The sequence below is a fragment of the Tripterygium wilfordii genome, chromosome 20 (assembly GCF_013401445.1).
Source record: "Tripterygium wilfordii isolate XIE 37 chromosome 20, ASM1340144v1, whole genome shotgun sequence".
NCBI lineage: Eukaryota > Viridiplantae > Streptophyta > Magnoliopsida > Celastrales > Celastraceae > Tripterygium > Tripterygium wilfordii.
The window spans coordinates 6,351,351-6,423,439 of record NC_052251.1 but is presented as its reverse complement, the minus strand read 5'-3'; positions in this window follow the sequence as shown (position 1 = coordinate 6,423,439).

The following is a 72,089-nucleotide window of genomic DNA, read 5'->3' as shown; positions in this document are numbered from 1 at the left end:
AGCCTTCGTGCAACGTATCGTAAGTTAAAGATGCGAATAAACCAAGTTATGTTTGAAATTGCTCAAAAACGTGAAAAGCTCCTCTATGGAGAGAGTTGAGCAATTCCAAAGCATCAATGTGGACCGTTGTACTCTATTTAGTGCTCTTACAAGTCTAACTTGCTAGTTGAGCCTTCGTGCCACGTTTCGTAAGGTGAAGATGCGAATAGACCAAGTTATGTTTGAAATTGTTCAAAAATGTGAATAGCTCCACTATGGAGAGAGTTGAGCAATTCCAAAGCATCAATGTGGACCGTTGTACTCTATTTACTGTTCTTAGAAGTCTAACTTGCTAGTTTAGCCTTCGTGCAACGTTTCGTAAGTTAAAGATGGGAATAGACCAAGTTATGTTTGAAATTGCACAAAAACGTGAATAGCTCCACTATGGAGAGAGTTGAGCAATTCCAAAGCCTCAACGTGGACCATTGTACTCTATTTAGTGTTCTTAGATGTCCAACTTCCTAATTTAGCCTTCGTGCAACGTTTCGTAAGTTAAAGATGCGAATACACCAAGTTATGTTTGAAATTGCTCGAAAATGTGAAAAGCTCCTCTATGGAGAGAGTTAAGCAATTCCAAAGCATCAACGTGGACTGTTGTACTCTATTTAGTGTTCTTTGAAGTCTAACTTGCTAGTTGAGCCTTCGTGCCACGTTTCGTAAGGTAAAAACGAGAATAGAGCAAGTTATGTTTGAAATTGCACAAAAACGTGAAAAGCTCCTCTAAGGAGAGAGTTGAGCAATTCCAAAGCATCAACGCGGACCATTGTATTCTATTTAGTGTTCTTAGAAGTCCAACTTGCTAATTTAGCCTTCGTGAAACGGTTCGTAAGTTAAAGATGCGAATAGACCACGTTATGTTTGAAATTTCACAAAAATGTAAAAAACACCTTTATGGGAAGAGTTGAGCAATTCCAAAGCATCAATGTGGACCGTTGTACTCTATTTAGCGTTCTTAGAAGTCTAACTTGCTACTTTAGCCTTCGTGCGACGTTTCGTAAGTAAAAGATGCGAATAGACCAAGTTATGTTTGAAATTGCACAAGAACGCGAAAAGCTCCTCTATGGAGAGAGTTAAGCAATTCCAAAGCATCAACGTGGACCGTTGTACTATATTTAGTGTTATTAGATGTCCAACTTGCTAATTTAGCCTTCGTGCAACGTATCGTAAGTTAAAGATGCGAATAAACCAAGTTATGTTTGAAATTGCTCAAAAACGTGAAAAGCTCCTCTATGGAGAGAGTTGAGCAATTCCAAAGCATCAATGTGGACCGTTGTACTCTATTTAGTGCTCTTACAAGTCTAACTTGCTAGTTGAGCCTTCGTGCCACGTTTCGTAAGGTGAAGATGCGAATAGACCAAGTTATGTTTGAAATTGTTCAAAAACGTGAAAAGCTCCTCTATGGAGAGAGTTGAGCAATTCCAAACCATCAATGTGGATCGTTGTACTCTATTTAGTGCTCTTACAAGTCTAACATGCTAGTTGAGCCTTCGTGCCATGTTTCGTAAGGTAAATATGCGAATAGACCAAGTTATGTTTGAAATTGCTCAAAAACGTGAAAAGCTCCTCTATGGAGAGAGTTGAGCAATTCCAAAGCATCAATATGGACCGTTGTACTCTATTTACTGTTCTTAGAAGTCTATCTTGCTAGTTTAGCCTTCGTGCAACGTTTCGTAAGTTAAAGATGGGAATAGACCAAGTTATGTTTGAAATTACACAAACACGTGAAAAGCTCCACTATGGAGAGAGTTGAGCAATTCCAAAGCCTCAACATGGACCATTGTACTCTATTTAGTGTTCTTAGAAATCCAACTTGCTAGTTTAGCCTTCCCGCAACGTTTCTTAAGTTAAAGATGCGAATAGACCAAGTTACATTTGAAATTGCACAAAAACTTGAAAAGCTTCTCTATGGAGAGAGTTGAGCAATTCCAAAGCATCAATGTGGACCGTTGTACACTATTTAGTGTTCTTAGAAGTCTAACCTGCTAGTTTAGCCTTCGTGCAATGTTTCGTTAACAAAAGATGCGAATAGACCAAGTTTTGTTTGAAATTGCACAAAAACGTGAAAAGCTCCTCTAAGGGGAGAGTTGAGCAATTCCAAAGCATCAACGTGGACCGTTGTACTATATTTAATGTTCTTAGATATCCAACATTCTAATTTAGCCTTCGTGCAACGTATCGTAAGTTAAAGATGCGAATACACCAAGTTATGTTTGAAATTGCTCAAAAACGTGAAAAACTCCACTATGGAGAGAGTTGAGCAATTCCAAAGCATCAATGTGGACCGTTGTACTCTATTTAGTGCTCTTACAAGTCCAACTTACTAGTTGAGCCTTCGTGCCACGTTTCGTAAGGTGAAGATGCGAATAGACCAAGTTATGTTTGAAATTGTTCAAAAACGTGAAAAGCTCCTCTATGGAGAGAGTTGAGCAATTCCAAAGCATCAATGTGGACCGTTGTACTCTATTTACTGTTCTTAGAAGTCTAACTTGCTAGTTTAGCCTTCGTGCAACGTTTCATAAGTTAAAGATGGGAATAGACCAAGTTATGTTTGAAATTGCACAAAAACGTGAAAAGCTCCACTATGGAGAGAGTTGAGCAATTCCAAAGGCTCAACGTGGACCATTGTACTCTATTTAGTGTTCTTAGAAATCCAACTTACTAGTTTAGCCTTCGCGCAACGTTTCGTAAGTTAAAGATGGGAATAGACCAAGTTACATTTGAAATTGCACAAAAACGTGAAAAGCTCCTCTATGGAGAGAGTTGAGCAATTCCAAAGCATCAATGTGGACCGTTGTACTCTATTTAGTGTTCTTAGAAGTCTAACCTGTTAGTTTAGCCTTCGTGCGACGTTTCGTTAACAAAAGATGCGAATAGACCAAGTTATGTTTGAAATTGCACAAAAACGTGAAAAGCTCCTCTATGGGGAGAGTTCAGCAATTCCAAAGCATCAATGTGGACCGTTGTACTCTATTTAGTGCTCTTAAAAGTCTAACTTGCTACTTGAGCCTTCGTTCCACGTTTCGTAAGGTAAAGATGCGAATAGACCAAGTTATGTTTGAAATTGCTCAAAAACGTGAAAAGCTCCTCTATGGAGAGAGTTGAGCAATACCAAAGCGTCAAAGTGGACCGTTGTACTTTATTTAGTGTTCTTAGATGTCCAACTTGCTAATTTAGCCTTCGTGCGATGTTTCGTATGTTAAAGATAGGAATAGACCAAGTTATGTTTGAAATTGCACTAAAACGTGAAAAGCTCCTCTTTGGAGAGAGTTGAGCAATTCCAAAGCATCAACGTGGACCGTTGTACTCTATTTAATGTTCTTACATGTCCAACTTGCTAATTTAGCCTTCGTGCAACGTATCGTAAGTTAAAGATGCGAATACACCAAGTTATGTTTGAAATTGCTCAAAAACGTGAAAAACTCCACTATGGAGAGAGTTGAGCAATTCCAAAGCATCAATGTGGACCGTTGTACTCTATTTAGTGCTCTTACAAGTCCAACTTACTAGTTGAGCCTTCGTGCCACGTTTCGTAAGGTGAAGATGCGAATAGACCAAGTTATGTTTGAAATTGTTCAAAAACGTGAAAAGCTCCTCTATGGAGAGAGTTGAGCAATTCCAAAGCATCAATGTGGACCGTTGTACTCTATTTACTGTTCTTAGAAGTCTAACTTGCTAGTTTAGCCTTCGTGCAACGTTTCATAAGTTAAAGATGGGAATAGACCAAGTTATGTTTGAAATTGCACAAAAACGTGAAAAGCTCCACTATGGAGAGAGTTGAGCAATTCCAAAGGCTCAACGTGGACCATTGTACTCTATTTAGTGTTCTTAGAAATCCAACTTACTAGTTTAGCCTTCGCGCAACGTTTCGTAAGTTAAAGATGGGAATAGACCAAGTTACATTTGAAATTGCACAAAAACGTGAAAAGCTCCTCTATGGAGAGAGTTGAGCAATTCCAAAGCATCAATGTGGACCGTTGTACTCTATTTAGTGTTCTTAGAAGTCTAACCTGTTAGTTTAGCCTTCGTGCGACGTTTCGTTAACAAAAGATGCGAATAGACCAAGTTATGTTTGAAATTGCACAAAAACGTGAAAAGCTCCTCTATGGGGAGAGTTCAGCAATTCCAAAGCATCAATGTGGACCGTTGTACTCTATTTAGTGCTCTTAAAAGTCTAACTTGCTACTTGAGCCTTCGTTCCACGTTTCGTAAGGTAAAGATGCGAATAGACCAAGTTATGTTTGAAATTGCTCAAAAACGTGAAAAGCTCCTCTATGGAGAGAGTTGAGCAATACCAAAGCGTCAAAGTGGACCGTTGTACTTTATTTAGTGTTCTTAGATGTCCAACTTGCTAATTTAGCCTTCGTGCGATGTTTCGTATGTTAAAGATAGGAATAGACCAAGTTATGTTTGAAATTGCACTAAAACGTGAAAAGCTCCTCTTTGGAGAGAGTTGAGCAATTCCAAAGCATCAACGTGGACCGTTGTACTCTATTTAATGTTCTTACATGTCCAACTTGCTAATTTAGCCTTCGTGCAACGTTTCGTAAGTTAAAGATGCGAATAGACCAAGCTATGTTTGAAACTGCATAAGAACGTGAAAAGCTCCTCTATGGAGAGAGTTAAGCAATTCCAAAGCATCAACGTGGACCGTTGTACTCTATTTAGTGTTCTTAGATGTCCAACTTGCTAATTTAGCCTTCGTGCAACGTTTCGTAAGTTAAAGATGCGAATCGACCAAGTTATGTTTGAAATTGCATAAGAACGTGAAAAGCTCCTCTATGGAGAGAGTTAAGCAATTCCAAATCATCAACGTGGACCGTTGTACTCTATTTAGTGTTCTTAGATGTCCAACTTCCTAATTTAGCCTTCGTGCAACGTTTCGTAAGTTAAAGATGCGAATACACCAAGTTATGTTTGAAATTCCTCAAAAACGTGAAAAGCTCCTCTATGGAGAGAGTTAAGCAATTCCAAAGCATCAACGTGGACTGTTGTACTCTATTTAGTGTTCTTAGATGTCTAACTTGCTAGTTGAGCCTTCGTGCCACGTTTCGTAAGGTAAAGATGCGAATTGACCAAGTTATGTTTGAAATTGCTCAAAAACATGAAAAGCTCCTCTATGGAGAGAGTTGAGCAATTCCAAAGCATGAATGTAGACCGTTGTACTCTATTTAGTGCTCTTACAAGTCTAACTTGCTAGTTGAGCCTTCGTGCCACGTTTCGTAAGGTAAAAACGCGAATAGACCAAGTTATGTTTGAAATTGCACAAAAACGTGAAAAGCTCCTCTATGGAGAGAGTTGAGCAATTCCAAAGCATCAACGCGGACCGTTGTATTCTATTTAGTGTTCTTAGAAGTCCAACTTGCTAATTTAGCCTTCGTGAAACGTTTCGTAAGTTAAAGATGCGAATAGACGACGTTATGTTTGAAATTGTACAAAAACATAAAAAACTCCTCTATGGGAAGAGTTGAGCAATTCCAAAGCATCAATGTGGACCGTTGTACTCTATTTAGTGTTCTTAGAAGGCTAGCTTGCTACTTTAGCCTTCGTGCGACGTTTCGTAAGTAAAAGATGTGAATAGACCAAGTTATGTTTGAAATTGAAAAAGAACGCGAAAAGCTCCTCTATGGAGAGAGTTAAGCAATTCCAAAGCATCAACGTGGACCGTTGTACTATATTTAGTGTTCTTAGATGTCCAACATGTTAATTTAGCCTTCGTGCAACGTATCGTAAGTTAAAGATGCGAATACACCAAGTTATGTTTGAAATTGCTCAAAAACGTGAAAAGCTCCTCTATGGAGAGAGTTGAGCAATTCCAAAGCATCAATGTGGACCGTTGTACTCTATTTAGTGCTCTTACAAGTCTAACTTGCTAGTTGAGCCTTCGTGCCACGTTTCGTAAGGTGAAGATGCGAATAGACCAAGTTATGTTTGAAATTGTTCAAAAACGTGAAAAGCTCCTCTATGGAGAGAGTTGAGCAATTCCAAAGCATCAATGTGGATCGTTGTACTCTATTTAGTGCTCTTACGAGTCTAACTTGCTAGTTGAGCCTTCGTGCCACGTTTCGTAAGGTAAAGATGCGAATAGACCAAGTTATCTTTGAAATTGCTCAAAAACGTGAAAAGCTCCTATATGGAGAGAGTTGAGCAATTCCAAAGCATCAATGTGGACCGTTGTACTCTATTTACTGTTCTTAGAAGTCTAACTTGCTAGTTTAGCCTTCGTGCAACGTTTCGTAAGTTAAGGATGGGAATAGACCAAGTTATGTTTGAAATTGCACAAAAACGTGAAAAGCTCCACTATGGAGAGAGTTGAGAAATTCCAAAGCCTCAACGTGGACCATTGTACTCTATTTAGTGTTCTTAGAAATCCAACTTGCTAGTTTAGCCTTCGCGCAACGTTTCGTAAGCTAAAGATGGGAATAGACCAAGTTACATTTGAAATTGCACAAAAACGTGAAAAGCTCCTCTATGGAGAGAGTTGAGCAATTCCATAGCATCCATGTGGACCGTTGTACTCTATTTAGTGTTCTTAGAAGTCTAACCTGTTAGTTTAGCCTTCGTGCGACGTTTCGTTAACAAAAGATGCGAATAGACCAAGTTATGTTTGAAATTGCACAAAAACGTGAAAAGCTCCTCTATGGGGATAGTTGAGCAATTCCAAAGCATCAATATGGACCGTTGTACTCTATTTAGTGCTCTTACAAGTCTAACTTGCTAGTTGAGCCTTCGTGCCACGTTTCGTAAGGTGAAGATGCGAATAGACCAAGTTATGTTTGAAATTGTTCAAAAACGTGAAAAGCTCCTCTATGGAGAGAGTTGAGCAATTCCAAACCATCAATGTGGATCGTTGTACTCTATTTAGTGCTCTTACAAGTCTAACATGCTAGTTGAGCCTTCGTGCCATGTTTCGTAAGGTAAATATGCGAATAGACCAAGTTATGTTTGAAATTGCTCAAAAACGTGAAAAGCTCCTCTATGGAGAGAGTTGAGCAATTCCAAAGCATCAATATGGACCGTTGTACTCTATTTACTGTTCTTAGAAGTCTATCTTGCTAGTTTAGCCTTCGTGCAACGTTTCGTAAGTTAAAGATGGGAATAGACCAAGTTATGTTTGAAATTACATAAACACGTGAAAAGCTCCACTATGGAGAGAGTTGAGCAATTCCAAAGCCTCAACATGGACCATTGTACTCTATTTAGTGTTCTTAGAAATCCAACTTGCTAGTTTAGCCTTCCCGCAACGTTTCTTAAGTTAAAGATGCGAATAGACCAAGTTACATTTGAAATTGCACAAAAACTTGAAAAGCTTCTCTATGGAGAGAGTTGAGCAATTCCAAAGCATCAATGTGGACCGTTGTACACTATTTAGTGTTCTTAGAAGTCTAACCTGCTAGTTTAGCCTTCGTGCAATGTTTCGTTAACAAAAGATGCGAATAGACCAAGTTTTGTTTGAAATTGCACAAAAACGTGAAAAGCTCCTCTAAGGGGAGAGTTGAGCAATTCCAAAGCATCAACGTGGACCGTTGTACTATATTTAATGTTCTTAGATATCCAACATTCTAATTTAGCCTTCGTGCAACGTATCGTAAGTTAAAGATGCGAATACACCAAGTTATGTTTGAAATTGCTCAAAAACGTGAAAAACTCCACTATGGAGAGAGTTGAGCAATTCCAAAGCATCAATGTGGACCGTTGTACTCTATTTAGTGCTCTTACAAGTCCAACTTACTAGTTGAGCCTTCGTGCCACGTTTCGTAAGGTGAAGATGCGAATAGACCAAGTTATGTTTGAAATTGTTCAAAAACGTGAAAAGCTCCTCTATGGAGAGAGTTGAGCAATTCCAAAGCATCAATGTGGACCGTTGTACTCTATTTACTGTTCTTAGAAGTCTAACTTGCTAGTTTAGCCTTCGTGCAACGTTTCATAAGTTAAAGATGGGAATAGACCGTGTTATGTTTGAAATTGCACAAAAACGTGAAAAGCTCCACTATGGAGAGAGTTGAGCAATTCCAAAGGCTCAACGTGGACCATTGTACTCTATTTAGTGTTCTTAGAAATCCAACTTACTAGTTTAGCCTTCGCGCAACGTTTCGTAAGTTAAAGATGGGAATAGACCAAGTTACATTTGAAATTGCACAAAAACGTGAAAAGCTCCTCTATGGAGAGAGTTGAGCAATTCCAAAGCATCAATGTGGACCGTTGTACTCTATTTAGTGTTCTTAGAAGTCTAACCTGTTAGTTTAGCCTTCGTGCGACGTTTCGTTAACAAAAGATGCGAATAGACCAAGTTATGTTTGAAATTGCACAAAAACGTGAAAAGCTCCTCTATGGGGAGAGTTCAGCAATTCCAAAGCATCAATGTGGACCGTTGTACTCTATTTAGTGCTCTTAAAAGTCTAACTTGCTACTTGAGCCTTCGTTCCACGTTTCGTAAGGTAAAGATGCGAATAGACCAAGTTATGTTTGAAATTGCTCAAAAACGTGAAAAGCTCCTCTATGGAGAGAGTTGAGCAATACCAAAGCGTCAAAGTGGACCGTTGTACTTTATTTAGTGTTCTTAGATGTCCAACTTGCTAATTTAGCCTTCGTGCGATGTTTCGTATGTTAAAGATAGGAATAGACCAAGTTATGTTTGAAATTGCACTAAAACGTGAAAAGCTCCTCTTTGGAGAGAGTTGAGCAATTCCAAAGCATCAACGTGGACCGTTGTACTCTATTTAATGTTCTTACATGTCCAACTTGCTAATTTAGCCTTCGTGCAACGTTTCGTAAGTTAAAGATGCGAATAGACCAAGCTATGTTTGAAACTGCATAAGAACGTGAAAAGCTCCTCTATGGAGAGAGTTAAGCAATTCCAAAGCATCAACGTGGACCGTTGTACTCTATTTAGTGTTCTTAGATGTCCAACTTGCTAATTTAGCCTTCGTGCAACGTTTCGTAAGTTAAAGATGCGAATCGACCAAGTTATGTTTGAAATTGCATAAGAACGTGAAAAGCTCCTCTATGGAGAGAGTTAAGCAATTCCAAATCATCAACGTGGACCGTTGTACTCTATTTAGTGTTCTTAGATGTCCAACTTCCTAATTTAGCCTTCGTGCAACGTTTCGTAAGTTAAAGATGCGAATACACCAAGTTATGTTTGAAATTCCTCAAAAACGTGAAAAGCTCCTCTATGGAGAGAGTTAAGCAATTCCAAAGCATCAACGTGGACTGTTGTACTCTATTTAGTGTTCTTAGATGTCTAACTTGCTAGTTGAGCCTTCGTGCCACGTTTCGTAAGGTAAAGATGCGAATTGACCAAGTTATGTTTGAAATTGCTCAAAAACATGAAAAGCTCCTCTATGGAGAGAGTTGAGCAATTCCAAAGCATGAATGTAGACCGTTGTACTCTATTTAGTGCTCTTACAAGTCTAACTTGCTAGTTGAGCCTTCGTGCCACGTTTCGTAAGGTAAAAACGCGAATAGACCAAGTTATGTTTGAAATTGCACAAAAACGTGAAAAGCTCCTCTATGGAGAGAGTTGAGCAATTCCAAAGCATCAACGCGGACCGTTGTATTCTATTTAGTGTTCTTAGAAGTCCAACTTGCTAATTTAGCCTTCGTGAAACGTTTCGTAAGTTAAAGATGCGAATAGACGACGTTATGTTTGAAATTGTACAAAAACATAAAAAACTCCTCTATGGGAAGAGTTGAGCAATTCCAAAGCATCAATGTGGACCGTTGTACTCTATTTAGTGTTCTTAGAAGGCTAGCTTGCTACTTTAGCCTTCGTGCGACGTTTCGTAAGTAAAAGATGTGAATAGACCAAGTTATGTTTGAAATTGAAAAAGAACGCGAAAAGCTCCTCTATGGAGAGAGTTAAGCAATTCCAAAGCATCAACGTGGACCGTTGTACTATATTTAGTGTTCTTAGATGTCCAACATGTTAATTTAGCCTTCGTGCAACGTATCGTAAGTTAAAGATGCGAATACACCAAGTTATGTTTGAAATTGCTCAAAAACGTGAAAAGCTCCTCTATGGAGAGAGTTGAGCAATTCCAAAGCATCAATGTGGACCGTTGTACTCTATTTAGTGCTCTTACAAGTCTAACTTGCTAGTTGAGCCTTCGTGCCACGTTTCGTAAGGTGAAGATGCGAATAGACCAAGTTATGTTTGAAATTGTTCAAAAACGTGAAAAGCTCCTCTATGGAGAGAGTTGAGCAATTCCAAAGCATCAATGTGGATCGTTGTACTCTATTTAGTGCTCTTACGAGTCTAACTTGCTAGTTGAGCCTTCGTGCCACGTTTCGTAAGGTAAAGATGCGAATAGACCAAGTTATCTTTGAAATTGCTCAAAAACGTGAAAAGCTCCTATATGGAGAGAGTTGAGCAATTCCAAAGCATCAATGTGGACCGTTGTACTCTATTTACTGTTCTTAGAAGTCTAACTTGCTAGTTTAGCCTTCGTGCAACGTTTCGTAAGTTAAGGATGGGAATAGACCAAGTTATGTTTGAAATTGCACAAAAACGTGAAAAGCTCCACTATGGAGAGAGTTGAGAAATTCCAAAGCCTTAACGTGGACCATTGTACTCTATTTAGTGTTCTTAGAAATCCAACTTGCTAGTTTAGCCTTCGCGCAACGTTTCGTAAGTTAAAGATGGGAATAGACCAAGTTACATTTGAAATTGCACAAAAACGTGAAAAGCTCCTCTATGGAGAGAGTTGAGCAATTCCATAGCATCCATGTGGACCGTTGTACTCTATTTAGTGTTCTTAGAAGTCTAACCTGTTAGTTTAGCCTTCGTGCGACGTTTCGTTAACAAAAGATGCGAATAGACCAAGTTATGTTTGAAATTGCACAAAAACGTGAAAAGCTCCTCTATGGGGATAGTTGAGCAATTCCAAAGCATCAATATGGACCGTTGTACTCTATTTAGTGCTCTTAAAAGTCTAACTTGCTAGTTGAGCCTTCGTTCCACGTTTCGTAAGGTAAAGAGGCGAATAGACCAAGTTATTTTTGAAATTGCTCAAAAACGTGAAAAGCTCCTCTATGGAGAGAGTTGAGCAATTCCAAAGTATCAACGCGGACCATTGTATTATATTTAGTGTTCTTAGAAGTCCAACTTGCTAATTTAGCCTTCGTGAAACGTTTCGTAAGTTAAAGATGCGAATAGACCACGTTATGTTTGAAATTGTACAAAAACATAAAAAACTCCTCTAAGGGAAGAGTTGAGCAATTCCAAAGCATCAATGTGGACCGTTGTACTCTATTTAGTGTTCTTAGAAGGCTAACTTGCTACTTTAGCCTTCGTGCGACGTTTCGTAAGTAAAAGATGTGAATAGACCAAGTTATGTTTGAAATTGAAAAAGAACGCGAAAAGATCCTCTCTGGAGAGAGTTAAGCAATTCCAAAGCATCAACGTGGACCGTTGTACTATATTTAGTGTTCTTAGATGTCCAACATGCTAATTTAACCTTCGTGCAATGCATCGTAAGTTAAAGATGCGAATACACCAAGTTATGTTTGAAATTGCTCAAAAACGTGAAAAGCTCCTCTATGGAGAGAGTTGAGCAATTCCAAAGCATCAATGTGGACCGTTGTACTCTATTTAGTGCTCTTACAAGTCTAACTTGCTAGTTGAGCCTTCGTGCCACGTTTCGTAAGGTGAAGATGCGAATAGACCAAGTTATGTTTGAAATTGTTCAAAAACGTGAAAAGCTCCTCTATGGAGAGAATTGAGCAATTCCAAAGCATCAATGTAGATCGTTGTACTCTATTTATTGCTCTTAAGAGTCTAACTTGCTAGTTGAGCCTTCGTGCCATGTTTCGTAAGGTAAAGATGCGAATAGACCAAGTTATGTTTGAAATTGCTCAAAAACATGAAAAGCTCCTCTATGGAGAGAGTTGAGCAATTCCAAAGCATCAATGTGGACCGTTGTACTCTATTTACTGTTCTTAGAAGCCTAACTTGCTAGTTTAGCCTTCGGGCAACGTTTCGTAAGTGAAAGATGGGAATAGACCAAGTTATGTTTGAAATTGCACAAAAACGTGAAAAGCTCCACTATGGAGAGAGTTGAGCAATTCCAAAGCCTCAACGTGGACCATTGTACTCCATTTAGTGTTCTTAGAAATCCAACTTGCTAGTTTAGCCTTCGCGCAACGTTTCTTAAGTTAAAGATGCGAATAGACCAAGTTACATTTGAAATTGCACAAAAACGTGAAAAGCTCCTCTATGGAGAGAGTTGAGCAATTCCAAAGCATCAATGTGGACCGTTGTACACTATTTAGTGTTCTTAGAAGTCTAACCTGCTAGTTTATCCTTCGTGCAATGTTTCGTTCACAAAAGATGCGAATAGACCAAGTTCTGTTTGAAATTGCACAAAAACGTGAAAAGCTCCTCTATGGGGAGAGTTGAGCAATTCCAAAGCATCAATGTGGACCGTTGTACGCTATTTAGTGCTCTTACAAGTCTAACTTGCTAGTTGAGCCTTCGTGCCACGTTTCGTAAGGTGAAGATGCGAATAGACCAAGTTATGTTTGAAATTATTCAAAAACGTGAAAAGTTCCTCTATGGAGAGAGTTGAGCAATTCCAAAGCATCAATGTGGCTCGTTGTACTCTATTTAGTGCTCTTACAAGTCTAACTTGCTAGTTGAGCCTTCATGCCACGTTTCGTAAGGTAAAGATGCGAATAGACCAAGTTATGTTTGAAATTGCTCAAAAACGTGAAAAGCTCCTCTATGGAGAGAGTTGAGCAATTCCAAAGCATCAATGTGGACCGTTGTACTCTATTTACTGTTCTTAGAAGTCTAACTTGCTAGTTTAGCCTTCGTGCAACGTTTCGTAAGTTAAAGATGGGAATAGACCAAGTTATGTTTGAAATTGCACAAAAACGTGAAAATCTCCACTATGGAGAGAGTTGAGCAATTCCAAAGCCTCAACGTGGACCATTGTACTCTATTTAGTGTTCTTAGAAATCCAACTTGCTAGTTTAGCCTTCGTGCAACGTTTCGTAAGTGAAAGATGGGAATAGACCAAGTTATGTTTGAAATTGCACAAAAACGTGAAAAGCTCCACTATGGAGAGAGTTGAGCAATTCCAAAGCCTCAACGTGGACCATTGTACTCCATTTAGTGTTCTTAGAAATCCAACTTGCTAGTTTAGCCTTCGCGCAACGTTTCTTAAGTTAAAGATGCGAATAGACCAAGTTACATTTGAAATTGCACAAAAACGTGAAAAGCTCCTCTATGGAGAGAGTTGAGCAATTCCAAAGCATCAATGTGGACCGTTGTACACTATTTAGTGTTCTTAGAAGTCTAACCTGCTAGTTTATCCTTCGTGCAATGTTTCGTTAACAAAAGATGCGAATAGACCAAGTTCTGTTTGAAATTGCACAAAAACGTGAAAAGCTCCTCTATGGGGAGAGTTGAGCAATTCCAAAGCATCAATGTGGACCGTTGTACTCTATTTAGTGCTCTTACAAGTCTAACTTGCTAGTTGAGCCTTTGTGCCACGTTTCGTAAGGTGAAGATGCGAATAGACCAAGTTATGTTTGAAATTATTCAAAAACGTGAAAAGTTCCTCTATGGAGAGAGTTGAGCAATTCCAAAGCATCAATGTGGATCGTTGTACTCTATTTAGTGCTCTTACAAGTCTAACTTGCTAGTTGAGCCTTCATGCCATGTTTCGTAAGGTAAAGATGCGAATAGACCAAGTTATGTTTGAAATTGCTCAAAAACGTGAAAAGCTCCTCTATGGAGAGAGTTGAGCAATTCCAAAGCATCAATGTGGACCGTTGTACTCTATTTACTGTTCTTAGAAGTCTAACTTGCTAGTTTAGCCTTCGTGCAACGTTTCGTAAGTTAAAGATGGGAATAGACCAAGTTATGTTTGAAATTGCACAAAAACGTGAAAATCTCCACTATGGAGAGAGTTGCGCAATTCCAAAGCCTCAACGTGGACCATTGTACTCTATTTAGTGTTCTTAGAAATCCAACTTGCTAGTTTAGCCTTCGTGCAACGTTTCGTAAGTTAAAGATGGGAATAGACCAAGTTATGTTTGAAATTGCACAAAAACGTGAAAATCTCCACTATGGAGAGAGTTGAGCAATTCCAAAGCGTCAACGTGGACCAGTGTACTCTATTTAGTGCTCTTACAAGTCTAACTTGTCGTTGAGCCTTCGTGCCACGTTTCGTAAGGTGAAGATGCGAATAGACCAAGTGATGTTTGAAATTGCTCAAAAACGTGAAAAGCTCCTCTATGGAGAGAGTTGAGCAATTCCAAAGCATCAATGTGGACCGTTGTACTCTATTTACTGTTCTTAGAAGTCTAACTTGCTAGTTTAGCCTTCGTGCAACGTTTCGTAAGTTAAAGATGGGAATAGACCAAGTTATGTTTGAAATTGCACAAAAACGTGAAAATCTCCACTATGGAGAGAGTTGAGCAATTCCAAAGCCTCAACGTGGACCATTGTACTCCATTTAGTGTTCATAGAAATCCAACTTGCTAGTTTAGCCTTCGCGCAACGTTTCTTAAGTTAAAGATGCGAATAGACCAAGTTACATTTGAAATTGCACAAAAACGTGAAAAGCTCCTCTATGGAGAGAGTTGAGCAATACCAAAGCATCAAAGTGCACCGTTGTACTTTATTTAGTGTTCGTAGAAGTCCAACTTGCTACTTTAGCCTTTGTGCGACGTTTCGTAAGTAAAAGATGCGAATAGACCAAGTTATGTTTGAAATTGCACAAGAACGCGAAAAGCTCCTCTATGGAGAGAGTTAAGCAATTCCAAAGCATCAACGTGGACCGTTGTACTATATTTAGTGTTCTTAGATGTCCAACTTGCTAATTTAGCCTTCGTGCAACGTATCGTAAGTTAAAGATGCGAATACACCAAGTTATGTTTGAAATTGCTCAAAAACGTAAAAAGCTCCTCTATGGAGAGAGTTGAGCAATTCCAAAGCATCAATGTGGACCGTTGTACTCTATTTAGTGCTCCTACAAGTCTAACTTGCTAGTTGAGCCTTCGTTCCACGTTTCGTAAGGTGAAGATGCGAATAGACCAAGTTATGTTTGAAATTGTTCAAAAACGTGAAAAGCTCCTCTATGGAGAGAGTTGAGCAATTCCAAAGCATCAATGTGGATCGTTGTACTCTATTTAGTGCTCTTACAAGTCTAACTTGCTAGTTGAGCCTTCGTGCCACGTTTCGTAAGTTAAAGATGCGAATAGACCAAGTTGTGTTTGAAATTGCTCAAAAACGTGAAAAGCTCCTCTATGGAGAGAGTTGAGCAATTCCAAAGCATCAATGTGGACCGTTTTACTCTATTTACTGTTCTTAGAAGTCTAACTTGCTAGTTTAGCCTTCGTGCAACGTTTCGTAAGTTAAAGATGGGAATAGACCAAGTTATGTTTGAAATTGCACAAAAACGTGAAAAGCTCCACTATAGAGAGAGTTGAGCAATTCCAAAGCCTCAACATGGACCATTGTACTCTATTTAGTATTCTTAGAAATCCAACTTGCTAGTTTAGCCTTCGCGCAACGTATCTTAAGTTAAAGATGCGAATAGACCAAGTTCTGTTTGAAATTGCACAAAAACGTGAAAAGCTACTCTATGGGGAGAGTTGAGCAATTCTAACGCATCAATGTGGACCGTTGTACTCTATTTAGTGCTCTTACAAGTCTAACTTGCTAGTTGAGGCTTCGTGCCACGTTTCGTAAGGTAAAGATGCGAATAGACCAAGTTATGTTTGAAATTGCTCAAAAACGTGAAAAGCTTCTCTATGGAGAGAGTTGAGCAATTCCAAAGCATCAATGTGGACCGTTGTACTCTATTTAGTGTTCTTAGAAGTCTAACCTGCTAGTTTAGCCTTCGTGCAACGTTTCGTTAACAAAAGATGCGAATAGACCAAGTTATGTTTGAAATTGCACAAAAACGTGAAAAGCTCCTCTATGGGGAGAGTTGAGCAATTCCAAAGCTTCAATGTGGACGTTGTACTCTATTTAGTGCTCTTACAAGTCTAACTTGCTATTTGAGCCTTCGTTCCACGTTTCGTAAGGTAAAGATGCGAATACACCAAGTTATGTTTGAAATTGCTCAAAAACGTGAAAACCTCCTCTATGGAGAGAGTTGAGCAATACCAAAGCATCAAAGTGGACCGTTGTACTTTATTTAGTGTTCTTAGATGTCCAACTTGCTAATTTAGCCTTCGTGCGATGTTTCGTATGTTAAAGATGGGAATAGACCAAGTTATGTTTGAAATTGCACAAAAACGTGAAAAGCTCCTCTACGTAGAGAGTTGAGCAATTCCAAAGCATCAACGTGGACCGTTGTACTCTATTTAGCGTTCTTAGATGTCCAACTTGCTAATTTAGCCTTCGTGCAATGTTTCGTAAGTTAAAGATGCGAATAGACCAAGTTATGTTTAAAATTGCTAAAAAACGTGAAAAGCTCCTCTATGGAGAGAGTTGAGCAATTCCAAAGCATGAATGTGGACCGTTGTACTCTATTTAGTGCTCTTACAAGTCTAACTTGCTAGTTGAGCCTTCGTGCCACGTTTCGTAAGGTAAAAACGCGAATAGACCAAGTTATGTTTGAAATTGCACAAAAACGTGAAAAGCTCCTCTATGGAGAGAGTTGAGCAATTCCAGAGCATCAATGTGGACCGTTGTACTCTATTTAGTGTTCTTAGAAGTCTAACCTGCTAGTTTAGCCTTCGTGCAACATTTCGTTAACAAAAGATGCGAATAGACCAAGTTATGTTTGAAATTGCACAAAAACGTGAAAGCTCCTCTATGGGGAGAGTTGAGCAATTCCAAAGCATCAATGTGGACCGTTGTACTCTATTTAGTGCTCTTACAAGTCTAACTTGCTAGTTGAGCCTTCGTTCGACGTTTCGTAAGGTAAAGATGCGAATAGACCAAGTTATGTTTGAAATTGCTCAAAAACGTGAAAAGCTCCTCTATGGAGAGAGTTGAGCAATACCAAAGCATCAAAGTGGACCGTTGTACTTTATTTAGTGTTCTTAGATGTCCAACTTGCTAATTTAGCCTTCGTGCGACGTTTCGTGTGTTAAAGATGGGAATAGACCAAGTTATGTTTGAAATTGCACTAAAACGTGAAAAGCTCCTCTATGGAGAGAGTTGAGCAATTCCAAAGCATCAATGTTGTCCGTTGTACTCTATTTACTGTTCTTAGAAGTCTAAGTTGCTAGTTTAGCCTTCGTGCAACGTTTCGTAAGTTAAAGATGGGAATAGACCAAGTTATGTTTGAAATTGCTCAAAAACGTGAAAAGCTCCTCAATGGAGAGAGTTGAGCAATTCCAAAGCATCAATGTGGACCGTTGTACTCTATTTACTGTTCTTAGAAGTCTAACTTGCTAGTTTAGCCTTCGTGCAACGTTTCGTAAGTTAAAGATGGGAATAGACCAAGTTATGTTTGAAATTGCACAAAAACGTGAAAAGCTCCACTATGGAGAGAGTTGAGCAATTCCAAAGCCTCAACGTGGACCATTGTACTCTATTTAGTGTTCTTAGAAATCCAACTTGCTAGTTTAGCCTTCGCGCAACGTTTCTTAAGTTAAAGATGCGAATAGACCAAGTTACATTTGAAATTGCACAAAAACGTGAAAAGCTCCTCTATGGAGAGAGTTGAGCAATTCCAAAGCATCAATGTGGACCGTTGTACACTAGTTAGTGTTCTTAGAAGTCTAACCTGCTAGTTTAGCCTTCGTGCAATGTTTCGCTAACAAAAGATGCGAATAGACCAAGTTCTGTTTGAAATTGCACAAAAACGTGAAAAGCTCCTCTAAGGGGAGAGTTGAGCAATTCCAAAGCATCAGTGTGGACCGTTGTACTCTGTTTAGTGCTCGTACAAGTCTAACTTGCTAGTTGAGCCTTCGTGCCACGTTTCGTAAGGTAAAGATGCGAATAGACCAAGTTATGTTTGAAACTGCTCAAAAACGTGAAAAGCTCCTCTATGGAGAGAGTTGAGCAATACCAAAGCATCAAAGTGGACCGTTGTACTTTATTTAGTGTTCTTAGATGTCCAACTTGCTAATTTAGCCTTCGTGCGATGTTTCGTATGTTAAAGATGGGAATAGACCAAGTTATGTTTGAAATTGCACAAAAACGTGAAAACCTCCTCTATGGAGAGAGTTGAGCAATTCCAAAGCATCAATGTGGATCGTTGTACTCTATTTAGTGCTCTTACAAGTCTAACTTGCTAGTTGAGCCTTCATGCCACGTTTCGTAAGATAAAGATGCGAATAGACCAAGTTATGTTTGAAATTGCTCAAAAACGTGAAAAGCTCCTCTATGGAGAGAGTTGAGCAATTCCAAAGCATCAATGTGGACCGTTGTACTCTATTTACTGTTCTTAGAAGTCTAACTTGCTAGTTTAGCCTTCGTGCAACGTTTCGTAAGTTAAAGATGGGAATAGACCAAGTTATGTTTGAAATTGCACAAAAACGTGAAAACCTCCTCTATGGAGAGAGTTGAGCAATTCCAAAGCCTCAACGTGGACCATTGTACTCTATTTAGTGTTCTTAGAAATCCAACTTGCTAGTTTAGCCTTCGTGCAACGTTTCGTAAGTTAAAGATGGGAATAGACCAAGTTATGTTTGAAATTGCACAAAAACGTGAAAATCTCCACTATGGAGAGAGTTGAGCAATTCCAAAGCCTCAACATGGACTAGTGTACTCTATTTAGTGCTCTTACAAGTCTAACTTGTTGTTGAGCCTTCGTGCCACGTTTCGTAAGGTGAAGATGCGAATAGACCAAGTGATGTTTGAAATTGCTCAAAAACGTGAAAAGCTCCTCTATGGAGAGAGTTGAGCAATTCCAAAGCATCAATGTGGACCGTTGTACTCTATTTACTGTTCTTAGAAGTCTAACTTGCTAGTTTAGCCTTCGTGCAACGTTTCGTAAGTTAAAGATGGGAATAGACCAAGTTATGTTTGAAATTGCACAAAAACGTGAAAATCTCCACTATGGAGAGAGTTGAGCAATTCCAAAGCCTCAACGTGGACCATTGTACTCCATTTAGTGTTCATAGAAATCCAACTTGCTAGTTTAGCCTTCGCGCAACGTTTCTTAAGTTAAAGATGCGAATAGACCAAGTTACATTTGAAATTGCACAAAAACGTGAAAAGCTCCTCTATGGAGAGAGTTGAGCAATACCAAAGCATCAAAGTGGACCGTTGTACTTTATTTAGTGTTCTTAGATGTCCAACTTGCTAATTTAGCCTTCGTGCGACGTTTCGTATGTTAAAGATGGGAATAGACCAAGTTATTTTTGAAATTGCACAAAAACGTGAAAAGCTCCTCTATGGAGAGAGTTGAGCAATTCCAAAGCATCAACATGGACCGTTGTACTCTATTTAGTGTTCTTAGATGTCCAACTTGCTAATTTAGCCTTCGTGCAATGTTTCGTATGTTAAAGATGCGAATAAACCAAGTTATGTTTGAAATTGCTCAAAAACGTGAACAGCTCCTCTATGGAGAGAGTTGAGCAATTCCAAAGCATCAATGTGGACCTTTCTACTCTATTTAGTGTTCTTTGAAGTCTAACTTGCTAGTTGAGCCTTCGTGCCACGTTTCGTAAGGTAAAAACGAGAATAGAGCAAGTTATGTTTGAAATTGCACAAAAACGTGAAAAGCTCCTCTATGGAGAGAGTTGAGAAACTCCAAAGCATCAACGCGGACCGTTGTATTCTATTTAGTGTTCGTAGAAGTCCAACTTGCTACTTTAGCCTTCGTGCGACGTTTCGTAAGTAAAAGATGCGAATAGACCAAGTTATGTTTGAAATTGCACAAGAACGCGAAAAGCTCCTCTATGGAGAGAGTTCAGCAATTCCAAAGCATTAACGTGGACCGTTGTACTATATTTAGTGTTCTTAGATGTCCAACTTGCTAATTTAGCCTTCGTGCAACGTATCGTAAGTTAAAGATGCGAATACACCAAGTTATGTTTGAAATTGCTCAAAAACGTAAAAAGCTCCTCTATGGAGAGAGTTGAGCAATTCCAAAGCATCAATGTGGACCGTTGTACTCTATTTAGTGCTCTTACAAGTCTAACTTGCTAGTTGAGCCTTCGTTCCACGTTTCGTAAGGTGAAGATGCGAATAGACCAAGTTATGTTTGAAATTGTTAAAAAACGTGAAAAGCTCCTCTATGGAGAGAGTTGAGCAATTCCAAAGCATCAATGTCGATCGTTGTACTCTATTTAGTGCTCTTACAAGTCTAACTTGCTAGTTGAGCCTTCGTGCCACGTTTGTAAGTTAAAGATGCGAATAGACCAAGTAATGTTTGAAATTGCTCAAAAAGTGAAAAGCTCCTCTATGGAGAGAGTTGAGCAATTCCAAAGCATCAATGTGGACCGTTTTACTCTATTTACTGTTCTTAGAAGTCTAACTTGCTAGTTTAGCCTTCGTGCAACGTTTCGTAAGTTAAAGATGGGAATAGACCAAGTTATGTTTGAAATTGCACAAAAACGTGAAAAGCTCCTCTATGGGGAGAGTTGAGCAATTCTAACGCATCAATGTGGACCGTTGTACTCTATTTAGTGCTCTTACAAGTCTAACTTGCTAGTTGAGGCTTCGTGCCACGTTTCGTAAGGTAAAGATGCGAATAGACCAAGTTATGTTTGAAATTGCTCAAAAACGTGAAAAGCTCCTCTATGGAGAGAGTTGAGCAATTCCAAAGCATCAATGTGGACCGTTGTACTCTATTTAGTGTTCTTAGAAGTCTAACCTGCTAGTTTAGCCTTCGTGCAACGTTTCGTTAACAAAAGATGCGAATAGACCAAGTTATGTTTGAAATTGCACAAAAACGTGAAAAGCTCCTCTATGGGGAGAGTTGAGCAATTCCAAAGCTTCAATGTGGACCGTTGTACTCTATTTAGTGCTCTTACAAGTCTAACTTGCTAGTTGAGCCTTCGTTCCACGTTTCATAAGGTAAAGATGCGAATACACCAAGTTATGTTTGAAATTGCTCAAAAACATGAAAACCTCCTCTATGGAGAGAGTTGAGCAATACCAAAGCATCAAAGTGGACCGTTGTACTTTATTTAGTGTTCTTAGATGTCCAACTTGCTAATTTAGCCTTCGTACGATGTTTCGTATGTTAAAGATGGGAATAGACCAAGTTATGTTTGAAATTGCACAAAAACGTGAAAAGCTCCTCTATGGAGAGAGTTGAGCAATTCCAAAGTATCGACGTGGACCGTTGTACTCTATTTAGCGTTCTTAGATGTCCAACTTGCTAATTTAGCCTTCGTGCAACGTTTCGTAAGTTAAAGATGCGAATAGACCAAGTTATGTTTGAAATTGCTAAAAAACGTGAAAAGCTCCTCTATGGAGAGAGTTGAGCAATTCCAAAGCATGAATGTGGACCGTTGTACTCTATTTAGTGCTCTTACAAGTCTAACTTGCTAGTTGAGCCTTCGTGCCACGTTTCGTAAGGTAAAAACGCGAATAGACCAAGTTATGTTTGAAATTGCACAAAAACGTGAAAAGCTCCTCTATGGAGAGAATTGAGCAATTCCAAAGCATCAATGTGGACCGTTGTACTCTATTTAGTGTTCTTAGAAATCCAACTTGCTAGTTTTGCCTTCGCGCAACGTTTCGTAAGTTAAAGATGCGAATAGACCAAGTTACATTTGAAATTGCACAAAAATGTGAAAAGCTCCTCTATGGAGAGAGTTGAGCAATTCCAAAGCATCAATGTGGACCGTTGTACTCTATTTAGTGTTCTTAGAAGTCTAACCTGCTAGTTTAGCCTTCGTGCAACATTTCGTTAACAAAAGATGCGAATAGACCAAGTTATGTTTGAAATTGCACAAAAACGTGAAAGCTCCTCTATGGCGAGAGTTGAGCAATTCCAAAGCATCAATGTGGACCGTTGTACTCTATTTAGTGCTCTTACAAGTCTAACTTGCTAGTTGAGCCTTCGTTCGACGTTTCGTAAGGTAAAGATGCGAATAGACCAAGTTATGTTTGAAATTGCTCAAAAACGTGAAAAGCTCCTCTATGGAGAGAGTTGAGCAATACCAAAGCATCAAAGTGGACCGTTGTACTTTATTTAGTGTTCTTAGATGTCCAACTTGCTAATTTAGCCTTCGTGCGACGTTTCGTGTGTTAAAGATGGGAATAGACCAAGTTATGTTTGAAATTGCACTAAAACGTGAAAAGCTCCTCTATGGAGAGAGTTGAGCAATTCCAAAGCATCAATGTGGTCCGTTGTACTCTATTTACTGTTCTTAGAAGTCTAACTTGCTAGTTTAGCCTTCGTGCAACGTTTCGTAAGTTAAAGATGGGAATAGACCAAGTTACGTTTGAAATTGCTCAAAAACGTGAAAAGCTCCTCAATGGAGAGAGTTGAGCAATTCCAAAGCATCAATGTGGACCGTTGTACTCTATTTAGCGTTCTTAGATGTCCAACTTGCTAATTTAGCCTTCGTGCAACGTTTCGTAAGTTAAAGATGCGAATAGACCAAGTTATGTTTGAAATTGCTAAAAAACGTGAAAAGCTCCTCTATGGAGAGAGTTGAGCAATTCCAAAGCATGAATGTGGACCGTTGTACTCTATTTAGTGCTCTTACAAGTCTAACTTGCTAGTTGAGCCTTCGTGCCACGTTTCGTAAGGTAAAAACGCGAATAGACCAAGTTATGTTTGAAATTGCACAAAAACGTGAAAAGCTCCTCTATGGCGAGAGTTGAGCAATTCCAGAGCATCAATGTGGACCGTTGTACTCTATTTAGTGTTCTTTGAAGTCTAACCTGCTAGTTTAGCCTTCGTGCAACATTTCGTTAACGAAAGATGCGAATAGACCAAGTTCTGTTTGAAATTGCACAAAAACGTGAAAGCTCCTCTAAGGGGAGAGTTGAGCAATTCCAAAGCATCAGTGTGGACCGTTGTACTCTGTTTAGTGCTCGTACAAGTCTAACTTGCTAGTTGAGCCTTCGTGCCACGTTTCGTAAGGTAAAGATGCGAATAGACCAAGTCATGTTTGAAACTGCTCAAAAACGTGAAAAGCTCCTCTATGGAGAGAGTTGAGCAATACCAAAGCATCAAAGTGGACCGTTGTACTTTATTTAGTGTTCTTAGATGTCCAACTTGCTAATTTAGCCTTCGTGCGATGTTTCGTATGTTAAAGATGGGAATAGACCAAGTTATGTTTGAAATTGCACAAAAACGTGAAAACCTCCTCTATGGAGAGAGTTGAGCAATTCCAAAGCATCAATGTGGATCGTTGTACTCTATTTAGTGCTCTTACAAGTCTAACTTGCTAGTTGAGCCTTCATGCCACGTTTCGTAAGGTAAAGATGCGAATAGACCAAGTTATGTTTGAAATTGCTCAAAAACGTGAAAAGCTCCTCAATGGAGAGAGTTGAGCAATTCCAAAGCATCAATGTGGACCGTTGTACTCTATTTACTGTTCTTAGAAGTCTAACTTGCTAGTTTAGCCTTCGTGCAACGTTTCGTAAGTTAAAGATGGGAATAGACCAAGTTATGTTTGAAATTGCACAAAAACGTGAAAACCTCCTCTATGGAGAGAGTTGAGCAATTCCAAAGCCTCAACGTGGACCATTGTACTCTATTTAGTGTTCTTAGAAATCCAACTTGCTAGTTTAGCCTTCGTGCAACGTTTCGTAAGTTAAAGATGGGAATAGACCAAGTTATGTTTAAAATTGCACAAAAACGTGAAAATCTCCACTATGGAGAGAGTTGAGCAATTCCAAAGCCTCAACGTGGACCAGTGTACTCTATTTAGTGCTCTTACAAGTCTAACTTGTTGTTGAGCCTTCGTGCCACGTTTCGTAAGGTGAAGATGCGAATAGACCAAGTGATGTTTGAAATTGCTCAAAAACGTGAAAAGCTCCTCTATGGAGAGAGTTGAGCAATTCCAAAGCATCAATGTGGACCGTTGTACTCTATTTACTGTTCTTAGAAGTCTAACTTGCTAGTTTAGCCTTCGTGCAACGTTTCGTAAGTTAAAGATGGGAATAGACCAAGTTATGTTTGAAATTGCACAAAAACGTGAAAATCTCCACTATGGAGAGAGTTGAGCAATTCCAAAGCCTCAACGTGGACCATTGTACTCCATTTAGTGTTCATAGAAATCTAACTTGCTAGTTTAGCCTTCGCGCAACGTTTCTTAAGTTAAAGATGCGAATAGACCAAGTTACATTTGAAATTGCACAAAAACGTGAAAAGCTCCTCTATGGAGAGAGTTGAGCAATACCAAAGCATCAAATTGGACCGTTGTACTTTATTTAGTGTTCTTCGATGTCCAACTTGCTAATTTAGCCTTCGTGCGACGTTTCGTATGTTAAAGATGGGAATAGACCAAGTTATTTTTGAAATTGCACAAAAACGTGAAAAGCTCCTCTATGGAGAGAGTTGAGCAATTCCAAAGCATCAACGTGGACCGTTGTACTCTATTTAGTGTTCTTAGATGTCCAACTTGCTAATTTAGCCTTCGTGCAATGTTTCGTATGTTAAAGATGCGAATAAACCAAGTTATGTTTGAAATTGCTCAAAAACGTGAACAGCTCCTCTATGGAGAGAGTTGAGCAATTCCAAAGCATCAATGTGGACCTTTCTACTCTATTTAGTGTTCTTTGAAGTCTAACTTGCTAGTTGAGCCTTCGTGCCACGTTTCGTAAGGTAAAAACGAGAATAGAGCAAGTTATGTTTGAAATTGCACAAAAACGTGAAAAGCTCCTCTATGGAGAGAGTTGAGAAACTCCAAAGCATCAACGCGGACCGTTGTATTCTATTTAGTGTTCGTAGAAGTCCAACTTGCTACTTTAGCCTTCGTGCGACGGTTCGTAAGTAAAAGATGCGAATAGACCAAGTTATGTTTGAAATTGCACAAGAACGCGAAAAGCTCCTCTATGGAGAGAGTTAAGCAATTCCAAAGCATCAACGTGGACCGTTGTACTATATTTAGTGTTCTTAGATGTCCAACTTGCTAATTTAGGCTTCGTGCAACGTATCGTAAGTTAAAGATGCGAATACACCAAGTTATGTTTGAAATTGCTCAAAAACGTAAAAAGCTCCTCTATGGAGAGAGTTGAGCAATTCCAAAGCATCAATGTGGACCGTTGTACTCTATTTAGTGCTCTTACAAGTCTAACTTGCTAGTTGAGCCTTCGTTCCACGTTTCGTAAGGTGAAGATGCGAATAGACCAAGTTATGTTTGAAATTGTTAAAAAACGTGAAAAGCTCCTCTATGGAGAGAGTTGAGCAATTCCAAAGCATCAATTTGGATCGTTGTACTCTATTTAGTGCTCTTACAAGTCTAACTTGCTAGTTGAGCCTTCGTGCCACGTTTCGTAAGTTAAAGATGCGAATAGACCAAGTTATGTTTGAAATTGCTCAAAAACGTGAAAAGCTCCTCTATGGAGAGAGTTGAGCAATTCCAAAGCATCAATGTGGACCGTTTTACTCTATTTACTGTTCTTAGAAGTCTAACTTGCTAGTTTAGCCTTCGTGCAACGTTTCGTAAGTTAAAGATGGGAATAGACCAAGTTATGTTTGAAATTGCACAAAAACGTGAAAAGCTCCTCTATGGGGAGAGTTGAGCAATTCTAACGCATCAATGTGGACCGTTGTACTCTATTTAGTGCTCTTACAAGTCTAACTTGCTAGTTGAGGCTTCGTGCCACGTTTCGTAAGGTAAAGATGCGAATAGACCAAGTTATGTTTGAAATTGCTCAAAAACGTGAAAAGCTCCTCTATGGAGAGAGTTGAGCAATTCCAAAGCATCAATGTGGACCGTTGTACTCTATTTAGTGTTCTTAGAAGTCTAACCTGCTAGTTTAGCCTTCGTGCAACGTTTCGTAAGTTAAAGATGGGAATAGACCAAGTTATGTTTGAAATTGCTCAAAAACGTGAAAAGCTCCTCAATGGAGAGAGTTGAGCAATTCCAAAGCATCAATGTGGACCGTTGTACTCTATTTACTGTTCTTAGAAGTCTAACTTGCTAGTTTAGCCTTCGTGCAACGTTTCGTAAGTTAAAGATGGGAATAGACCAAGTTATGTTTGAAATTGCACAAAAACGTGAAAATCTCCACTATGGAGAGAGTTGAGCAATTCCAAAGCCTCAACGTGGACCATTGTACTCCATTTAGTGTTCATAGAAATCCAACTTGCTAGTTTAGCCTTCGCGCAACGTTTCTTAAGTTAAAGATGCGAATAGACCAAGTTACATTTGAAATTGCACAAAAACGTGAAAAGCTCCTCTATGGAGAGAGTTGAGCAATACCAAAGCATCAAAGTGGACCGTTGTACTTTATTTAGTGTTCTTCGATGTCCAACTTGCTAATTTAGCCTTCGTGCGACGTTTCGTATGTTAAAGATGGGAATAGACCAAGTTATTTTTGAAATTGCACAAAAACGTGAAAAGCTCCTCTATGGAGAGAGTTGAGCAATTCCAAAGCATCAACGTGGACCGTTGTACTCTATTTAGTGTTCTTAGATGTCCAACTTGCTAATTTAGCCTTCGTGCAATGTTTCGTATGTTAAAGATGCGAATAAACCAAGTTATGTTTGAAATTGCCCAAAAACGTGAACAGCTCCTCTATGGAGAGAGTTGAGCAATTCCAAAGCATCAATGTGGACCTTTCTACTCTATTTAGTGTTCTTTGAAGTCTAACTTGCTAGTTGAGCCTTCGTGCCACGTTTCGTAAGGTAAAAACGAGAATAGAGCAAGTTATGTTTGAAATTGCACAAAAACGTGAAAAGCTCCTCTATGGAGAGAGTTGAGAAACTCCAAAGCATCAACGCGGACCGTTGTATTCTATTTAGTGTTCGTAGAAGTCCAACTTGCTACTTTAGCCTTCGTGCGACGGTTCGTAAGTAAAAGATGCGAATAGACCAAGTTATGTTTGAAATTGCACAAGAACGCAAAAAGCTCCTCTATGGAGAGAGTTAAGCAATTCCAAAGCATCAACGTGGACCGTTGTACTATATTTAGTGTTCTTAGATGTCCAACTTGCTAATTTAGGCTTCGTGCAACGTATCGTAAGTTAAAGATGCGAATACACCAAGTTATGTTTGGAATTGCTCAAAAACGTAAAAAGCTCCTCTATGGAGAGAGTTGAGCAATTCCAAAGCATCAATGTGGACCGTTGTACTGTATTTAGTGCTCTTACAAGTCTAACTTGCTAGTTGAGCCTTCGTTCCACGTTTCGTAAGGTGAAGATGCGAATAGACCAAGTTATGTTTGAAATTGTTAAAAAACGTGAAAAGCTCCTCTATGGAGAGAGTTGAGCAATTCCAAAGCATCAATTTGGATCGTTGTACTCTATTTAGTGCTCTTACAAGTCTAACTTGCTAGTTGAGCCTTCGTGCCACGTTTCGTAAGTTAAAGATGCGAATAGACCAAGTTATGTTTGAAATTGCTCAAAAAGTGAAAAGCTCCTCTATGGAGAGAGTTGAGCAATTCCAAAGCATCAATGTGGACCGTTTTACTCTATTTACTGTTCTTAGAAGTCTAACTTGCTAGTTTAGCCTTCGTGCAACGTTTCGTAAGTTAAAGATGGGAATAGACCAAGTTATGTTTGAAATTGCACAAAAACGTGAAAAGCTCCTCTATGGGGAGAGTTGAGCAATTCTAACGCATCAATGTGGACCGTTGTACTCTATTTAGTGCTCTTACAAGTCTAACTTGCTAGTTGAGGCTTCGTGCCACGTTTCGTAAGGTAAAGATGCGAATAGACCAAGTTATGTTTGAAATTGCTCAAAAACGTGAAAAGCTCCTCTATGGAGAGAGTTGAGCAATTCCAAAGCATCAATGTGGACCGTTGTACTCTATTTAGTGTTCTTAGAAGTCTAACCTGCTAGTTTAGCCTTCGTGCAACGTTTCGTAAGTTAAAGATGGGAATAGACCAAGTTATGTTTGAAATTGCTCAAAAACGTGAAAAGCTCCTCAATGGAGAGAGTTGAGCAATTCCAAAGCATCAATGTGGACCGTTGTACTCTATTTACTGTTCTTAGAAGTCTAACTTGCTAGTTTAGCCTTCGTGCAACGTTTCGTAAGTTAAAGATGGGAATAGACCAAGTTATGTTTGAAATTGCACAAAAACATGAAAAGCTCCACTATGGAGAGAGTTGAGCAATTCCAAAGCCTCAACGTGGACCATTGTACTCTATTTAGTGTTCTTAGAAATCCAACTTGCTAGTTTAGCCTTCGCGCAACGTTTCTTAAGTTAAAGATGCGAATAGACCAAGTTACATTTGAAATTGCACAAAAACGTGAAAAGCTCCTCTATGGAGAGAGTTGAGCAATTCCAAAGCATCAATGTGGACCGTTGTACACTAGTTAGTGTTCTTAGAAGTCTAACCTGCTAGTTTAGCCTTCGTGCAATGTTTCGCTAACAAAAGATGCGAATAGACCAAGTTCTGTTTGAAATTGCACAAAAACGTGAAAAGCTCCTCTAAGGGGAGAGTTGAGCAATTCCAAAGCATCAGTGTGGACCGTTGTACTCTGTTTAGTGCTCGTACAAGTCTAACTTTCTAGTTGAGCCTTCGTGCCACGTTTCGTAAGGTAAAGATGCGAATAGACCAAGTTATGTTTGAAACTGCTCAAAAACGTGAAAAGCTCCTCTATGGAGAGAGTTGAGCAATACCAAAGCATCAAAGTGGACCGTTGTACTTTATTTAGTGTTCTTAGATGTCCAACTTGCTAATTTAGCCTTCGTGCGATGTTTCGTATGTTAAAGATGGGAATAGACCAAGTTATGTTTGAAATTGCACAAAAACGTGAAAACCTCCTCTATGGAGAGAGTTGAGCAATTCCAAAGCATCAATGTGGATCGTTGTACTCTATTTAGTGCTCTTACAAGTCTAACTTGCTAGTTGAGCCTTCATGCCACGTTTCGTAAGGTAAAGATACGAATAGACCAAGTTATGTTTGAAATTGCTCAAAAACGTGAAAAGCTCCTCTATGGAGAGAGTTGAGCAATTCCAAAGCATCAATGTGGACCGTTGTACTCTATTTACTGTTCTTAGAAGTCTAACTTGCTAGTTTAGCCTTCGTGCAACGTTTCGTAAGTTAAAGATGGGAATAGACCAAGTTATGTTTGAAATTGCACAAAAACGTGACAACCTCCTCTATGGAGAGAGTTGAGCAATTCCAAAGCCTCAACGTGGACCATTGTACTCTATTTAGTGTTCTTAGAAATCCAACTTGCTAGTTTAGCCTTCGTGCAACGTTTCGTAAGTTAAAATGGGAATAGACCAAGTTATGTTTGAAATTGCACAAAAACGTGAAAATCTCCACTATGGAGAGAGTTGAGCAATTCCAAAGCCTCAACGTGGACCAGTGTACTCTATTTAGTGCTCTTACAAGTCTAACTTGTTGTTGAGCCTTCGTGCCACGTTTCGTAAGGTGAAGATGCGAATAGACCAAGTGATGTTTGAAATTGCTCAAAAACGTGAAAAGCTCCTCTATGGAGAGAGTTGAACAATTCCAAAGCATCAATGTGGACCGTTGTACTCTATTTACTGTTCTTAGAAGTCTAACTTGCTAGTTTAGCCTTCGTGCAACGTTTCGTAAGTTAAAGATGGGAATAGACCAAGTTATGTTTGAAATTGCACAAAAACGTGAAAATCTCCACTATGGAGAGTGTTGAGCAATTCCAAAGCCTCAACGTGGACCATTGTACTCCATTTAGTGTTCATAGAAATCCAACTTGCTAGTTTAGCCTTCGCGCAACGTTTCTTAAGTTAAAGATGCGAATAGACCAAGTTACATTTGAAATTGCACAAAAACGTGAAAAGCTCCTCTATGGAGAGAGTTGAGCAATTACCAAAGCATCAAAGTGGACCGTTGTACTTTATTTAGTGTTCTTAGATGTCCAACTTGCTAATTTAGCCTTCGTGCGACGTTTCGTATGTTAAAGATGGGAATAGACCAAGTTATTTTTGAAATTGCACAAAAACGTGAAAAGCTCCTCTATGGAGAGAGTTGAGCAATTCCAAAGCATCAACGTGGACCGTTGTACTCTATTTAGTGTTCTTAGATGTCCAACTTGCTAATTTAGCCTTCGTGCAATGTTTCGTATGTTAAAGATGCGAATAAACCAAGTTATGTTTGAAATTGCTCAAAAACGTGAACAGCTCCTCTTTGGAGAGAGTTGAGCAATTCCAAAGCATCAATGTGGACCTTTCTACTCTATTTAGTGTTCTTTGAAGTCTAACTTGCTAGTTGAGCCTTCGTGCCACGTTTCGTAAGGTAAAAACGAGAATAGAGCAAGTTATGTTTGAAATTGCACAAAAACGTGAAAAGCTCCTCTATGGAGAGAGTTGAGAAACTCCAAAGCATCAACGCGGACCGTTGTATTCTATTTAGTGTTCGTAGAAGTCCAACTTGCTACTTTAGCCTTCGTGCGACGTTTCGTAAGTAAAAGATGCGAATAGACCAAGTTATGTTTGAAATTGCACAAGAACGCGAAAAGCTCCTCTATGGAGAGAGTTAAGCAATTCCAAAGCATCAACGTGGACCGTTGTACTATATTTAGTGTTCTTAGATGTCCAACTTGCTAATTTAGCCTTCGTGCAACGTATCGTAAGTTAAAGATGCGAATACACCAAGTTATGTTTGAAATTGCTCAAAAACGTAAAAAGCTCCTCTATGGAGAGAGTTGAGCAATTCCAAAGCATCAATGTGGACCGTTGTACTCTATTTAGTGCTCTTACAAGTCTAACTTGCTAGTTGAGCCTTCGTTCCACGTTTCGTAAGGCGAAGATGCGAATAGACCAAGTTATGTTTGAAATTGTTAAAAAACGTGAAAAGCTCCTCTATGGAGAGAGTTGAGCAATTCCAAAGCATCAATGTGGATCGTTGTACTCTATTTAGTGCTCTTACAAGTCTAACTTGCTAGTTGAGCCTTCGTGCCACGTTTCGTAAGTTAAAGATGCGAATAGACCAAGTTATGTTTGAAATTGCTCAAAAAGTGAAAAGCTCCTCTATGGAGAGAGTTGAGCAATTCCAAAGCATCAATGTGGACCGTTTTACACTATTTACTGTTCTTAGAAGTCTAACTTGCTAGTTTAGCCTTCGTGCAACGTTTCGTAAGTTAAAGATGGGAATAGACCAAGTTATGTTTGAAATTGCACAAAAACGTGAAAAGCTCCTCTATGGGGAGAGTTGAGCAATTCTAACGCATCAATGTCGACCGTTGTACTCTATTTAGTGCTCTTACAAGTCTAACTTGCTAGTTGAGGCTTCGTGCCACGTTTCGTAAGGTAAAGATGCGAATAGACCAAGTTATGTTTGAAATTGCTCAAAAACGTGAAAAGCTCCTCTATGGAGAGAGTTGAGCAATTCCAAAGCATCAATGTGGACCGTTGTACTCTATTTAGTGTTCTTAGAAGTCTAACCTGCTAGTTTAGCCTTCGTGCAACGTTTCGTTAACAAAAGATGCGAATAGACCAAGTTATGTTTGAAATTGCACAAAAACGTGAAAAGCTCCTCTATGGGGAGAGTTGAGCAATTCCAAAGCTTCAATGTGGACCGTTGTACTCTATTTAGTGCTCTTACAAGTCTAACTTGCTAGTTGAGCCTTCGTTCCACGTTTCGTAAGGTAAAGATGCGAATACACCAAGTTATGTTTGAAATTGCTCAAAAACGTGAAAAGCTCCTCTATGGAGAGAGTTGAGCAATACCAAAGCATCAAAGTGGACCGTTGTACTTTATTTAGTGTTCTTAGATGTCCAACTTGCTAATTTAGCCTTCGTGCGATGTTTCGTATGTTAAAGATGGGAATAGACCAAGTTATGTTTGAAATTGCACAAAAACGTGAAAAGCTCCTCTATGGAGAGAGTTGAGCAATTCCAAAGCATCAACGTGGACCGTTGTACTCTATTTAGCGTTCTTAGATGTCCAACTTGCTAATTTAGCCTTCGTGCAACGTTTCGTAAGTTAAAGATGCGAATAGACCAAGTTATGTTTGAAATTGCTAAAAAACGTGAAAAGCTCCTCTATGGAGAGAGTTGAGCAATTCCAAAGCATGAATGTGGACCGTTGTACTCTATTTAGTGCTCTTTCAAGTCTAACTTGCTAGTTGAGCCTTCGTGCCACGTTTCGTAAGGTAAAAACGCGAATAGACCAAGTTATGTTTGAAATTGCACAAAAACGTGAAAAGCTCCTCTATGGAGAGAGTTGAGCAATTCCAGAGCATCAATGTGGACCGTTGTACTCTATTTAGTGTTCTTAGAAGTCTAACCTGCTAGTTTAGCCTTCGTGCAACATTTCGTTAACAAAAGATGCGAATAGACCAAGTTATGTTTGAAATTGCACAAAAACGTGAAAGCTCCTCTATGGGGAGAGTTGAGCAATTCCAAAGCATCAATGTGGACCGTTGTACTCTATTTAGTGCTCTTACAAGTCTAACTTGCTAGTTGAGCCTTCGTTCGACGTTTCGTAAGGTAAAGATGCGAATAGACCAAGTTATGTTTGAAATTGCTCAAAAACGTGAAAAGCTCCTCTATGGAGAGAGTTGAGCAATACCAAAGCATCAAAGTGGACCGTTGTACTTTATTTAGTGTTCTTAGATGTCCAACTTGCTAATTTAGCCTTCGTGCGACGTTTCGTAGTGTTAAAGATGGGAATAGACCAAGTTATGTTTGAAATTGCACTAAAACGTGAAAAGCTCCTATATGGAGAGAGTTGAGCAATTCCAAAGCATCAATGTGGTCCGTTGTACTCTATTTACTGTTCTTAGAAGTCTAACTTGCTAGTTTAGCCTTCGTGCAACGTTTCGTAAGTTAAAGATGGGAATAGACCAAGTTATGTTTGAAATTGCTCAAAAACGTGAAAAGCTCCTCAATGGAGAGAGTTGAGCAATTCCAAAGCATCAATGTGGACCGTTGTACTCTAGTTACTGTTCTTAGAAGTCTAACTTGCTAGTTTAGCCTTCGTGCAACGTTTCGTAAGTTAAAGATGGGAATAGACCAAGTTATGTTTGAAATTGCACAAAAACGTGAAAAGCTCCACTATGGAGAGAGTTGAGCAATTCCAAAGCCTCAACGTGGACCATTGTACTCTATTTAGTGTTCTTAGAAATCCAACTTGCTAGTTTAGCATTCGCGCAACGTTTCTTAAGTTAAAGATGCGAATAGACCAAGTTACATTTGAAATTGCACAAAAACGTGAAAAGCTCCTCTATGGAGAGAGTTGAGCAATTCCAAAGCATCAGTGTGGACCGTTGTACTCTGTTTAGTGCTCGTACAAGTCTAACTTGCTAGTTGAGCCTTCGTGCCACGTTTCGTAAGGTAAAGATGCGAATAGACCATGTTATGTTTGAAACTGCTCAAAAACGTGAAAAGCTCCTCTATGGAGAGAGTTGAGCAATACCAAAGCATCAAAGTGGACCGTTGTACTTTATTTAGTGTTCTTAGATGTCCAACTTGCTAATTTAGCCTTCGTGCGATGTTTCGTAAGTTAAAGATGGGAATAGACCAAGTTATGTTTGAAATTGCACAAAAACGTGAAAACCTCCTCTATGGAGAGAGTTGAGCAATTCCAAAGCATCAACGTGGACCGTTGTATTCTATTTAGTGTTCTTAGATGTCCAACTTACTAATTTAGCCTTCGTGCAACGTTTCGTAAGTTAAAGATGCGAATAGACCAAGTTATGTTTGAAATTGCTCAAAAACGTGAAAAGCTCCTCTATGGAGAGAGTTGAGCAATTCCAAAGCATCAATGTGGACCGTTGTACTCTATTTAGTGCTCTTACAAGTCTAACTTGCTAGTTGAGCCTTCATTCCACGTTTCGTAAGGTAAAGATGCGAATACACCAAGTTATGTTTGAAATTGCTCAAAAACATGAAAACCTCCTCTATGGAGAGAGTTGAGCAATACCAAAGCATCAAAGTGGACCGTTGTACTTTATTTAGTGTTCTTAGATGTCCAACTTGCTAATTTAGCCTTCGTGCGATGTTTCGTATGTTAAAGATGGGAATAGACCAAGTTATGTTTGAAATTGCACAAAAACGTGAAAAGCTCCTCTATGGAGAGAGTTGAGCAATTCCAAAGCATCAACGTGGACCGTTGTACTCTATTTAGCGTTCTTAGATGTCCAACTTGCTAATTTAGCCTTCGTGCAACGTTTCGTAAGTTAAAGATGCGAATAGACCAAGTTATGTTGAAATTGCTAAAAAACGTGAAAAGCTCCTCTATGGAGAGAGTTGAGCAATTCCAAAGCATGAATGTGGACCGTTGTACTCTATTTAGTGCTCTTACAAGTCTAACTTGCTAGTTGAGCCTTCGTGCCACGTTTCGTAAGGTAAAAACGCGAATAGACCAAGTTATGTTTGAAATTGCACAAAAACGTGAAAAGCTCCTCTATGGAGAGAGTTGAGCAATTCCAGAGCATCAATGTGGACCGTTGTACTCTATTTAGTGTTCTTAGAAGTCTAACCTGCTAGTTTAGCCTTCGTGCAACATTTCGTTAACAAAAGATGCGAATAGACCAAGTTATGTTTGAAATTGCACAAAAACGTGAAAGCTCCTCTATGGGGAGAGTTGAGCAATTCCAAAGCATCAATGTGGACCGTTGTACTCTATTTAGTGCTCTTACAAGTCTAACTTGCTAGTTGAGCCTTCGTTCGACGTTTCGTAAGGTAAAGATGCGAATAGACCAAGTTATGTTTGAAATTGCTCAAAAACGTGAAAAGCTCCTCTATGGAGAGAGTTGAGCAATACCAAAGCATCAAAGTGGACCGTTGTACTTTATTTAGTGTTCTTAGATGTCCAACTTGCTAATTTAGCCTTCGTGCGACGTTTCGTGTGTTAAAGATGGGAATAGACCAAGTTATGTTTGAAATTGCACTAAAACGTGAAAAGCTCCTATATGGAGAGAGTTGAGCAATTCCAAAGCATCAATGTGGTCCGTTGTACTCTATTTACTGTTCTTAGAAGTCTAACTTGCTAGTTTAGCCTTCGTGCAACGTTTCGTAAGTTAAAGATGGGAATAGACCAAGTTATGTTTGAAATTGCTCAAAAACGTGAAAAGCTCCTCAATGGAGAGAGTTGAGCAATTCCAAAGCATCAATGTGGACCGTTGTACTCTATTTACTGTTCTTAGAAGTCTAACTTGCTAGTTTAGCCTTCGTGCAACGTTTCGTAAGTTAAAGATGGGAATAGACCAAGTTATGTTTGAAATTGCACAAAAACGTGAAAAGCTCCACTATGGAGAGAGTTGAGCAATTCCAAAGCCTCAACGTGGACCATTGTACTCTATTTAGTGTTCTTAGAAATCCAACTTGCTAGTTTAGCCTTCGCGCAACGTTTCTTAAGTTAAAGATGCAAATAGACCAAGTTACATTTGAAATTGCACAAAAACGTGAAAAGCTCCTCTATGGAGAGAGTTGAGCAATTCCAAAGCATCAGTGTGGACCGTTGTACTCTGTTTAGTGCTCGTACAAGTCTAACTTGCTAGTTGAGCCTTCGTGCCACGTTTCGTAAGGTAAAGATGCGAATAGACCAAGTTATGTTTGAAACTGCTCAAAAACGTGAAAAGCTCCTCTATGGAGAGAGTTGAGCAATACCAAAGCATCAAAGTGGACCGTTGTACTTTATTTAGTGTTCTTAGATGTCCAACTTGCTAATTTAGCCTTCGTGCGATGTTTCGTAAGTTAAAGATAGGAATAGACCAAGTTATGTTTGAAATTGCACAAAAACGTGAAAACCTCCTCTATGGAGAGAGTTGAGCAATTCCAAAGCATCAACGTGGACCGTTGTATTCTATTTAGTGTTCTTAGATGTCCAACTTACTAATTTAGCCTTCGTGCAACGTTTCGTAAGTTAAAGATGCGAATAGACCAAGTTATGTTTGAAATTGCTCAAAAACGTGAAAAGCTCCTCTATGGAGAGAGTTGAGCAATTCCAAAGCATCAATGTGGACCGTTGTACTCTATTTAGTGTTCTTAGATGTCCAACTTGCTAATTTAGCCTTCGTGCAATGTTTCGTTAACAAAAGATGCGAATAGACCAAGTTCTGTTTGAAATTGCACAAAAACGTGAAAAGCTCCTCTATGGAGAGAGTTGAGCAATTCCAAAGCATCAATGTGGAACGTTCTACACTATTTAGTGTTCTTAGAAGTCTAACCTGCTAGTTTAGCCTTCGTTCAATGTTTCGTTAACAAAAGATGCGAATAGACCAAGTTCTGTTTGAAATTGCACAAAAACGTGAAAAGCTCCTCCATGGGGAGAGTTGAGCAATTCCAAAGCATCAATGTGGACCGTTGTACTCTATTTAGTGCTCTTACAAGTCTAACTTGCTAGTTGAGCCTTCGTTCGACGTTTCGTAAGGTAAAGATGCGAATAGACCAAGTTATGTTTGAAATTGCTCAAAAACGTGAAAAGCTCCTCTATGGAGAGAGTTGAGCAATACCAAAGCATCAAAGTGGACCGTTGTACTTTATTTAGTGTTCTTAGATGTCCAACTTGCTAATTTAGCCTTCGTGCGATGTTTCGTAAGTTAAAGATGGGAATAGACCAAGTTATGTTTGAAATTGCACAAAAACGTGAAAACCTCCTCTATGGAGAGAGTTGAGCAATTCCAAAGCATCAACGTGGACCGTTGTATTCTATTTAGTGTTCTTAGATGTCCAACTTACTAATTTAGCCTTCGTGCAACGTTTCGTAAGTTAAAGATGCGAATAGACCAAGTTATGTTTGAAATTGCTCAAAAACGTGAAAAGCTCCTCTATGGAGAGAGTTGAGCAATTCCAAAGCATCAATGTGGACCGTTGTACTCTATTTACTGTTCTTAGAAGTCTGACTTGCTAGTTTAGCCTTCGTGCAACGTTTCGTAAGTTAAAGATGGGAATAGACCAAGTTATGTTTGAAATTGCACAAAAACGTGAAAAGCTCCACTATGGAGAGAGTTGAGCAATTCCAAAGCCTCAACGTGGACCATTGTACTCTATTTAGTGTTCTTAGAAATCCAACTTGCTAGTTTAGCCTTCGCGCAACGTTTCTTAAGTTAAAGATGCGAATAGACCAAGTTACATTTGAAATTGCACAAAAACGTGAAAAGCTCCTCTATGGAGAGAGTTGAGCAATTCCAAAGCATCAATGTGGACCGTTGTACACTAGTTAGTGTTCTTAGAAGTCTAACCTGCTAGTTTAGCCTCGTGCAATGTTTCGCTAACAAAAGATGCGAATAGACCAAGTTCTGTTTGAAATTGCACAAAAACGTGAAAAGCTCCTCTAAGGGGAGAGTTGAGCAATTCCAAAGCATCTATGTGGACCGTTGTACTCTGTTTAGTGCTCGTACAAGTCTAACTTGCTAGTTGAGCCTTCGTGCCACGTTTCGTAAGGTAAAGATGCGAATAGACCAAGTTATGTTTGAAACTGCTCAAAAACGTGAAAAGCTCCTCTATGGAGAGAGTTGAGCAATACCAAAGCATCAAAGTGGACCGTTGTACTTTATTTAGTGTTCTTAGATGTCCAACTTGCTAATTTAGCCTTCGTGCGATGTTTCGTATGTTAAAGATGGGAATAGACCAAGTTATGTTTGAAATTGCACAAAAACGTGAAAACCTCCTCTATGGAGAGAGTTGAGCAATTCCAAAGCATCAACGTGGACCGTTGTACTCTATTTAGTGTTCTTAGATGTCCAACTTGCTAATTTAGCCTTCGTGCAACGTTTCGTAAGATAAAGATGCGAATAGACCAAGTTATGTTTGAAATTGCTCAAAAACATGAAAAGCTCCTCTATGGAGAGAGTTGAGCAATTCCAAAGCATCAATGTGGACCGTTGTACTCTATTTAGTGCTCTTACAAGTCTAACTTGCTAGTTGAGCCTTCGTGCCATGTTTCGTAAGGTAAAGATGCGAATAGACCAAGTTATGTTTGAAATTGCTCAAAAAGGTGAAAATCTCCTCTATGGAGAGAGTTGAGCAATTCCAAAGCATCAATGTGGACCGTTGTACTCTATTTACTGTTCTTAGAAGTCTAACGTGCTAGTTTAGCCTTCGTGCAACGTTTCGTAAGTTAAAGATGGGAATAGACCAAGTTATGTTTGAAATTGCACAAAAACGTGAAAAGCTCCCTTATGGAGAGAGTTGAGCAATTCCAAAGCCTCAACGTGGACCATTGTACTCTATTTAGTGTTCTTAGAAATCCAACTTGCTAGTTTAGCCTTCGCGCAACGTTTCTTAAGTTAAAGATGTGAATAGACCCGTTACATTTGAAATTGATCAAAAACGTGAAAAGCTCCTCTATGGAGAGAGTTGAGCAATTCCAAAGCATGAATGTGGACCGTTGTACTCTATTTAGTGCTCTTACAAGTCTAACTTGCTAGTTGAGCCTTCGTGCCACGTTTCGTAAGGTAAAAACGCGAATAGACCAAGTTATGTTTGAAATTGCACAAAAACGTGAAAAGCTCCTCTATGGAGAGATTTGAGCAATTCCAAAGCATCAACGCGGACCGTTGTATTCTATTTAGTGTTCTTAGAAGTCCAACTTGCTAATTTAGCCTTCGTGAGACGTTTCGTTAGTTAAAGATGCGAATAGACCACGTTATGTTTGAAATTGCACAAAAACATAAAAAACTCCTCTATGGTAAGAGTTGAGCAATTTGAAAGCATCAATGTGGACCGTTGTACTCTATTTAGTGTGCTTAGAAGGCTAACATGCTACTTTAGCCTTCGTGCGACGTTTCGTAAGTAAAAGATACGAATAGACCAAGTTATGTTTGAAATTGCACAAGAACGTGAAAAGCTCCTCTATGGAGAGAGTTAAGCAATTCCAAAGCATCAACGTGGACCGTTGTACTCTATTTAGTGTTCTTAGATGTCCAACTTGCTAATTTAGCCTTCGTGCAACGTTTCGTAAGTTAAAAATGCGAATACACCAAGTTATGTTTGAAATTGCTCAAAAACTTGAAAAGCTCCTCTATGGAGAGAGTTGAGCAATTCCAAAGCATCAATGTGGACCGTTGTACTCTATTTAGTGCTCTTACAAGTCTAACTTGCTAGTTGAGCCTTCGTGCCACGTTTCGTAAGGTAAAGATGCGAATAGACCAAGTTATGTTTGAAATTGCACAAAAACGTGAAAAGCTCCTCTATGGTGAGAGTTGAGCAATTCCAAAGCATCAACGCGGACCGTTGTATTCTATTTAGTGTTCTTAGAAGTCCAACTTGCTAATTTAGCCTTCGTCAAACGTTTCGTAAGTTAAAGACGCGAATAGACCACGTTATGTTTGAAATTGCACAAAAACATAAAAAAGTCCTCTATGGGAAGAGTTGAGCAATTCCAAAGCATCAATGTGGACCGTTGTACTCTATTTAGTGTTCTTAGAAGGCTAACTTGCTACTTTAGCCTTCGTGCGACGTTTCGTAAGTAAAAGATACGAATAGACCAAGTTATGTTTGAAATTGCACAAGATTGTGAAAAGCTCCTCTATGGAGAGAGTTAAGCAATTCCAAAGCATCAACGTGGACCGTTTTACTCTATTTAGTGTTCTTAGATGTCCAACTTGCTAATTTGGCCTTCGTGTAACGTTTCGTAAGTTAAAGATGCGAATACACCAAGTTATGTTTGAAATTGCTCAAAAACATGAAAAGCTCCTCTATGGAGAGAGTTGAGCAATTCCAAAGCATCAATGTGGACCGTTGTACTCTATTTAGTGCTCTTACAAGTCTAACTTGCTAGTTGAGCCTTCGTGCCACGTTTCGTAAGGTAAAGATGCGAATAGACCAAGTTATATTTGAAATTGCACAAAAACGTGAAAAGCTCCTCTATGGAGAGATTTGAGCAATTCCAAAGCATCAACGCGGACCGTTGTATTCTATTTAGTGTTCTTAGAAGTCCAACTTGCTAATTTAGCCTTCGTCGAACGTTTCGTTAGTTAAAGATGCGAATAGACCACGTTATGTTTGAAATTGCACAAAAACATAAAAAATTCCTCTATGGGAAGAGTTGAGCAATTCCAAAGCATCAATGTGGACCGTTGTACTCTATTTAGTGTTCTTAGAAGGCTAACATGCTACTTTAGCCTTCGTGCGACGTTTCGTAAGTAAAAGATACGAATAGACCAAGTTATGTTTGAAATTGCACAAGAACGTGAAAAGCTCCTCTATGGAGAGAGTTAAGCAATTCCAAAGCATCAACGTGGACCGTTGTACTCTATTTAGTGTTCTTAGATGTCCAACTTGCTAATTTAGCCTTCGTGCAACGTTTCGTAAGTTAAAGATGCGAATACACCAAGTTATGTTTGAAATTGCTCAAAAACATGAAAAGCTCCTCGATGGAAAGAGTTGAGCAATTCCAAAGCATCAATGTGGACCGTTGTACTCTATTTAGTGCTCTTACAAGTCTAACTTGCTAGTTGAGCCTTCGTGCCACATTTCGTAAGGTAAAGATGCGAATAGACCAAGTTATGTTTGAAATTGCTCAAAAACGTGAAAAGCTCCTCTATGGAGAGAGTTGAGCAATTCCAAAGCATCAATGTGGACCGTTGTACTCTATTTACTGTTCTTAGAAGTCTAACTTGCTAGTTTAGCCTTCGTGCAACGTTTCGTATGTTAAAAATGGGAATAGACCAACTTATGTTTGAAATTGCACAAAAACGTGAAAAGCTCCACTATGGAGAGAGTGGAGCAATTCCAAAGCCTCAACGTGGACCATTGTACTCTACTTAGTGTTCTTAGAAATCCAACTTGCTAGTTTAGCCTTCGCGCAACGTTTCTTAAGTTAAAGATGCGAATAGACCAAGTTACATTTGAAATTGCACAAAAACGTGAAAAGCTCCTCTATGGAGAGAATTGAGCAATTCCAAAGCATCAATGTCGACCGTTGTACACTATTTAGTGTTCTTAGAAGTCTAACCTGCTAGTTTAGCCTTCGTGCAATGTTTCGTTAACAAAAGATGCGAATAGACCAAGTTCTGTTTGAAATTGCACAAAAACGTGAAAAGCTCCTCTATGGGGAGAGTTGACCAATTCCAAAGCATCAATGTGGACCGTTGTACTCTATTTAGTGCTCTTACAAGTCTAACTTGCTAGTTGAGCCTTCGTGCCACGTTTCGTAAGGTAAAGATGCGAATAGACCAAGTTATGTTTGAAATTGCTCAAAAACGTGAAAAGCTCCTCTATGGAGAGAGTTGAGCAATACCAAAGCATCAAAGTGGACCGTTGTACTTTATTTAGTGTCCTTAGATGTCCAACTTGCTAATTTGGCCTTCGTGCGATGTTTCGTATGTTAAAGATGGCAATAGACCAAGTTATGTTTGAAATTGCACAAAAACGTGAAAAGCTCCTCTATGGAGAGAGTTGAGCAATTCCAAAGCATCATTGTGAACCGTTGTACTCTATTTAGTGTTCTTAGATGTCTAACTTGCTAATTTAGCCTTCGTGCAACGTTTCGTAAGGTAAAGATGCGAATAGACCAAGTTATGTTTGAAATTGCTCAAAAACGTGAAAAGCTCCTCTATGGAGAGAGTTGAGCAATTCCAAAGCATCATTGTGAACCGTTGTACTCTATTTAGTGTTCTTAGATGTCTAACTTGCTAATTTAGCCTTCGTGCAACGTTTCGTAAGGTAAAGATGCGAATAGACCAAGTTATGTTTGAAATTGCTCAAAAACGTGAAAAGCTCCTCTATGGAGAGAGTTGAGCAATTCCAAAGCATCAACGTGGACCATTGTACTCTATTTAGTGTTCTTAGATGTCCAACTTGCTAATTTAGCCTTCGTGCAACGTTTCGTAAGTTAATGATGCGAATAGACCAAGTTATGTTTGAAATTGCTCAAAAATGTGAAAAGCTCCTCTATGGAGAGAGTTGAGCAATTCCAAGGCAGGAATGTGGACCGTTGTACTCTATTTTGTGCTCTTACAAGTCTAACTTGCTAGTTGAGCCTTCGTGCCACGTTTCGTAAGGTAAAAACGCGAATAGACCAAGTTATGTTTGAAACTGCACAAAAACGTGAAAAGCCCGTCTATGGAGAGAGTTGAGCAATTCCAAAGCATCATCGCGGACCGTTGTATTCTATTTAGTGTTCTTCGAAGTCCAACTTGCTAATTTAGCCTTCGTGAAACGTTTCGTTAATTAAAGATGCGAATAGACCACGTTATGTTTGAAATTACACAAAAACATAAAAAACTCCTCTATGGGAAGAGTTGAGCAATTTCAAAGCATCAATGTGGACCGTTGTACACTATTTAGTGTTCTTAGAAGGCTAACATGCTACTTTAGCCTTCGTGCGACGTTTCGTAAGTAAAAGATACGAATAGACCAAGTTATGTTTGAAATTGCACAAGAACGTGAAAAGCTCCTCTATGGAGAGAGTTAAGCAATTCCAAAGCATCAACGTGGACCGTTGTACTCTATTTAATGTTCTTAGATGTCCAACTTGCTAATTTAGCCTTCGTGCAACGTTTCGTAAGTTAAAGATGCGAATACACCAAGTTATGTTTGAAATTGCTCAAAAACATGAAAAGCACCTCTATGGAGAGAGTTGAGCAATTCCAAAGCATCAATGTGGACCGTTGGACTCTATTTAGTGCTCTTACAAGTCTAACTTGCTAGTTGAGCCTTCGTGCCACGTTTCGTAAGGTAAAGATGCGAATAGACCAAGTTATGTTTGAAATTGCTCAAAAACGTGAAAAGCACCTCTATGGAGAGAGTTGAGCAATTCCAAAGCATCAATGTGGACCGTTGTACTCTATTTCATGTTCTTAGAAGTCTAACTTGCTAGTTTAGCCTTCGTGCAACGTTTCGTAAGTTAAAGATGGGAATAGACCAACTTTTGTTTGAAATTGCACAAAAACGTGAAAAGCTCCACTATGGAGAGAGTTGAGCAATTCCAAAGCCTCAACGTGGACCATTGTACTCTATTTTGTGTTCTTAGAAATCCAACTTGCTAGTTTAGCCTTCGCGCAACGTTTCTTAAGTTAAAGATGCGAATAGACCAAGTTACATTTGAAATTGCACAAAAACGTGAAAAGCTCCTCTATGGAGAGAGTTGAGCAATTCCAAAGCATCAATGTCGACCGTTGTACACTATTTAGTGTTCTTAGAAGTCTAACCTGCTAGTTTAGCCTTCGTGCAATGTTTCGTTAAGAAAAGATGCGAATAGACCAAGTTCTGTTTGAAATTGCACAAAAACGTGAAAAGCTCCTCTCTGGGGAGAGTTGAGAAATTCCAAAGCATCAATGTGGACCGTTGTACTCTATTTAGTGCTCTTACAAGTCTAACTTGCTAGTTGAGCCTTCGTGCCACGTTTCGTAAGGTAAAGATGCGAATAGACCAAGTTATGTTTGAAATTGCTCAAAAACGTGAAAAGCTCCTCTATGGAGAGAGTTGAGCAATACCAAAGCATCAAAGTCGACCGTTGTACTTTATTTAGTATTCTTAGATGTCCAACTTGCTAATTTGGCCTTCGTGCGATGTTTCGTATGTTAAAGATGGGAATAGACCAAGTTATGTTTGAAATTGCACAAAAACGTGAAAAGCTCCTCTATGGAGAGAGTTGAGTAATTCCAAAGCATCAACGTGGACCGTTGTACTCTATTTAGTGTTCTTAGATGTCCAACTTGCTAATTTAGCCTTCGTGCAACGTTTCGTAAGTTAATGACGTGAATAGACCAAGTTATGTTTGAAATTGCTCAAAAACGTGAAAAGCTCCCCTATGGAGAGAGTTGAGCAATTCCAAAGCATGAATGTGGACCGTTGTACTCTATTTAGTGCTCTTACAAGTCTAACTTGCTAGTTGAGCCTTCGTGCCACGTTTCGTAAGGTAAAAACGCGAATAAACCAAGTTATCTTTGAAATTGCACAAAAACGTGAAAAGCTCCTCTATGGAGAGAGTTGAGCAATTCCAAAGCATCAACGCGGACCGTTGTATTCTATTTAGTGTTCTTAGAAGTCCAACTTGCTAATTTAGCCTTTGTGAAACGTTTCGTAAGTTAAAGATGCGAATAGACCACGTTATGTTTGAAATTGCACAAAAACGTAAAAAACTTCTCTATGGGAAGAGTTGAGCAATTCCAAAGCATCAATGTGGACCGTTGTACTCTATTTAGTGTTCTTAGAAGGCTAACTTGCTACTTTAGCCTTCGTGCGACATTTCGTAAGTAAAAGATCAAATAGACCAAGTTACGTTTGAAATTGCACAAGAACGTGAAAAGCTCCTCTATGGAGAGAGTTAAGCAATTCCAAAGCATCAACGTGGACCGTTGTACTCTATTTAGAGTTCTTAGATGTCCAACTTGCTAATTTAGCCTTCGTGCAACGTTTCGTAAGTTAAAGATGCGAATACACCAAGTTATGTTTGAAATTGCTCAAAAACGTGAAAAGCTCCTCTATGGAGAGAGTTGAGCAATTTCAAAGCATCAATGTGGACCGTTGTACTCTATTTTGTGCTCTTACAAGTCTAACTTGCTAGTTGAGCCTTCGTGCCACGTTTCGTAAGGTAAAAACGCGAATAGACCAAGTTATGTTTGAAATTGCACAAAAACGTGAAAAGCTCCTCTATGGAGAGAGTTGAGCAATTCCAAAGCATCAACGCGGACCGTTGTATTCTATTTAGTGTTCTTAGAAGTCCAACTTGCTAGTTTAGCCTTTGTGAAACGTTTCGTAAGTTAAAGATGCGAATAGACCACGTTATGTTTAAAATTGCACAAAAACGTAAAAAACTTCTCTATGGGAAGAGTTGAGCAATTCCAAAGCATCAATGTGGACCGTTGCACTCTATTTAGTGTTCTTAGAAGGCTAACTTGCTACTTTAGCCTTCGTGCGACGTTTCGTAGGTAAAAGATACGAATAGACCAAGTTATGTTTGAAATTGCACAAGAACGTGAAAAGCTCCTCTATGGAGAGAGTTAAACAATTCCAAAGCATCAACGTGGACCGTTGTACTCTATTTAGTGTTCTTAGATGTCCGACTTGCTAATTTAGCCTTCGTGCAACGTTTCGTAAGTTAAAGATGCGAGTACACCAAGTTCTGTTTGAAATTGCACAAAAACGTGAAAAGCTCCTCTATGGGGAGAGTTGAGCAATTCCAAAGCATCAATGTGGACCGTTGTACTCTATTTAGTGCTCTTACAAGTCTAACTTGCTAGTTGAGCCTTCGTGCCACGTTTCGTAAGGTAAAGATGCGAATAGACCAAGTTAAGTTTGAAATTGCTCAAAAACGTGAAAAGCTCCTCTATGGAGAGAGTTGAGCAATACCAAAGCATCAAAGTGGACCGTTCTACTTTATTTAGTGTTCTTAGATGTCCAACTTGCTAATTTAGCCTTCGTGCGATGTTTCGTATGTTAAAGATGGGAATAGACCAAGTTATGTTTGAAATTGCACAAAAACGTGAAAAGCTCCTCTATGGAGAGAGTTGAGCAATTCCAAAGCATCAACGTGGACCGTTGTACTCTATTTAGTGCTCTTACAAGTCTAACTTGCTAGTTGAGCCTTCGTGCCACGTTTCGTAAGGTAAAAACGTGAATAGACCAAGTTATGTTTGAAATTGCACAAAAACGTGAAAAGCTCCTCTATGGAGAGAGTTGAGCAATTCCAAAGCATCAACGCGGACCGTTGTATTCTATTTAGTGTTCTTAGAAGTCCAACTTGCTAATTTAGCCTTTGTGAAACGTTTCGTCAGTTAAAGATGCGAATAGACCACGTTATGTTTGAAATTGCACAAAAACGTAAAAAACTTCTCTATGGGAAGAGTTGAGCAATTCCAAAGCATCAATGTGGACCGTTGTACTCTATTTAGTGTTCTTAGAATGCTAACTTGCTACTTTAGCCTTCGTGCGACGTTTCGTAAGTAAAAGATACGAATAGACCAAGTTATGTTTGAAATTGCACAAGAACGTGAAAAGCTCCTCCATGGAGAGAGTTAAGCAATTCCAAAGCATCAACGTGGACCGTTGTACTCTATTTAGTGTTCTTAGATGTCCAACTTGCTAATTTAGCCTTCGTGCAACGTTTCGTAAGTTAAAGATGCGAATACACCAAGTTATGTTTGAAATTGCTCAAAAACGTGAAAAGCTCCTCTATGGAGAGAGTTGAGCAATTTCAAAGCATCAATGTGGACCGTTGTACTCTATTTTGTGCTCTTACAAGTCTAACTTGCTAGTTGAGCCTTCGTGCCACGTTTCGTAAGGTAAAAACGCGAATAGACCAAGTTATGTTTGAAACTGCACAAAAACGTGAAAAGCCCGTCTATGGAGAGAGTTGAGCAATTCCAAAGCATCAACGCGGACCGTTGTATTCTATTTAGTGTTCTTCGAAGTCCAACTTGCTAATTTAGCCTTCGTGAAACGTTTCGTTAACTAAAGATGCGAATAGACCACGTTATGTTTGAAATTACACAAAAACATAAAAAACTCCTCTATGGGAAGAGTTGAGCAATTTCAAAGCATCAATGTGGACCGTTGTACACTATTTAGTGTTCTTAGAAGGCTAACATGCTACTTTAGCCTTCGTGCGACGTTTCGTAAGTAAAAGATACGAATAGACCAAGTTATGTTTGAAATTGCACAAGAACGTGAAAAGCTCCTCTATGGAGAGAGTTAAGCAATTCCAAAGCATCAACGTGGACCGTTGTACTCTATTTAATGTTCTTAGATGTCCAACTTGCTAATTTAGCCTTCGTGCAACGTTTCGTAAGTTAAAGATGCGAATACACCAAGTTATGTTTGAAATTGCTCAAAAACATGAAAAGCTCCTCTATGGAGAGAGTTGAGCAATTCCAAAGCATCAATGTGGACCGTTGGACTCTATTTAGTGCTCTTACAAGTCTAACTTGCTAGTTGAGCCTTCGTGCCACGTTTCGTAAGGTAAAGATGCGGATAGACCAAGTTATGTTTGAAATTGCTCAAAAACGTGAAAAGCACCTCTATGGAGAGAGTTGAGCAATTCCAAAGCATCAATGTGGACCGTTGTACTCTATTTCATGTTCTTAGAAGTCTAACTTGCTAGTTTAGCCTTCGTGCAACGTTTCGTAAGTTTAAGATGGGAATAGACCAACTTTTGTTTGAAATTGCACAAAAACGTGAAAAGCTCCACTATGGAGAGAGTTGAGCAATTCCAAAGCCTCAACGTGGACCATTGTACTCTATTTTGTGTTCTTAGAAATCCAACTTGCTAGTTTAGCCTTCGCGCAACGTTTCTTAAGTTAAAGATGCGAATAGACCAAGTTACATTTGAAATTGCACAAAAACGTGAAAAGCTCCTCTATGGAGAGAGTTGAGCAATTCCAAAGCATCAATGTCGACCGTTGTACACTATTTAGTGTTCTTAGAAGTCTAACCTGCTAGTTTAGCCTTCGTGCAATGTTTCGTTAAGAAAAGATGCGAATAGACCAAGTTCTGTTTGAAATTGCACAAAAACGTGAAAAGCTCCTCTCTGGGGAGAGTTGAGAAATTCCAAAGCATCAATGTGGACCGTTGTACTCTATTTAGTGCTCTTACAAGTCTAACTTGCTAGTTGAGCCTTCGTGCCACGTTTCGTAAGGTAAAGATGCGAATAGACCAAGTTATGTTTGAAATTGCTCAAAAACGTGAAAAGCTCCTCTATGGAGAGAGTTGAGCAATACCAAAGCATCAAAGTCGACCGTTGTACTTTATTTAGTGTTCTTAGATGTCCAACTTGCTAATTTAGCCTTCGTGCGATGTTTCGTATGTTAAAGATGGGAATAGACCAAGTTATGTTTGAAATTGCACAAAAACGTGAAAAGCTCCTCTATGGAGAGAGTTGAGTAATTCCAAAGCATCAACGTGGACCGTTGTACTCTATTTAGTGTTCTTAGATGTCCAACTTGCTAATTTAGCCTTCGTGCAACGTTTCGTAAGTTAATGACGTGAATAGACCAAGTTATGTTTGAAATTGCTCAAAAACGTGAAAAGCTCCCCTATGGAGAGAGTTGAGCAATTCCAAAGCATGAATGTGGACCGTTGTACTCTATTTAGTGCTCTTACAAGTCTAACTTGCTAGTTGAGCCTTCGTGCCACGTTTCGTAAGGTAAAAACGCGAATAAACCAAGTTATCTTTGAAATTGCACAAAAACGTGAAAAGCTCCTCTATGGAGAGAGTTGAGCAATTCCAAAGCATCAACGCGGACCGTTGTATTCTATTTAGTGTTCTTAGAAGTCCAACTTGCTAATTTAGCCTTTGTGAAACGTTTCGTAAGTTAAAGATGCGAATAGACCAAGTTATGTTTGAAATTGCACAAAAACGTAAAAAACTTCTCTATGGGAAGAGTTGAGCAATTCCAAAGCATCAATGTGGACCGTTGTACTCTATTTAGTGTTCTTAGAAGGCTAACTTGCTACTTTAGCCTTCGTGCGACATTTCGTAAGTAAAAGATCAAATAGACCAAGTTACGTTTGAAATTGCACAAGAACGTGAAAAGCTCCTCTATGGAGAGAGTTAAGCAATTCCAAAGCATCAACGTGGACCGTTGTACTCTATTTAGAGTTCTTAGATGTCCAACTTGCTAATTTAGCCTTCGTGCAACGTTTCGTAAGTTAAAGATGCGAATACACCAAGTTATGTTTGAAATTGCTCAAAAACGTAAAAAGCTCCTCTATGGAGAGAGTTGAGCAATTTCAAAGCATCAATGTGGACCGTTGTACTATATTTTGAGCTCTTACAAGTCTAACTTGCTAGTTGAGCCTTCGTGCCACGTTTCGTAAGGTAAAAACGTGAATAGACCAAGTTATGTTTGAAATTGCACAAAAACGTGAAAAGCTCCTCTATGGAGAGAGTTGAGCAATTCCAAAGCATCAACGCGGACCGTTGTATTCTATTTAGTGTTCTTAGAAGTCCAACTTGCTAGTTTAGCCTTTGTGAAACGTTTCGTAAGTTAAAGATGCGAATAGACCACGTTATGTTTAAAATTGCACAAAAACGTAAAAAACTTCTCTATGGGAAGAGTTGAGCAATTCCAAAGCATCAATGTGGACCGTTGCACTCTATTTAGTGTTCTTAGAAGGCTAACTTGCTACTTTAGCCTTCGTGCGACGTTTCGTAGGTAAAAGATACGAATAGACCAAGTTATGTTTGAAATTGCACAAGAACGTGAAAAGCTCCTCTATGGAGAGAGTTAAGCAATTCCAAAGCATCAACGTGGACCGTTGTACTCTATTTAGTGTTCTTAGATGTCCGACTTGCTAATTTAGCCTTCGTGCAACGTTTCGTAAGTTAAAGATGCGAGTACACCAAGTTCTGTTTGAAATTGCACAAAAACGTGAAAAGCTCCTCTATGGGGAGAGTTGAGCAATTCCAAAGCATCAATGTGGACCGTTGTACTCTATTTAGTGCTCTTACAAGTCTAACTTGCTAATTGAGCCTTCGTGCCACGTTTCGTAAGGTAAAGATGCGAATAGACCAAGTTATGTTTGAAATTGCTCAAAAACGTGAAAAGCTCCTCTATGGAGAGAGTTGAGCAATACCAAAGCATCAAAGTGGACCGTTCTACTTTATTTAGTGTTCTTAGATGTCCAACTTGCTAATTTAGCCTTCGTGCGATGTTTCGTATGTTAAAGATGGGAATAGACCAAGTTATGTTTGAAATTGCACAAAAACGTGAAAAGCTCCTCTATGGAGAGAGTTGAGCAATTCCAAAGCATCAACGTGGACCGTTGTACTCTATTTAGTGCTCTTACAAGTCTAACTTGCTAGTTGAGCCTTCGTGCCACGTTTCGTAAGGTAAAAACGTGAATAGACCAAGTTATGTTTGAAATTGCACAAAAACGTGAAAAGCTCCTCTATGGAGAGAGTTGAGCAATTCCAAAGCATCAACGCGGACCGTTGTATTCTATTTAGTGTTCTTAGAAGTCCAACTTGCTAATTTAGCCTTTGTGAAACGTTTCGTCAGTTAAAGATGCGAATAGACCACGTTATGTTTGAAATTGCACAAAAACGTAAAAAACTTCTCTATGGGAAGAGTTGAGCAATTCCAAAGCATCAATGTGGACCGTTGTACTCTATTTAGTGTTCTTAGAATGCTAACTTGCTACTTTAGCCTTCGTGCGACGTTTCGTAAGTAAAAGATACGAATAGACCAAGTTATGTTTGAAATTGCACAAGAACGTGAAAAGCTCCTCCATGGAGAGAGTTAAGCAATTCCAAAGCATCAACGTGGACCGTTGTACTCTATTTAGTGTTCTTAGATGTCCAACTTGCTAATTTAGCCTTCGTGCAACGTTTCGTAAGTTAAAGATGCGAATACACCAAGTTATGTTTGAAATTGCTCAAAAACGTGAAAAGCTCCTCTATGGAGAGAGTTGAGCAATTCCAAAGCATCAATGTGGACCGTTGTACTCTATTTAGTGCTCTTACAAGTCTAACTTGCTAGTTGAGCCTTCGTGCCACGTTTCGTAAGGTAAAGATGCGAATAGACCAAGTTATGTTTGGAATTGCTAAAAAACGTGAAAAGCTCCTCTATGGAGAGAGTTGAGCAATTCCAAAGCATCAATGTGGACCGTTGTACTCTATTTACTGTTCTTAGAAGTCTAACTTGCTAGTTTAGCCTTCGTGCAACGTTTCGTAAGTTAAAGATGGGAATAGACCAAGTTATGTTTGAAATTGCACAAAAACGTGAAAAGCTGCACTATGGAGAGAGTTGAGCAATTCCAAAGCCTCAATGTGGACCATTGTACTCTATTTAGTGTTCTTAGAAATCCAACTTGCTAGTTTAGCCTTCGCGCAACGTTTCGTAAGTTAAAGATGGGAATAGACCAAGTTACATTTGAAATTACACTAAAACGTGAAAAGCTCCTCTATGGAGAGAGTTGAACAATTCCAAAGCATCAATGTGGACCGTTGTACTCTATTTAGTGTTCTTAGAAGTCTAACCTGCTAGTTTAGCCTTCGTGCAACGTTTCGTATGTTAAAGATGGGAATAGACCAAGTTATGTTTGAAATTGCACTAAAACGTGAAAAGCTCCTCTATGGAGAGAGTTGCAATTCCAAAGCATCAACGTGGACCGTTGTACTCTATTTAGTGTTCTTAGATGTCCAACTTGCTAATTTAGCCTTCGTGCAACGTTTCGTAAGTTAAAGATGCGTATAGACCGAGTTATGTTTGAAATTGCATAAGAACGTGAAAAGCTCCTCTATGGAGAGAGTTAGGCAATTCCAAAGCATCAACGTGGACCGTTGTACTCTATTTAGTGTTCTTAGATGTCCAACTTCCTAATTTAGCCTTCGTGCAACGTTTCGTAAGTTAAAGATGCGAATACACCAAGTTATGTTTCAAATTGCTCAAAAACGTGAAAAGCTTCTCTATGGAGAGAGTTGAGCTATTCCAAAGCATCAATGTGGACCGTTGCACACTATTTAGTGTTCTTAGAAGTTTAACCTGCTAGTTTAGCCTTCGTGCAACGTTTCGTTAACAAAAGATGCGAATAGACCAAGTTATGTTTGAAATTGCACAAAAACGTGAAAAGCTCCTCTATGGGGAGAGTTGAGCAATTCCAAAGCATCAATGTGGACCATTGTACTCTATTTAGTGCTCTTACAAGTCTAACTTGCTAGTTGAGCCTTCGTGCCACGTTTCGTAAGGTAAAGATGCGAATAGACCAAGTTATGTTTGAAATTGCTCAAAAACGTGAAAAGCTCCTCTATGGAGAGAGTTGAGCAATACCAAAGCATCAAAGTGGACCGTTGTACTCTATTTAGTGTTCTCAGATGTCCAACTTGCTAATTTAGCCTTCGTGCAACGTTTCGTAAGTTAAGGATTCGAATAGACCAATTTATGTTTGAAATTGCTCAAAAACGTCAAAAGCTCCTCTATGGAGAGAGTTGAGCAATTCCAAAGCATGAATGTGGACCGTTGTACTCTATTTAGTGCTCTTACAAGTCTAACTTGCTAGTTGAGCCTTCGTGCCACGTTTCGTAAGGCAAAGATGCGAATAGACCAAGTTATGTTTGAAATTGCTCAAAAACGTGAAAAGCACCTCTATGGTGAGAGTTGAGCAATTCCAAAGCATCAATGTGGACCGTTGTACTCTATTTAGTGCTCTTACAAGTCTAACTTGCTAGTTGAGCCTTCGTGCCACGTTTCGTAAGGCAAAGATGCGAATAGACCAAGTTATGTTTGAAATTGCTCAAAAACGTGAAAAGCTCCTCAATGGAGAGAGTTTAGCAATTCCAAAGCATCAATGTGGACCGTTGTACTCTATTTAGTGCTCTTACAAGTCTAACTTGCTAGTTGAGCCTTCGTGCCACGTTTCGTAAGGTAAAGATGCGAATAGACCAAGTTATGTTTGAAATTGCTCAAAAACGTGAAAGGCTCCCTATGGAGAGGGTTGAGCAATTCCAAAGCATCAATGTGGACCGTTGTACTCTATTTACTGTTCTTAGAAGTCTAACTTGCTACTTTAGCCTTCGTGCATTGTTTCATAAGTTAAAGATGGGAATAGACCAAGTTATGTTTGAAATTGCACAAAAACGTGAAAAGCTCCACTATGGAGAGAGTTGAGCAATTCCAAAGCCTCAACGTGGACCGTTGTACTCTATTTAGTGTTCTTAGAAATCCAGCTTGCTAGTTTAGCCTTCGCGCAACGTTTCGTAAGTTAAAGATACGAATAGACCAAGTTATGTTTGAAATTACTTAAAAACGTGAACAGCTCCTCTATGGAGAGAGTTGAGCAATTCCAAAGCATCAAAGTGGACCTTTGTACTTTATTTAGTGTTCTTAGATGTCCAACTTGCTAATTTAGCATTCGTGCGACGTTTCGTATGTTAAAAATGGGAATAGACCAAGTTATTTTTGAAATTGGACAAAAATGTGAAAAGCTCCTCTATGGAGAGAGTTGAGCAATTCCAAAGCATCAACGTGGACCGTTGTACTCTATTTAGTGTTCTTAGATGTCCAACTTGCTAATTTAGCCTTCGTGCAACGTTTCGTAAGTTAAAGATGGGAATAGACCAAGTTATGGTTGAAATTGCACAAGAACGTGAAAAGCTCCTCTATGGAGAGAGTTAAGCAATTCCAAAGCATCAACGTGGACCGTTGTTCTCTATTTAGTGTTCTTAGATGTCCAACTTGCTAATTTAGCCTTCGTGCCACGTTTCAGAAGGTAAAGATGCGAATAGACCAAGTTACATTTGAAATTGCACAAAAACGTGAAAAGCTCCTCTATGGAGAGAGTTGAGCAATTCCAAACCATCAATGTGGACCGTTGTACTCTATTTAGTGCTCTTAAAAGTCTAACTTGCTAGTTGAGCCTTCGTGCCTCGTTTCGTAAGGTAAAGATGCGAATAGACCAAGTTATGTTTGAAATTGCTCAAAAACGTGAAAAGCTTCTCTATGGAGAGAGTTGAGCAATTCCAAACCATCAATGTGGACCGTTGTACTCTATTTAGTGCTCTTACAAGTCTAACTTGCTAGTTGAGCCTTCGTGCCACGTTTCGTTAGGCAAAGATGCGAATAGACCAAGGTATGTTTGAAATTGCACAAAAACGTGACAAGCTCCACTATGGAGAGAGTTGAGCAATTCCAAAGCCTCAACGTGGACCATTGTACTCTATTTAGTGTTCTTAGAAATCCAACTTGCTAGTTTAGCCTTCGCGCAACGTTTCGTAAGTTAAAGATGCGAATAGACCAAGTTACATTTGAAATTGCACAAAAACATTAAAAGCTCCTCTATGGAGAGAGTTGAGCAATTCCAAAGCATCAATGTGGACCGTTGTACTCTATTTAGTGTTCTTAGATGTCTAACCTACTAGTTTAGCCTTCGTGCAACGTTTCGTTAACAAAAGATGCGACTAGACCAAGTTAGGTTTGAAATTGCACAAAAACGTGAAAAGCTCCTCTATGGGGAGAGTTGAGCAATTCCAAAGCATCAATGTGGACCGTTGTACTCTATTTAGTGCTCTTACATGTCTAACTTGCTAGTTGAGCCTTCGTTCCACGTTTCGTAAGGTAAAGATGCGAATAGACCAAGTTATGTTTGAAATTGCTAAAAAACGTGAAAAGCTCCTCTATGGAGAGAGTTGAGCAATACCAAAACATCAAAGTGAACCGTTGTACTTTATTTAGTGTTCTTTGATGTCCAACTTGCTAATTTTGCCTTCGTGCGACGTTTCGTATGTTAAAGATGGGAATGGACCAAGTTATTTTTGAAAATGCAGAAAAACGTGAAAAGCTCCTCTATGGAGAGAGTTGAGCAATTCCAAATCATCAACGTGGACCGTTGTACTCTATTTAGTGTTCTTAGATGTCCAACTTGCTAATTTAGCCTTCGTGCAACGTTTCGTAAGTTAAAGATGCGAATAGACCAAGTTATGTTTGAAATTGCACAAGAACGTGAAAAGCTCCTCTATGGAGAGAGTTAAGCAATTCTAAAGCATCAACGTGGACCGTTGTTCTCTATTTAGTGTTCTTAGATGTCCAACTTGCTAATTTTGCCTTCGTGCAACGTTTCGTAAGTTAAAGATGCGAATACACCAAGTTATGTTTGAAATTGCTCAAAAACGTGAAAAGCTCTTCTATGGAGAGAGTTGAGCAATTCCAAAGCATCAATGTGGACCGTTGTACTCTATTTACTATTCTTAGAAGTCTAACTTGCTAGTTTAGCCTTCGTGCAACGTTTCGTAAGTTAAAGATGGGAATAGACCAAGTTATGTTTGAAATTGCACAAAAACATGAAAAGCTCCACTATGGAGAGAGTTGAGCAATTCCAAAGCCTCAACGTGGACCATTGTACTCTATTTAGTGTTCTTTGAAATCCAACTTGCTAGTTTAGCCTTCGCGCAACGTTTCGTAAGTTAAAGATGGGACTAGACCAAGTTACATTTGAAATTGCACAAAAACGTGAAAAGCTCCTCTATGGAGAGAGTTGAGCAATTCCAAAGCATCAATGTGGACCGTTGTACTCTATTTAGTGTTCTTAGAAGTCTAACCTGCTAGTTTAGCCTTCGTGCAACGTTTCATTGACAAAAGATGCGAATAGACCAAGTTATGTTTGAAATTGCACAAAAACGTGAAAAGCTCCTCTATGGGGAGAGTTGACCAATTCAAGGCATCAATGTAGACCGTTGTACTCTAATTAGTGCTCTTACAAGTCTAACTTGCTAGTTGAGCCTTCGTTCCACGTTTCGTAAGGTAAAGATGCGAATAGACCAAGTTATGTTTGAAATTGCTCAAAAACGTGAAAAGCTCCTCTATGGAGAGAGTTGAACAATACCAAAGCATCAAAGTGGACGTTGTACTTTATTTAGTGTTGTTAGATGTCCAACTTGCTAATTTAGCCTTCGTGCGACGTTTCGTATGTTAAAGATGCGAATTGACCAAGTTATGTTTGAAATTGCATAAAAACGTGAAAAGCTCCTCCATGGAGAGAGTTAAGCAATTCCAAAGCATCAACGTGGACCGTTGTACTCTATTTAGTGTTCTTAGATGTCCAACTTCCTAATTTAGCCTTTGTGCAACGTTTCGTAAGTTAAAGATGCGAATACAACAAGTTATGTTTGAAATTGCTCAAGAACGTGAAAAGCTCCTCTATGGAGAGAGTTGAGCTATTCCAAAGCATCAATGTCGACCGTTCTACTCTATTTAGTGCTCTTACAAGTCTAACTTGCTAGTTGAGCCTTCGTGCCACGTTTCGTAAGGTAAAGATGCGAATAGACCAAGTTATGTTTGAAATTGCCCAAAAACGTGAAAAGCTCCTGTATGGAGAGGGTTGAGCAATTCCAAAGCATCAATGTGGACCGTTGTACTCTATTTACTGTTCTTAGAAGTCTAACTTGCTAGTTTAGCCTTCGTGCTACGTTTCGTAAGTTAAAGATGGGAATAGACCAAGTTATGTTTGAAATTGCACAAAAACGTGAAAAGCTCCACTATGGAGAGAGTTGAGCAATTCCAAAGCCTCAACGTGGACCATTGTACTCTATTTAGTGTTCTTAGAAATCCAACTTGATAGTTTAGCCTTCGCGCAACGTTTCGTAAGTTAAAGATGCGAATAGACCAAGTTACATTTGAAATTGCACAAAAACGTGAAAAGCTCCTCTATGGAGAGAGTTGAGCATTACCAAAGCATAAAAGTGGACCGTTGTACTCTATTTAGTGTTCTCAGATGTCCAACTTGCTAATTTAGCCTTCCTGCAACGTTTCGTAAGTTAAGGATGCGAATAGACCAATTTATGTTTGAAATTGCTCAAAAACGTGAAAAGCCCCTCTATGGAGAGAGTTGAGCAATTCCAAAGCATCAATGTGGACCGTTGTACTCTATTTACTGTTCTTAGAAGTCTAACTTGCCAGTTTACCCTTCGTGCAACGTTTCGTAAGTTAAAGATGGGAATAGACCAAGTTATGTTTGAAATTGCACAAAAACGTGGAAAGCTCCACTATGGAGAGAGTTGAGCAATTCCAAAGCCTCAACGTGGACCATTGTACTCTATTTAGTGTTCTTAGAAATCCAACTTGCTAGTTTAGCCTTCGCGCAACGTTTTGTAAGTTAAAGATGGGACTAGACCAAGTTACATTTGAAATTGCACAAAAACATGGAAAGCTCCACTATGGAGAGAGTTGAGCAATTCCAAAGCCTCAACGTGGACCATTGTACTCTATTTAGTGTTCTTTGAAATCCAACTTGCTAGTTTAGCCTTCGCGCAACGTTTCGTAAGTTAAAGATGGGACTAGACCAAGTTACATTTGAAATTGCACAAAAACGTGAAAAGCTCCTCTATGGAGAGAGTTGAGCAATTCCAAAGCATCAATGTGGACCGTTGTACTCTATTTAGTGTTCTTAGAAGTCTAACCTGCTAGTTTAGCCTTCGTGCAACGTTTCATTGACAAAAGATGCGAATAGACCAAGTTATGTTTGAAATTGCACAAAAACGTGAAAAGCTCCTCTATGGGGAGAGTTGACCAATTCAAGGCATCAATGTGGACCGTTGTACTCTAATTAGTGCTCTTACAAGTCTAACTTGCTAGTTGAGCCTTCGTTCCACGTTTCGTAAGGTAAAGATGCGAATAGACCAAGTTATGTTTGAAATTGCTCAAAAACGTGAAAAGCTCCTCCATGGAGAGAGTTGAGCAATACCAAAGCATCAAAGTGGACGTTGTACTTTATTTAGTGTTCTTAGATGTCCAACTTGCTAATTTAGCCTTCGAGCGACGTTTCGTATGTGAAAGATGGGAATAGACCAAGTTATGTTTGAAATTGCACTAAAACATGAAAAGCTCCTCTATGGAGAGAGTTGCAATTCCAAAGCATCAACGTGGACCGTTGTACCATATTTAGTGTTCTTAGATGTCCAACTTGCTAATTTAGCCTTCGTGCAACGTTTCGTAAGTTAAAGATGCGAATAGACCAAGTTGTGTTTGAAATTACATAAGAACGTGAAAAGTTCCTTTATGGAGAGAGTTAAGCAATTCCAAAGCATCAACGTGGACCGTTGTACTCTATTTAGTGTTCTTAGATGTCCAACTTCCTAATTTATCCTTCGTGCAACGTTTCGTAAGTTAAAGATGCGAAAACACCAAGTTATGTTTGAAATTGCTCAAAAACGTGAAAAGCTCCTCTATGGAGAGAGTTGAGCTATTCCAAAGCATCAATGTCGACCGTTCTTCTCAATTTAGTGCTCTTACAAGTCTAACTTGCTAGTTGAGCCTTCGTGCCACGTTTCGTAAGGTAAAGATGCGAATAGACCAAGTTATGTTTGAAATTGCTCAAAAACGTGAAAAGCTCCTGTATGGAGAGGGTTGAGCAATTCCAAAGCATCAATGTGGACCGTTGTACTCTATTTACTGTTCTTAGAAGTCTAACTTGCTAGTTTAGCCTTCGTGCAACGTTTCGTAAGTTAAAGATGGGAATAGACCAAGTTATGTTTGAAATTGCATAAAAACGTGAAAAGCTCCACTATGGAGAGAGTTAAGCAATTCCAAAGCCTCAACGTGGACCATTGTACTCTATTTAGTGTTCTTAGAAATCCAACTTGCTAGTTTAGCCTTCGCGCAACGTTTCGTAAGTTAAAGATGCGAATAGACCAAGTTACATTTGAAATTGCACAAAAACGTGAAAAGCTCCTCTATGGAGAGAGTTGAGCAATACCAAAGCATCAAAGTGGACCGTTGTACTCTATTTTGTGTTCTCACGTGTCCAACTTGCTAATTTAGCCTTCGTGCAACGTTTCGTAAGTTAAGGATGCGAATATACCAATTTATGTTTGAAATTGCTCAAAAACGTGAAAAGCCCCTCTATGGAGAGAGTTGAGCAATTCCAAAGCATGAATGTGGACCGTTGTACTCTATTTAGTGCTCTTACAGGTCTATCTTGCTAGTTAAGCCTTCGTGCCACGTTTCCTAAGGTAAAGATGCGAATAGACCAAGTTATGTTTGAAATTGCTCAAAAACTTGAAAAGCTCCCTATGGAGAGGGTTGAGCAATTCCAAAGCCTCAATGTGGACCGTTGTACTCTATTTACTGTTCTTAGAAGTCTAACTTGCTACTTTAGCCTTCGTGCATTGTTTCGTAAGTTAAAGATGGGAATAGACCAAGTTATGTTTGAAATTACACAAAAACGTGAAAAGCTCCACTATGGAGAGAGTTGAGCAATTCCAAAGCCTCAACGTGGACCGTTGTACTCTATTTAGTGTTCTTAGAAATCCAACTTGCTAGTTTAGCCTTCGCGCAACGTTTCGTAAATTAAAGATGCGAATAGACCAAGTTACATTTGAAATTGTACAAAAACGTGAAAAGCTCCTCTATGGAGAGAGTAAAGCAATTCCAAAGCATCAACGTGGACTGTTGTACTCTATTTAGTGTTCTTAGATGTCCAACTTGCTAATTTAGCCTTCGTGCAACGTTTCGTATGTTAAAGATGCGAATAGACCAAGTTATGTTTGAAATTACTTAAAAACGTGAACAGCTCCTCTATAGAGAGAGTTGAGCAATTCCAAAGCATCAATGTGGACCATTGTACTCTATTTAGTGTTCTTCGAAGCCTAACTTACTTGTTGAGCCTTCGTGCCACGTTTCGTAAGGTAAAAACGCGAATAGACCAAGTTATGTTTGAAATTGCACAAAAACGTGAAAAGCTCCTCTATGGAGAGAGTTGAGCAATTCCAAAGCATCAACGCGGACCGTTATATTCTATTTAGTGTTCTTAGAAGTCCACCTTGCTAATTTAGCCTTCGTGAAACGTTTCGTAAGTTAAAGATGCGAATAGACCACGTTATGTTTGAAATTGCACAAAAACGTAAAAAATTTCTCTATGGGAAGAGTTGAGCAATTCCAAAGCATCAATGTGGACCGTTGTACTCTATTTACTGTTCTTAGAAGTCTAACTTGCTACTTTACCCTTCGTCCGACGTTTCGTAAGTAAAAGCTACGAATAGACCAAGTTATGTTTGAAATTGCACAAGAACGTGAAAAGCTCCTCTATGGAGAGAGTTAAGCAATTCCAAAGCATCAACGTGGACCGTTGTACTCTATTTAGTGTTCTTAGATGTCCAACTTGCTAATTTAGCCTTCGTGCAACGTTTCGTAAGTTAAAGATGCGAATACACCAAGTTATGTTTGAAATTGCTCAAAAACGTGAAAAGCTCCTCTATGGAGAGAGTTTAGCAATTCCAAAGCATCAATGTGGACCGTTGTACTCTATTTAGTGCTCTTACAAGTCTAACTTGCTAGTTGAGCCTTCGTGCCACGTTTCGTAAGGTAAAGATGCGAATAGACCAAGTTATGTTTGAAATTGCTCAAAAACGTGAAAAGCTCCTCTATGGAGAGAGTTGAGCAATTCCAAAGCATCAATGTGGACCGTTGTACTCTATTTACTGTTCTTAGAAGTCTAACTTGCTAGTTTAGCCTTCGTGCAACGTTTCGTAAGTTAAAGATGGGAATAGACCAAGTTATGTTTGAAATTGCACAAAAACCTGAAAGCTCCACTATGGAGAGAGTTGAGCAATTCCAAAGCCTCAACGTGGACCATTGTACTCTATTTAGTGTTCTTAGAAATCCGACTTGCTAGTTTAGCCTTCGCGCAACGTTTCGTAAGTTAAAGGTGCGAATAGACCAAGTTACATTTGAAATTGCACAAAAACGTGAAAAGCTCCTCTATGGAGAGAGTTTAGCAATACCAAAGCATCAAAGTGGACCGTTGTACTCTATTTAGTGTTCTCAGATGTCCAACTTGCTAATTTAGCCTTCGTGCAACGTTTCGTAAGTTAAGGATGCGAATAGACCAATTTATGTTTGAAATTGCTCAAAAACGTGAAAAGCTCCTCTATGGAGAGAGTTGAGCAATTCCAAAGCATGAATGTGGACCGTTGTACTCTATTTAGTGCTCTTACAAGTCTAACTTGCTAGTTGAGGCTTCGTGCCACGTTTCGTAAGGTAAAGATGCGAATAGACCAAGTTATGTTTGAAATTGCTCAAAAACGTGAAAAGCTCCTCTATGGAGAGAGTTGAGCAATTCCAAACCATCAATGTGGACCGTTGTACTCTATTTAGTGCTCTTACAAGTCTAACTTGCTAGTTGAGCCTTCGTGCCACGTTTCGTAAGGCAAAGATGCGAATAGGCCAAGTTATGTTTGAAATTGCTAAAAAACGTGAAAAGCTCCACTATGGAGAGAATTGAGCAATTCCAAAGCATCAATGTGGACCATTGTACTCTATTTAGTGCTCTTACAAGTCTAACTTGCTAGTTGAGCCTTCGTGCCACGTTTCGTAAGGTAAAGATGCGAATAGACCAAGTTATGTTTTAAATTGCTCAAAAACGTGAAAAGCTCCCTATGGAGAGGGTTGAGCAATTCCAAAGCATCAATGTGGACCGTTGTACTCTATTTACTGTTCTTAGAAGTCTAACTTGCTACTTTAGCCTTCGTGCATTGTTTCGTAAGTTAAAGATGGGAATAGACCAAGTTATGTTTGAAATTGCACAAAAACGTGAAAAGCTCCACTATGGAGAGAGTTGAGCAATTCCAAAGCCTCAACGTGGACCGTTGTACTCTATTTAGTGTTCTTAGAAATCTAACTTGCTAGTTTAGCCTTCGCGCAACGTTTCGTAAATTAAAGATGCGAATAGACCAAGTTACATTTGAAATTGTACAAAAACGGGAAAAGCTCCTCTATGGAGAGAGTAAAGCAATTCCAAAGCATCAACGTGGACTGTTGTACTCTATTTAGTGTTCTTAGATGTCCAACTTGCTAATTTAGCCTTCGTGCAACGTTTCGTATGTTAAAGATGCGAATAGACCAAGTTATGTTTGAAATTACTTAAAAACGTGAACAGCTCCTCTATGGAGAGAGTTGAGCAATTCCAAAGCATCAATGTGGACCGTTGTACTCTATTTAGTGTTCTTCGAAGCCTAACTTACTAGTTGAGCCTTCGTGTCACGTTTCGTAAGGTAAAAACGCGAATAGACCAAGTTATGTTTGAAATTGCACAAAAACGTGAAAAGCTCCTCTATGGAGAGATTTGAGCAATTCCAAAGCATCAACGCGGACCGTTGTATTCTATTTAGTGTTCTTAGAAGTCCAACTTGCTAATTTAGCCTTCGTGAAACGTTTCGTAAGTTAAAGATGCGAATAGACCACGTTATGTTTGAAATTGCACAAAAACGTAAAAAACTCCTCTATGGGAAGAGTTGAGCAATTCCAAAGCATCAATGTGGACCGTTGTACTCAATTTAGTGTTCTTAGAAGTCTAACTTGCTACTTTACCCTTCGTGCGACGTTTCATAAGTAAAAGATACGAATAGACCAAGTTATGTTTGAAATTGCACAAGAACGTGAAAAGCTCCTCTATGGAGAGAGTTAAGCAATTCCAAAGCATCAACGTGGACCGTTGTACTCTATTTAGTGTTCTTAGATGTCCAACTTGCTAATTTAGCCTTCGTGCAACGTTTCGTAAGTTAAAGATGCGAATACACCAAGTTATGTTTGAAATTGCTCAAAAACGTGAAAAGCTCCTCTATGGAGAGAGTTGAGCAATTCCAAAGCATCAATGTGAACCGTTGTACTCTATTTAGTGCTCTTACAAGTCTAACTTGCTAGATGAGCCTTCGTGCCACGTTTCGTAAGGGAAAGATGCGAATAGACCAAGTTATGTTTGAAATTGCTCAAAAACGTGAAAAGCTCCTCTATGGAGAGAGTTGAGCAATTCCAAAGCATCAATGTGGACCGTTGTACTCTATTTAGTGCTCTTACAAGTCTAACTTGCTAGATGAGCCTTCGTGCCACATTTCATAAGGTAAAGATGCGAATAGACCAAGTTATGTTTGAAATTGCTCAAAAACGTGAAAAGCTCCTCTATGGAGAGAGTTGAGCAATTCCAAAGCATCAATGTGGACCGTTGTACTCTATTTAGTGTTCTTAGATGTCCAACTTGCTAATTTAGCCTTCGTGCAACGTTTCGTAAGTTAAAGATGCGAATAGACCAAGTTATGTTTGAAATTGCACAAGAACGTGAAAAGCTCCTTTATGGAGAGAGTTAAGCAATTCCAAAGCATCAACGTGGACCGTTGTTCTCTATTTAGTGTTCTTAGATGTCCAACTTGCTAATTTTGCCTTCGTGCAACGTTTCGTAAGTTAAAGATGCGAATACACCAAGTTATGTTTGAAATTGAACAAAAACGTGAAAAGCTCCTCTATGGAGAGAGTTGAGCAATTCCAAAGCATCAACGTAGACCGTTGTACTCTATTTAGTGTTCTTAGATGTCCAACTTGCTAATTTAGCCTTCGTGCAACGTTTCGTAAGTTAAAGATGCGAATAGACCAAGTTATGTTTGAAATTGCACAAGAACGTGAAAAGCTCCTCTATGGAGTGAGTTAAGCAATTCCAAAGCATCAACGTGGACCGTTGTTCTCTATTTAGTGTTCTTAGATGTCCAACTTGCTAATTTTGCCTTCGTGCAACGTTTCGTAAGTTAAAGATGCGAATACACCAAGTTATGTTTGAAATTGCTCAAAAATGTGAAAAGCTCTTCTATGGAGAGAGTTGAGCAATTCCAAAGCATCAATGTGGACCGTTGTACTCTATTTACTGTTCTTAGAAGTCTAACTTGCTAGTTTAGCCTTCGTGCAACGTTTCGTAAGTTAAAGATGGGAATAGACCAAGTTATGTTTGAAATTGCAGAAAAACGTGAAAAGCTCCACTATGGAGAGAGTTGAGCAATTCCAAAGCCTCAACGTGGACCATTGTACTCTATTTAGTGTTCTTAGAAATCCAACTTGCTAGTTTAGCCTTCGCGCAACGTTTCGTAAGTTAAAGATGCGAATAGACCAAGTTACATTTGAAATTGCACAAAAACGTGTAAAGCTCCTCTATGGAGAGAGTTGAGCAATTTCAAAGCATCAATGTGGACCGTTGTACTCTATTTAGTGTTCTTAGATGTCTAACCTACTAGTTTAGCCTTCGTGCAACGTTTCGTTAACAAAAGATGTGAATAGACCAAGTTATGTTTGAAATTACACAAAAAAGTGAAAAGCTCCTCTATGGGGAGAGTTGAGCAATTCCAAAGCATCAATGTGGACCGTTGTACTCTATTTAGTGCTCTTACAAGTCTAACTTGCTAGTTGAGCCTTCGTGCCACGTTTCGTAAGGTAAAGATGCGAATAGACCAAGTTATGTTTGAAATTGCTCAAAAACGTGAAAAGCTCCTCTATGGAGAGAGTTGAGCAATTCCAAACCATCAATGTGGACCGTTGTACTCTATTTAGTGCTCTTACAAGTCTAACTTGCTAGTTGAGCCTTCGTGCCACGTTTCGTAAGGCAAAGATGCGAATAGGCCAAGTTATGTTTGAAATTGCTAAAAAACGTGAAAAGCTCCACTATGGAGAGAGTTGAGCAATTCCAAAGCATCAATGTGGACCATTGTACTCTATTTAGTGCTCTTACAAGTCTAACTTGCTAGTTGAGCCTTCGTGCCACGTTTCGTAAGGTAAAGATGCGAATAGACCAAGTTATGTTTTAAATTGCTCAAAAACGTGAAAAGCTCCCTATGGAGAGGGTTGAGCAATTCCAAAGCATCAATGTGGACCGTTGTACTCTATTTACTGTTCTTAGAAGTCTAACTTGCTACTTTAGCCTTCGTGCATTGTTTCGTAAGTTAAAGATGGGAATAGACCAAGTTATGTTTGAAATTGCACAAAAACGTGAAAAGCTCCACTATGGAGAGAGTTGAGCAATTCCAAAGCCTCAACGTGGACCGTTGTACTCTATTTAGTGTTCTTAGAAATCTAACTTGCTAGTTTAGCCTTCGCGCAACGTTTCGTAAATTAAAGATGCGAATAGACCAAGTTACATTTGAAATTGTACAAAAACGGGAAAAGCTCCTCTATGGAGAGAGTAAAGCAATTCCAAAGCATCAACGTGGACTGTTGTACTCTATTTAGTGTTCTTAGATGTCCAACTTGCTAATTTAGCCTTCGTGCAACGTTTCGTATGTTAAAGATGCGAATAGACCAAGTTATGTTTGAAATTACTTAAAAACGTGAACAGCTCCTCTATGGAGAGAGTTGAGCAATTCCAAAGCATCAATGTGGACCGTTGTACTCTATTTAGTGTTCTTCGAAGCCTAACTTACTAGTTGAGCCTTCGTGTCACGTTTCGTAAGGTAAAAACGCGAATAGACCAAGTTATGTTTGAAATTGCACAAAAACGTGAAAAGCTCCTCTATGGAGAGATTTGAGCAATTCCAAAGCATCAACGCGGACCGTTGTATTCTATTTAGTGTTCTTAGAAGTCCAACTTGCTAATTTAGCCTTCGTGAAACGTTTCGTAAGTTAAAGATGCGAATAGACCACGTTATGTTTGAAATTGCACAAAAACGTAAAAAACTCCTCTATGGGAAGAGTTGAGCAATTCCAAAGCATCAATGTGGACCGTTGTACTCAATTTAGTGTTCTTAGAAGTCTAACTTGCTACTTTACCCTTCGTGCGACGTTTCATAAGTAAAAGATACGAATAGACCAAGTTATGTTTGAAATTGCACAAGAACGTGAAAAGCTCCTCTATGGAGAGAGTTAAGCAATTCCAAAGCATCAACGTGGACCGTTGTACTCTATTTAGTGTTCTTAGATGTCCAACTTGCTAATTTAGCCTTCGTGCAACGTTTCGTAAGTTAAAGATGCGAATACACCAAGTTATGTTTGAAATTGCTCAAAAACGTGAAAAGCTCCTCTATGGAGAGAGTTGAGCAATTCCAAAGCATCAATGTGAACCGTTGTACTCTATTTAGTGCTCTTACAAGTCTAACTTGCTAGATGAGCCTTCGTGCCACGTTTCGTAAGGGAAAGATGCGAATAGACCAAGTTATGTTTGAAATTGCTCAAAAACGTGAAAAGCTCCTCTATGGAGAGAGTTGAGCAATTCCAAAGCATCAATGTGGACCGTTGTACTCTATTTAGTGCTCTTACAAGTCTAACTTGCTAGATGAGCCTTCGTGCCACATTTCATAAGGTAAAGATGCGAATAGACCAAGTTATGTTTGAAATTGCTCAAAAACGTGAAAAGCTCCTCTATGGAGAGAGTTGAGCAATTCCAAAGCATCAATGTGGACCGTTGTACTCTATTTAGTGTTCTTAGATGTCCAACTTGCTAATTTAGCCTTCGTGCAACGTTTCGTAAGTTAAAGATGCGAATAGACCAAGTTATGTTTGAAATTGCACAAGAACGTGAAAAGCTCCTTTATGGAGAGAGTTAAGCAATTCCAAAGCATCAACGTGGACCGTTGTTCTCTATTTAGTGTTCTTAGATGTCCAACTTGCTAATTTTGCCTTCGTGCAACGTTTCGTAAGTTAAAGATGCGAATACACCAAGTTATGTTTGAAATTGAACAAAAACGTGAAAAGCTCCTCTATGGAGAGAGTTGAGCAATTCCAAAGCATCAACGTAGACCGTTGTACTCTATTTAGTGTTCTTAGATGTCCAACTTGCTAATTTAGCCTTCGTGCAACGTTTCGTAAGTTAAAGATGCGAATAGACCAAGTTATGTTTGAAATTGCACAAGAACGTGAAAAGCTCCTCTATGGAGTGAGTTAAGCAATTCCAAAGCATCAACGTGGACCGTTGTTCTCTATTTAGTGTTCTTAGATGTCCAACTTGCTAATTTTGCCTTCGTGCAACGTTTCGTAAGTTAAAGATGCGAATACACCAAGTTATGTTTGAAATTGCTCAAAAATGTGAAAAGCTCTTCTATGGAGAGAGTTGAGCAATTCCAAAGCATCAATGTGGACCGTTGTACTCTATTTACTGTTCTTAGAAGTCTAACTTGCTAGTTTAGCCTTCGTGCAACGTTTCGTAAGTTAAAGATGGGAATAGACCAAGTTATGTTTGAAATTGCAGAAAAACGTGAAAAGCTCCACTATGGAGAGAGTTGAGCAATTCCAAAGCCTCAACGTGGACCATTGTACTCTATTTAGTGTTCTTAGAAATCCAACTTGCTAGTTTAGCCTTCGCGCAACGTTTCGTAAGTTAAAGATGCGAATAGACCAAGTTACATTTGAAATTGCACAAAAACGTGTAAAGCTCCTCTATGGAGAGAGTTGAGCAATTTCAAAGCATCAATGTGGACCGTTGTACTCTATTTAGTGTTCTTAGATGTCTAACCTACTAGTTTAGCCTTCGTGCAACGTTTCGTTAACAAAAGATGTGAATAGACCAAGTTATGTTTGAAATTACACAAAAAAGTGAAAAGCTCCTCTATGGGGAGAGTTGAGCAATTCCAAAGCATCAATGTGGACCGTTGTACTCTATTTAGTGCTCTTACAAGTCTAACTTGCTAGTTGAGCCTTCGTTCCACGTTTCGTAAGGTAAAGATGCGAATAGACCAAGTTATGTTTGAAATTGCTCAAAAACGTGAAAAGCTCCTTTATGGAGAGAGTTGAGCAATACCAAAACATCAAAGTGGACCGTTGTACTTTATTTAGTGTTCTTAGATGTCTAACTTGCTAATTTAGCCTTCATGCGACGTTTCGTATGTTAAAGATGGGAATAGAACAAGTTATTTTTGAAATTGCACAAAAACGTGAAAAGCTCCTCTATGGAGAGAGTTGAGCAATTCCAAAGCATCAACGTGGACCGTTGTACTCTATTTAGTGTTCTTAGATGTCCAACTTGCTAATTTAGCCTTCGTGCAACGTTTCGTAAGTTAAAGATGCGAATAGACCAAGTTATGTTTGAAATTGCATAAGAACGTGAAAAGCTCCTTTATGGAGAGAGTTAAGCAATTCCAAAGCATCAACGTGGACCGTTGTTCTCTATTTAGTGTTCTTAGATGTCCAACTTGCTAATTTTGCCTTCGTGCAACGTTTCGTAAGTTAAAGATGCGAATACACCAAGTTATGTTTGAAATTGCTCAAAAACGTGAAAAGCTCTTCTATGGAGAGGGTTGAGCAATTCCAAAGCATCAATGTGGACCGTTGTACTCTATTTACTGTTCTTAGAAGTCTAACTTGCTAGTTTAGCCTTCGTGCAACGTTTCGTAAGTTAAAGATGGGAATAGACCAAGTTACGTTTGAAATTGCAGAAAAACGTGAAAAGCTCCACTATGGAGAGAGTTGAGCAATTCCAAAGCCTCAACGTGGACCATTGTACTCTATTTAGTGTTCTTAGAAATCCAACTTGCTAGTTTAGCCTTCGCGCAACGTTTCGTAAGTTAAAGATGGGACTAGACCAAGTTACATTTGAAATTGCACAAAAACGTGAAAAGCTCCTCTATGGAGAGAGTTGAGAAATTCCAAAGCATCAATGTGGACCGTTGTACTCTATTTAATGTTCTTAGAAGTCTAACCTGCTAGTTTAGCCTTCGTGCAACGTTACGTTAACAAAAGATGCGAATAGACCAAGTTACGTTTGAAATTGCACAAAAACGTGAAAAGCTCCTCCATGGGGAGAGTTGACCAATTCCAAGGCATCAATGTGGACCGTTGTACTCTAATTAGTGCTCTTACAAGTCTAACTTGCTAGTTAAGCCTTCGTTCCATGTTTCGTAAGGTAAAGATGCGAATAGACCAAGTTATGTTTGAAATTGCTCAAAAACGTGAAAAGCTCCTCTATGGAGAGAGTTGAGCAATACCAAAGCATCAAAGTGGATGTTGTACTTTATTTAGTGTTCTTAGATGTCCAACTTGCTAATTTAGCCTTCGTGCGACGTTTCGTATGTTAAAGATGGAAATAGACCAAGTTATGTTTGAAATTGCACTAAAACGTGAAAAGCTCCTCTATGGAGAGAGTTGCAATTCCAAAGCATCAACGTGGACCGTTGTGCTCTATTTAGTGTTCTTAGATGTCCAACTTGCTAATTTAGCCTTCGTGCAACGTTTCGTAAGTTAAAGATGCGAATACACCAAGTTATGTTTGAAATTGCTCAAAAACGTGAAAAGCTCTTCTATGGAGAGGGTTGAGCAATTCCAAAGCATCAATGTGGACCGTTGTACTCTATTTACTGTTCTTAGAAGTCTAACTTGCTAGTTTAGCCTTCGTGCAACGTTTCGTAAGTTAAAGATGGGAATAGACCAAGTTACGTTTGAAATTGCAGAAAAACGTGAAAAGCTCCACTATGGAGAGAGTTGAGCAATTCCAAAGCCTCAACGTGGACCATTGTACTCTATTTAGTGTTCTTAGAAATCCAACTTGCTAGTTTAGCCTTCGCGCAACGTTTCGTAAGTTAAAGATGCGAATAGACCAAGTTACATTTGAAATTGCACAAAAACGTGTAAAGCTCCTCTATGGAGAGAGTTAAGCAATTTCAAAGCATCAATGTGGACCGTTGTACTCTATTTAGTGTTCTTAGATGTCTAACCTACTAGTTTAGCCTTCGTGCAACGTTTCGTTAACAAAAGATGTGAATAGACCAAGTTATGTTTGAAATTACACAAAAAAGTGAAAAGCTCCTCTATGGGGAGAGTTGAGCAATTCCAAAGCATCAATGTGGACCGTTGTACTCTATTTAGTGCTCTTACAAGTCTAACTTGCTAGTTGAGCCTTCGTTCCACGTTTCGTAAGGTAAAGATGCGAATAGACCAAGTTATGTTTGAAATTGCTCAAAAACGTGAAAAGCTCCTTTATGGAGAGAGTTGAGCAATACCAAAACATCAAAGTGGACCGTTGTACTTTATTTAGTGTTCTTAGATGTCTAACTTGCTAATTTAGCCTTCATGCGACGTTTCGTATGTTAAAGATGGGAATAGAACAAGTTATTTTTGAAATTGCACAAAAACGTGAAAAGCTCCTCTATGGAGAGAGTTGAGCAATTCCAAAGCATCAACGTGGACCGTTGTACTCTATTTAGTGTTCTTAGATGTCCAACTTGCTAATTTAGCCTTCGTGCAACGTTTCGTAAGTTAAAGATGCGAATAGACCAAGTTATGTTTGAAATTGCATAAGAACGTGAAAAGCTCCTTTATGGAGAGAGTTAAGCAATTCCAAAGCATCAACGTGGACCGTTGTTCTCTATTTAGTGTTCTTAGATGTCCAACTTGCTAATTTTGCCTTCGTGCAACGTTTCGTAAGTTAAAGATGCGAATACACCAAGTTATGTTTGAAATTGCTCAAAAACGTGAAAAGCTCTTCTATGGAGAGGGTTGAGCAATTCCAAAGCATCAATGTGGACCGTTGTACTCTATTTACTGTTCTTAGAAGTCTAACTTGCTAGTTTAGCCTTCGTGCAACGTTTCGTAAGTTAAAGATGGGAATAGACCAAGTTACGTTTGAAATTGCAGAAAAACGTGAAAAGCTCCACTATGGAGAGAGTTGAGCAATTCCAAAGCCTCAACGTGGACCATTGTACTCTATTTAGTGTTCTTAGAAATCCAACTTGCTAGTTTAGCCTTCGCGCAACGTTTCGTAAGTTAAAGATGGGACTAGACCAAGTTACATTTGAAATTGCACAAAAACGTGAAAAGCTCCTCTATGGAGAGAGTTGAGAAATTCCAAAGCATCAATGTGGACCGTTGTACTCTATTTAATGTTCTTAGAAGTCTAACCTGCTAGTTTAGCCTTCGTGCAACGTTACGTTAACAAAAGATGCGAATAGACCAAGTTACGTTTGAAATTGCACAAAAACGTGAAAAGCTCCTCCATGGGGAGAGTTGACCAATTCCAAGGCATCAATGTGGACCGTTGTACTCTAATTAGTGCTCTTACAAGTCTAACTTGCTAGTTAAGCCTTCGTTCCATGTTTCGTAAGGTAAAGATGCGAATAGACCAAGTTATGTTTGAAATTGCTCAAAAACGTGAAAAGCTCCTCTATGGAGAGAGTTGAGCAATACCAAAGCATCAAAGTGGATGTTGTACTTTATTTAGTGTTCTTAGATGTCCAACTTGCTAATTTAGCCTTCGTGCGACGTTTCGTATGTTAAAGATGGAAATAGACCAAGTTATGTTTGAAATTGCACTAAAACGTGAAAAGCTCCTCTACGGAGAGAGTTGCAATTCCAAAGCATCAACGTGGACCGTTGTGCTCTATTTAGTGTTCTTAGATGTCCAACTTGCTAATTTAGCCTTCGTGCAACGTTTCGTAAGTTAAAGATGGGAATAGACCAAGTTACGTTTGAAATTGCAGAAAAACGTGAAAAGCTCCACTATGGAGAGAGTTGAGCAATTCCAAAGCCTCAACGTGGACCATTGTACTCTATTTAGTGTTCTTAGAAATCCAACTTGCTAGTTTAGCCTTCGCGCAACGTTTCGTAAGTTAAAGATGGGACTAGACCAAGTTACATTTGAAATTGCACAAAAACGTGAAAAGCTCCTCTATGGAGAGAGTTGAGAAATTCCAAAGCATCAATGTGGACCGTTGTACTCTATTTAATGTTCTTAGAAGTCTAACCTGCTAGTTTAGCCTTCGTGCAACGTTACGTTAACAAAAGATGCGAATAGACCAAGTTACGTTTGAAATTGCACAAAAACGTGAAAAGCTCCTCCATGGGGAGAGTTGACCAATTCCAAGGCATCAATGTGGACCGTTGTACTCTAATTAGTGCTCTTACAAGTCTAACTTGCTAGTTAAGCCTTCGTTCCATGTTTCGTAAGGTAAAGATGCGAATAGACCAAGTTATGTTTGAAATTGCTCAAAAACGTGAAAAGCTCCTCTATGGAGAGAGTTGAGCAATACCAAAGCATCAAAGTGGATGTTGTACTTTATTTAGTGTTCTTAGATGTCCAACTTGCTAATTTAGCCTTCGTGCGACGTTTCGTATGTTAAAGATGGAAATAGACCAAGTTATGTTTGAAATTGCACTAAAACGTGAAAAGCTCCTCTACGGAGAGAGTTGCAATTCCAAAGCATCAACGTGGACCGTTGTGCTCTATTTAGTGTTCTTAGATGTCCAACTTGCTAATTTAGCCTTCGTGCAACGTTTCGTAAGTTAAAGATGCGAATAGACCAAGTTATGTTTGAAATTGCATAAGAACGTGAAAAGCTCCTCTATGGAGAGAGTTAAGCAATTCCAAAGCATCAACGTGGACCGTTGTACTCTATTTAGTGTTCTTAGATGTCCAACTTCCTAATTTAGCCTTCGTGCAACGTTTCGTAAGTTAAAGAATCGATGTGGACCGTTCCACTCTATTTAGTGCTCTTACAAGTCTAACTTGCTAGTTGAGCCTTCGTGCCACGTTTCGTAAGGTAAAGATGCGAATAGACCAAGTTATGTTTGAAATTGCTCAAAAAAGTGAAAAGCTCCTCTATGGAGAGAGTTGAGCAATTCCAAAGCATCAATGTGGACCGTTGTACTCTATTTACTGTTCTTAGAAGTCTAACTTGCTAGTTTAGCCTTCGTGCAACGTTTCGTAAGTTAAAGATGGGAATAGACCAAGTTATGTTTTAAATTGCACAAAAACGTGAAAAGCTCCACTATGGAGAGTTGAGCAATTCCAAAGCCTCAACGTGGACCATTGTACTCTATTTAGTTTTCTTAGAAATCCAACTTGCTAGTTTAGCCTTCGCGCAACGTTTCGTAAGTTAAAGATGCGAATAGACCAAGTTACATTTGAAATTGCACAAAAACGTGAAAAGCTCCTCTATGGAGAGAGTTGTGCAATACCAAAGCATCAAAGTGGACCGTTGTACTCTATTTAGTGTTCTCTGATGTCCAACTTGCTAATTTCGCTTTCGTGCAACATTTCGTAAGTTAAGGATGCGAATAGACCAATTTA